Below are 72,089 nucleotides of genomic sequence, written 5' to 3'. Positions count from 1 at the left end.
GTTGTGAACTTACACAGCAAACATGCAATGCATAACATCATACCAATCAGTATACTTTTAATGTTATTCACAATTTTAGAATTTTATTAAAGGAAAAAAAATGTTTTAGCCACCTGTAAAAGAAGGAAAAAAGAACATTTCTTGCATAAACTATAATAGTTTCAATTTTATTTAGCTTGGATGTAATCTCCCTAGGTTTATAGGATACTAATAAAATAAATTAGCATTATATGTATTAAATCTTTAAGATGATGAAAATTGTAAATTCATGTTTAATGAAATATCTGTCTGTCCTAAAGTGAAATGACTAGTTTTCACAGAACAGAATGAAGAATGTAAGACAAGACTTTTAAATGGCTAAAGTAAATTTCATTGGTTGCTAATTGTAATTTAATAAAGTTATTTAAAGGTAAAGTAATTAGTCTATGTGGTCATGGTTAATTATAAGAAATTCATGGGAAACGGCCTTTGGCCCAGTGGTTAGGGCGTCTGTCTACCACATGGGAGGTCTGCGGTTCAAGCCCCGGGCCTCCTTGACCCATGTGGAGCTGGCCCATGTGCAGTGCTGATGCGCGCAAGGAGTGCTGTGCAACACAGGGGTGTCCCCCGCGTAGGGGAGCCCCACGCGCAAGGAGTGCACCCATGAGGAGAGCTGCCCAGCGCGAAGGAGGGAGCAGCCTGCCGAGGAATGGCGCCGCCCACACTTCCCGGGCCGCTGACGACAACAGAAGCGGACAGAGAAACAAGACGCAGCAAAAAGACACAGAAAACAGACAACCGGGGGAGGGGAGGGGAATTAAATAAATAAAAATAAATCTTTAAAAAAAAAAAAAAAAGAAATTCATAAGCATTGTCTAATCTGAAATACTTAAATGGCTAATTCAGGAAGTCATTAGTAAATAGAAACCTAAATTGATATTAGTAACAAAAGGTAGCTTTGTAACAAAGAAACTTGTCAGAGGCCATCTCAATTTGCATGTTCAGGTGGTGGTAAAGGAAATCAAGATTAATCTTGATTCCATTGGGAATCTTAGGTTTTCATAAAATAATGGAGAAAGTAGTTTTTCCTGTACTGCTAATGCAAAATACCTGTTAATTCACATAATCATGGTAGAGGTAAAGAAAATAGTTGAGTTTATTTGATATGTTATGAACTGCATTGGAAATATTTATAAAGTGTATAAAAATTAGAAGTGATAGACTTCAGTATCGTCAAACATTTTTGTGAGTACTCTGCATTGTGCCTCTCCATTTGAGTTATTGGCTAGGTCAGTTACTATGACCCCTAAAACAATTAAAGTATCTCACACATTGCTGGACATGCTCCTGAAGTGGATGGAAAGTATGTTGCTCTGCTGAACTCCTGCGGAAGCTGGCAATGGCTCAATATGACCAGATTTACAATGGGCGCTGCCCACTGCTGAAGGGCACTATGCACCAGGTTGGTGAAACACGTGCTGCAGCATGCTGGTTATGTGAAGGACACGCCACGTGAAGCAGTAATTACCAGAGCGATGTGAGTAGAACCTGAACAAACGAATTGGCATTACGGTCCCATCCCATGGAGAGACATGTACGGTATTACAAACCTGGAGCTTAGATCTATTACCTGCAGCTCAAAGAGGAACTTGTACATTGATTAGCATTAAGTGCTGTACCTATTTACCTGATGACTATGATGTCTCTTCTATTCTAGATCATATGCAAAAGGATATTGAACATGTGAAGAATTGATTTTCTAAGTAGTTAATGAATGTGCCTGTAGGATGAAAGAATGGCTCTCTTAAGTACTGCCTTTATTTTGCTTGCCACATGCTTGTCTTTTTTCCTATGTTGTCTTTGTGACTTTATGTCTAGGGCAATTGCTTTCCTCTTACCTCTCCAAGCTATCCTATATATAATCACTGCTGTGGGAACTGGGGTTAGCAGTTTATACAAAACCCAGCAGGTCTACCACAATCTTCCCTTAAGTATTAACCAACAGCACAGAAGAAACTAACTGTGCCTTAGAAGGCCTTAGAACCTTGCCATCATGGCGCTGCAAAATCACGGAGTCCTAAACATGCTAACACCGGCCCAGGGAGGACCTGCCTGCTCCTCAGTGAGGAATGCTGCTTCTATGTAAATCGCTCTGCAACAGTCCTAGACAGCAGTGGAAACCTACAAGATCAAGCCCATGAACTTTAGGAGGATGTAGCCTCTGGAGACATCTGGCCTTTCTCACTCTCGTGGTCCAGTATGTCATGGTTGGCCCCCTTTTGGGGCTTGCCTTGTCTTTCCTCTCTGGGAACTCTGTGAGCTCCGTGCAAATAAGAACAGGTGGCCTGCTGGAGGATAAGGCACCTGATGGGGAGGGGTCCCAGCTTTCCTGGCTACCTCAGTTGAAGCCACCCCAATCTAACCAGCCCATTGACCCACCAGCTGGCCATACACAACATGGCCTAATCCAGCAGATAAATCGCCCATTTGAACCCAGCCCATGTTACCAACCCACAGAACTGCAATAGAAATCAGTGTGGTTTTAAGCCACTAAGTTTTGGGGTGGTATATTATGGAGCAGTTGAAAACATACAAATGGGAAATACATTCCCCAAAATAGGAAGTTTGTGTTAGCCATATGAAGCTGGTAGTGGGAGGAGCATGTCAGAGAGTCCATAACTAGTAGACTTTTTAAATAAATCAGGAAGGAATAAACAACCATACCTTATTTCCTACAGTCTACAGCTATGGAGATTGTCCATGGAGAGAAAGGGTGGAAAAGGAAAAAATAACTATAACCCTGATATACATAATTGATGAGGATGCAACTTATTTATATATTTTCAGCAATCTACAAAGTTTGGGATCCTTGGCTCTGTGTGTCTTCTTCTCCACATCATATTTGTTCTGATTTTACCTCGTCCTCTATGTTGGCAAATTGAAAACTTTATATTCTCAAGCAGTTTGTAATCTCTGTTGGTAATTTACCTGGCATTTCATTGGCATAGATAAATTCCTACCTTTGGATTTATAGTTTTCAGGGCCAGAACCCTCATTTCAGAAGAATTCTCTTTCTTAATTTGATTTCTGACAATAAAAGGCAGCACATAAAATATAAAGTCTATAAAAAGAAGTCATCAACTGCGATTATAGAAACTGCTCTCCCAGTGGGAGAATTATGCAGCTATTACCAAAGCATGGCATAATGCGACTGCCTGAAATATAAATATACATACAAATCAATATCACCTCGTATTTCAGATAAACATGCACATCACAAACACTTCTGTACCAAAGACACCTTGACAGGGAGAATATAAGAAAAATGTTTTGTAGGGTTTATGTTTTGCCAGGGAAATGGTCAGGTGGCTGGCTTAATTTATTCAACAAACCTTTAAGTATTTATTATATGTTGAGTACTTCCCTGGAGCTATGGATATAGAAATAAAAGGACTGCCCTTGCCTTCAAGAAAATTGTTGTCTAGTGAGAGCAAACAGGGTGTTCAGTATTTTGACAGATACACATATTGGAACATGGGGAAGAAAAGAAGCCAAGAATGGGAGGTAAAAGCAAAGGCTTCCCAGAGAAGATGAAACCCAAACGAGCCCTGCAAGTGGAGTAGGGATTGGCCAGGTGAAGTGGAGTGGGAAGGCTGACGGCTGATCTGGATGGGGGGAATGAATTGTTCGAGACTCAGGTGGGAGGGCAGGGGGCAGAGAGAGCGAGAGAGCGAGAGCGAGTGAGAGAGGTGGGTGAGCATGCGCGTTAGGGAGGCTGCTAAACTTCAGTGAGCATTGCTAAAACATAAAGTTCAATGGGGAAGGGAGGCGGAGTGTTGAGCAATGAGCCTGGTAAATTGTTGAACGTGATCCAGATGAAAAATGAGCTTATAGGGCATCCTGAAGAGTTCGGAGTACAACGAATAGTCAGTCATAGAGGACAGGACCGTGATGAGAATTGTCCTTTAGAAAGATATCACTAGTTAGAATATGGACAACGGATTGGAAACTGGTGAATTAAATCCAGACAATAGAAGATGAAGTCCCAAACTAAGGCAAAAACATTGGGATTGCAGAGAAGTGGATAGAGTTAAGAAATACCTAGAATAAACAGGATTACAGTATTAGATTACAGGAAAGAGAGAGCACCCCAACTGGTCATTTTGCAGTGAGTTTTAATAAAAGAACTCTTTACAAAGGTGAGGGCAGAATGCAGGAAAGTGACAAGAGTGATACAGTGGGAAGTTGTTTTCACCCCTAGGCTTAAGTGGCGAGAGGAGAGATTAGTTACTGGAACCTAGCAAAGAGTGCAGTACAGAAAGTCTGCCTGACGGGATCTATGACCTTGCTTCAAGGTCACAGATTTGGACAGCTGACAGGGTCCTGCTCCAGATGGAGCCTTGGGCATAAGTGCCCCAACCTCATTCCCCTCCTTTCCTATGATGACCTTTGGGGCTCTAGAGTAGCAAGATATAAGCCCATTGATGCCTTCCACATGGAGCAGACTTCTGCTGACACAGAGCTAGAGAGAAGAGGAGAGGGAAGGGGAGGGGAGGGGAGGGGAGCGGGAGGAAAGGCCTGAGAAGGCCAAGAGAAGGTATCCAACACAGTAACACAATGAAAGCAGGGGATCAGAAGCAAGAGGAGTCAGGACAACTTCGGGAATTCTGGTTTTGGTAACAGAGATCCCAGTCATTATACAGGACAGCAAAGGGTGGATCAGATTATTGTATTTTTGGGAAGGAGAACCTTGGAGAAAATGAGCTTAGTTTTGGAGGTGCTGAGTTTAAAATGCTTGAGGACTTCCATTTATTCATTTAACAAACCTATGGTAGGCCACTTCTGTGTAGCTCAAGGCTGTTTATTTCAGGAACAACAAAATTTGTCTTCTTCAAGCCCTATCTTTTATACTTGAGATAAGACCAGCCATCCTGATGCTTTCTGTAAATTAAGGAAAAAGCCTAAACTGTTGATTGCATTTGAATAAGGCTAGAGCCAGTCAAACATATTTCCACAAAAATGATTAAAGTAAAACACATTTTATTACTTAAATAGCATCAGTTTAACACATCATATTGAGCTGAAGTAACATGATGAAAGGGAAAAAGCTAGATTTGGAGCCAGATACACTTTATTTAGAATATGAGCTCAGTAAATTACTTGCTGTGCATCCTCGAGAAAGAAATATAATTTCCTGGAATCTCAGTTTCTTCTTTTGTGCAAGGTGATAACAGGGATAACAATCTATATATTAGAAGCCCTTCATACAGTGACTGGAATGTAGTAGGGACACAGCACAATTAAAGCAACTTTGAAAGCTCCTATATACAATAGCATTTTAAAGTTAGACATAATTTTTAGAGCTGGAAAGCAGTTTGGTGATTCATATCTGTGAGATAGATTGGATGCATTCCAGAACACAAAAAAACATATTTATCTTAATCCACATTCCAGTGGGTTTAAATCTTTGTAAATTGGACCTTGTAAAGATGTTATTTTTAGAGTTCACCCCAAGTGAATGAAGGTGGTTCTTAATCTGGATCAGTAGAGTACTTTATAAGCCGAAGAAATTCAGATATAGTCAGAAAAAGACATGGTGAATAGCTGGCATCTGGGAAGTCAGGGGGAACCCTGAAGAGATAGGAGAGGATATGACCATATGATGGGGAAGGCAAGGAAGCCAAGGTTTGCAGGCAGAAATACTGGTTCTCCAGAATACTGCTGACTCTAGAAGGAAGCAAGCCTCCTAGACAATGTCTTGATTTGGACTTAAGGCCGCTGAAATCGTGAGCCAATGAATTCCTATTGATTAAGCCAACACCTTGTGTGATAACTGTCATAGCAGCCTGGCAGACGAAGGTAATCAACATCATAAAACGTTGGCTGAGATATCTATTCTTGGGCTCTCTGACTGTGACAGGCTTATAAACATTTTCTGTGACCTTGTCAAGCCCTGACTGTCCATTACGCATAAAATGAGGAGACAAGCAGAGTAGGTATTTTTGCTAATGATTTTTTTTTCTCTAAGAAATAATTACAGCTAGGCCAAATATGTTCCCACAACTATCAAATGGAGTAAGTTTTGTGGAAGGGCAACATCTCTCAAATCCAGTTTGTTAATGGATGCAAGTTTTCACTGGGATTTCTATAAATTGGATGAGTCTGGGAATATGCTACAAATTTCCCCTTATCATCAACTTGTCCAGTAGCATCAAACTATGAAGGGGTTGAGATTAATTCTTCTAGAAGGGCCCCAAACTGTTGGCTACATCAGTGTCATCACCAAGCACTCTAATTTACTATGATCTGCACAGCTGGTGTCTTTTATGACATCATAACTGAATGTGACTCTTAAATACATGAGTGACACCCTGCTAATTGCATTAGATATTTTTACCATTAATATACCCTCTCAAATTAAGGCATGTAAGCGGCTTCTGAATGAGGTTATTTTGGACATCAAATTGAACAAGGAATAATCTAGTGGAAGCTTTTATCTATTTGGATGCAAGGAACAGAAGCAGTACCGAACTATTATAAAGTTAATGTAAGTTTCTTGTAAACTGTTTTGGTATGGTGAATCCAGAATGTAAATTTCTGAATGTTTGGATCCCCCTGAAGTGGGAAATGGAAGGCTGCAACTAAGGCAAATTTCTTCACCTATGTTTCTCTTGAGGGAATCTGTAGTTCCTCTTCAGTTATACCTCTGCTTCTTCTTGGGCATCTGCCCTGATTCTCTCTGAAGACAAGCTTTATCTCCCTCTCTCTTCATCCCAAATGTGGCCATAGGGCGCTGGGCTTCCCTTCATCCTCAGTTTAGATGAGCCCATTGTCCATGCCTGCCCACTTCAACTTCCCTTTTGATAACTGACACCAGCTTTAGAATCTCTTGTTTGTATGCTTTAAAAAAATTTTTAAAAGCAGTTTTACTGAGATACAGTCACATAATATACATTGCATCCAAAGTGCACAATCAATGGCCCTTAGTATAATCACAGTGTTGTGCATTCATCACCACAAAAAACTTCAGAACAATTTCATTACTCCAAAAAGAAAAACTCCACACCGCTTAGCAGTCACCTCTCAATCCCTCTATCCTTCCTCAGCCCTACATAACCACTAATTTAATTCCATCTTTATAAATGGATTTATATTTACATTGTATAAAAGTGGAATCATAAAATATGTAGCACTTTGTGTCTGATTTCTTTCACTTAGTATAATGTTTTTTGGCATGATATTAAAAATTTGTAACAATACCTGTTTGTTCAATTTCAAAGAAAAAGTCTTGTATATGCAATATTATCCATACTTATATTTCACATGAGGTTTCACTATGCTATATAGGCCTATGTTACATTTTTAGCTCTCCTTCTAGTAATATGCATGACCTTAGACTGTCCCTTTCAACCACTGCCATCCCCATATAATAGCATTGCTAGTTACAAACACTATGATGTGCTTTCATCTTTTCTGTTCATTTCCAAAGATTAGCAAAAAACCCTTTTACCAGTTCTGGACAGATTAACCCTCAGCTTTCCATTCTATAACGTCATTCTGTTTTCTGGTATCTATATTCTAATGATTAACTCCATGAGTATATATAATATATTTAGTTCAAAACAGCAGAATCATAATAGTATTTGCCCTTTTGTGTCTGGCTTGCTTCACTCAACATAATGTCCTCCAGGTTCATGCATTTGTCATAAGCTTTGCTACTTCATTTCTTCTTACTGCTGCATAGTATTCCAATCATGTATATATATCACAATTTGTTTATCCATTCATCAGTTGATGGGTTTCTGAGTTGTTTCTAACTTCTGGAAATCGTGAATAATGCTTCTAAGAACATTGGTGTGCAGATGTCTATTCATGTCCCTGCTCTCAGTTATTCTGGGTATATACCTAGTAATGGTATTGCTGGATCACATGGCAAGTCTACATTCAACTTCCTTAGGAACTGCCAAACACTCCTTCACAGTGGTTGTGCCATTTTACATTTAACTGACAATGAATAAACATTGCTATCTCTCCCATCCTCTCCAACACTTGTAGTTTTCTGTCTTTTTAATAGTAGCCTTTTGAGTAGGTGTGAAATGATATCTCATTGTAGCTTTGATTTGCATTTCTGTAACCACTAGTGATGTTGAACATTTTTCACGTGTTTCTTCACCATTTATATTTCTTTTTAGGACAAATGTTTATTTGAGTCTTTTGCCCATTTTTAAATTGGGTTATTGGTCTTTTTATTGTTGTTGTAGCATCACTTTATATATCATAGATATTAAACCCTTGCCAGATATGTGATTTCAAAATATTTTCTCCCATTGAGTTAGTTGCCTTTTTACCCTTTTGACAAAGTCCTTTGAGGTGCAAAAGTGTTTAATTTTGAAGAGGTCCCATTTACCAATTTTTTCTTTTGTTGCTCATTCTTTGTATGTAAGATCCAAGAAACGACCACCTACCACAAGACCTTTAAGATGTTTCCTTACATTTTCTTCTAGCAGTTTTAAGGTTGTAGCTTTTATTTTTTGGTCTTTGATTCATTTTGATTTGGTTCTTGTATAGGGAACGAGACAGGGGTCCTTTTCTTTCTTTTGGAGATGGATATCTGGTTCTCCCAGCACCGTTTGTTGAAGAGACTGTTTTGTCCTGGTAACATGGATTTAGTAGGTTTGTCAAAAACCAATTGGCCATGGAGGTGAGGGTTTACTTCTGGATTCTCAGTTCTATTTCATTGATCAATGTGTCTGTCTTTATACTAATACCTTTGCTGTTTTGACCACCATAGTTTTGTAATATGTTTGAAAGTCAGGCAGCGAAAGTCCTCCATTCCTCTTCTTTTTTAGGATGCTTTTGGGTATTTGGTTGCATTTTTCCTTCCAAATGAATTTGTAATTCCCTTTTCTATTTCTGTAAAGTAGACCGTTGGAATTTTGGTTTGTATTGCATTGAATCTATAAATCATTTTGGGTAGGATTGGCATCTTCATGATGTTTAGTCTTCCAATCTGTGAACATGGACCATCTTTCCATTTGTTTAGGTCTTCACTGATTTCTTTTAGCAGTTTTTTATGGTAGTTTTTTTGAATATAGGTTCTGTACTTCTTTGGTTAAATTGCTTTCTAGGTATTTGAGTCTTTTGTTATTACAGTGAATGGATTCCTCCCCCCCCCCCCCAATTTCCTCCTCAGATTGTTCAGTACTAGTGTATAGAAATATTACTGATTTTTGCATGTTAATCTTATATCCTGCCCCTTTGCTGAACTCATTTATTAATTCAAGTAGCTTAGTTGTATATATTTCAGAATTTTCTAAATATAGGATCATGTCATCTGTCAATAGTGAGAGTTTTACTTCCTCTTTTCCTATTTGGATGGCTTTTTTTTTTTCCTGTTTAATTGCTTTAGCTAGAACTTCTAGCACAATATTGAATAACTGTAGTGACACTGGGCATCTCTGTCTTATTCTGATCTTAGAGGGAAAGCTTTCAACCTTTCTCCATTTAGTATGATGTTGGCTGTGGGTTTTTCATATGTGCTCTTTATCATATTGAGGAACTTTTCTTCTATCCCTAACTTTTGAAGATTTTTTTTCAAGAAAGGATATTGGATTTTGTTGATTGTCTTTTTTGCCTCAATTCAGATGATCATGTGTTTTTTCCCCCTTCAATTAGTTAATGTGGTATATTATGTTAATTGATTTTTAAAAATTTTGAACCACCTTTGTATACCAGGGATAAATACCACTTGGTTATGGTGCATAATTCTTTTGATATGCAGTTGTATTCTATTTGCAAGTATTTTGTTGAGAATTTTTACAACTATATCCATAGAGGGATTGATCTGTAATTTATTGTAGTATCTTTTTTTGGCATTGGTATTAAGGGGATTTTGGCTTCATAAAATGTGTTTGGGTAATTTTCCCTCTTCTTCACATTTTTGGAAGGGTTTAAATAGGATTATTGTTAATTTTCTTGAAATGCTTGGTAGAATTCACCTGTGAAGCCATCTGGTCCTGGACTCTTCTTTGTTGGGAGATTTTTGATGACTGCTTTAATCTCCTTAAATGTAATTGGTTTAAGTTCTTTTATTTCTTGTAGAGTCAGTGTAGGTTGTTTGTGTATTCCTAGAAATTTATCCATTTCATCTAGGTTGCCAATTTTGTGGCATATGGTTTTCATAATATTCTCTTTTGAGCCTATTTATTTCTGTGGGTTCAGTCGTAACTCCCTCCTTTCATTTATGATTTTATTTATTTGCGTTTTCTCTTTTTTTCTCTTAGTATAGCCAAGGGTTTGTTAATTTTACTGATCTTCTCAAAGAACCATTTTTTTGGTTTTGTTGATTTTCTCTATTGTTTTTTGTTATCAGTTTCATTTATTTTTTTTCTCTAATCTGTATTATTTCTTTCCTTCTGCTTGCTTTGGGAATAGTTTGCTGTTCTTTTTCTAATTTCTCCAGTTGTTCAGTTAGAACATGGATTTTTAATACTTATGTTTTTAACATAAAATAAATATATAACATACCTAGGTTTTTAACATAAAATAAAACATAACATAAATACTTATGTTTTTAAAATAAGTATTTAGGGCTATCAGTTTTCTTCTCAGTGCTGCCTTCTCTGTCTCCAATAAGTTTTGATAAATTGTGTTCTCATTTTCACTCATCTCAATATATTTACTAATTTCTCTTACTATTTCTTCTTTGACTACTGATGGCTTTGGAGTGTGTTGTTCAGCCTCCACCAGTTTGTGAATTTTTCCCTTTCCCTTCTGTTATTGATTTCCAGTCTCATTCCATTATGATCTGAGAAGGTGATTTGTATAATTTCAACCTTTTTATATTTACTGAGACCTGCCTTGTGACCCAGCATGTGGTCTATCCTGGAGAAAGATCCATGAGTCCTAGAGAATAGGTAGAATTCTCTGATTTGGGGTGCAACAATGTTTGTTAGGTCTAGCATGTTTATCATATTGTTCAAGTTCTGTCTTTCCTAGTTGATTGTCTAGTTGTTCTACCTAATAATGGGAGTGGTATGTTGAAGTTTCCAACTATTATTGTAGGTTGTGTATTTCTCCCTCCAGTTTTGTCAGGGTTTGTTTCATATATTTTGGGGTACCCTGGTTAGGTGTATAGATATTTATGACTGTTATTTCTTCCTGATGGATCATCCTTTTTATTAATATATATTAATATATATTGGCCTTTTCTATTTGCTTGTAACTTTTTTGCATAACTTTAAAGTCTGTTTTATTTAATAAAATAGTATAGCTAGTCCTTCTTTTTTTTTTTGTTACTGTTTGCTTGAGTACCTTTTTCCAGTCTTTCACTTTCAGCCAATCTCTATCCCTGATTCTAATGTGAGTCTCTTACAGGCAGCATATAGATGGCTCATTTTTTTTTTTAATCCATTCTGTCAGCCTATATCTTTTTGTTGGGAAGTTTAATCCATTCATATTCAATGATATTACCGTACATGCATTATTTACTTCCACCATTATATTCCTTGGTTTTCATATGTCATATCTTATTTTTGTCTTCTTTTTACTCTTTTGGTTTTCCTTTCTGCTTTAAGCCTCTCCCTCCTTTCTTTGCTTTTTGGGCTGTAAGGCTCCCTTTAATATTTCTTGCAAAGGAGGACTCCTTTTTATGACCTCTCTTAGTTTCTGTTTGTGAATATTTTAAATTCACCTTTGTATTTGCTTCCAAACTGATCTTGTATTTTTAAAACGTTATTTCAACTTCAAAATTAAAATAACAGACAAAGGGCAGTTTAACAAATCATAAAGCCTTACTTTAAAAAATTTCTACCCAGGCACATTTATCTTACTTAATCCTAAAAACAAGCTCAATTGTTTCTCCAGTGTTCAGAAAGATAAATAAATGAGCACAGATGTTAAATGACATGACCATGGTTTCCTTGTTGAAAATTTAGAGAAAAAAATGCTTACTCATATTCACATCTTGTAAACTTAAATCCTATGTTCTTTTTTTGACCTTTAGCATTCTTTGCCTTTGCTACAAATATTACAATATTACTATGAACTATTGTGTATAAGTTATATTAGTTGTATTTTCCCCATGCATCACTGTATCCTTAACACTTTGTATAAGAGGAACAAATTGTATTTGCATTTTTAACCACAATCCTTATCTACCACCAAAATCACCATACAGTCCTAGGTTATCCTCCAGCTGTCTTTCAATTAATATTACCCAATCTTATTATACCGTGAGGTGTTGTAGGACAAGGATAGTGACTCATTCATTTCGGTATCTGTACTACCTATCAGTGTTTGGCCAAGAACAGACCTCGATAAATATAAATAACCCCTGTTCAAAAATTGTAAGCTGTTTTGCCTGCTATATTATTTCTTTCTTTTCTTTTTCTCTGCTTCAATTCTGTCCTCTCTCTTTCCCTCTCACGAAATCTTAACATTTGGTAGATGATCTTGATGTTCTGCCAGGGATGTGTTTAAATAACTTCCTATCTAATCCTTCCCTCTCCCTTGCTCACCATCTTTGTTTCAGACTCTGTTCCAACTGCTCAGCATTTTTAGGGGAGAGAGTGATTTTTCAGTTCAAAGGTATTATGGCCTGTCTATTTCAATAGCACAAGGAGTGGAAAGTAGTTTTACTAAATGAGGCAGAACATTTGAGCTGCTAGTCAAGAAAAGATAGTAAAGAAGGTTGTCCGTGTCATGTAGTCTCTTGGTTGTAGTCTCTTGGTCTTTACTGCATACGCCTCCTGAGTTCCTTGGGACATAAAAATGTGTCATTTAAAAGGCATCAGATACATTTCTTTGGTTTAACAAGTTTAATGATTCTCAGACATTGTAAAAAGTTGTGGAGCCTTCAACTCTCAAGCCACTAGTATGGGGCATTGAACTATTTATATGGAGGCAGAGAGTATCACAGGACTATAAAAGTGTGGGTTAGCCATCATCTATTAGATTATAAAGTTTATCCAGCTCTTTTATATTTTTCAAAAGATAAACTGGTGAAATTAGTTTGGAGATGAAAATGTTATTAGGAGAGACATTGAAAGGCATGGCTTCAGCCTTCATTTTTCAGGTGAGCAGTCAGGATAGGAAAAGGAAATGGAATGTCCAGATTCCCATGGTGGTTTCCCAAGGCTCTTTCTGACCCTGGGTACCATTTGGCCATTCACTCATTCAATCAACAAACACTGAATCCATGTACGTATTAGGCACTATGATAGGTGCTGAGGACAAAACAATGAACAAGACTAAGTCTCAACCCATCCCTCAAATCACTTAATGTAGTTCAAATGCCACAATATTTCCACCCAGTTTATACTGTTTTCCTCTGAAGTCCCACAATCTTATAAGTTTGGGTCTCTTTTTAGAATGTCCTCCCTTCTTATCTACTCTTGCTTTTCTGCCTGTTTCCTTCATTCACTCCTTCTGTCCTTCCTCACTTTGCCCCTCTCTTCATTTTTGGGGCATTCATTATATATATTTCTTTATTATTATTATATATATAGAATAAATGTATATTGTATATGGACCATTAGCACCTTCTATGTTCAAAGCACTTGGATGGGCACTGGAAAGATGGTGAAGACTAAGGCAATTCTCTGCCTTCAAGGAGCTTGTGGTATAAGTAGAGACAGTGTGTGAAGACAAAAATTAAAATATACTATGATAAGGGTCTTGTTTTATATTTAATTGTATGGATCTCCTCTGCCTGCTCTATAGTTACATCTCTTACTTTTTAAAAAGAATAATGCCTTAAAAATAGAATTTGGTTCCAAGTTATCTTTATATTTTCCAGAGTTTCTTGAATATGTTGAATATCCAGTGAATGTGGCCTGACTTAAAATTGCATGGATCAAAATGCTGTGCAAATCCTGTGAGACACTAGAGCATGCATTGCTATGTTTGATTTTTCTCCGCCTTCCCTTTCTGAATTTTGTTCTGTCTCCTGTGGCATAATGAAATTAACTTTTATTGCCCACTTTTATTGTGTACTTAGTGCATGGTGGTAAGCGAAGTAAATACTATTATCCACACTGCACACAGAAGAAATTGTGGCACAGAGAGTTTAAAAAATCTGACCAAAATCACAATGCTACAAAGTTGAAGAAGCTCGGATTTGGTTCCATCATGTGAGCTCTTGTTTATGGATCCATGTAGCATGGTGTGGTAGATACAGAATCACGGGTTTAGACTCGAGTAGCCTTGACTATGTGAACTTCATAAATTAATTAATCCCTCTGAGTTTTAATTTGCTGGAAAATTGGGATAGTAACATCTATTCTACATTACTGTCTTGAAGCTAAATGAAATAAATGGCCAGCATGATGCCTGACAGTAGAGAGGCTGGTCCCCTTCTCCTAGTCCTCTCTTTTCAGAGACACAGCATTCATGATCTTGGGACTTACCATGTTTCTTGGGAGATCAACATTTTATATCAGGGTGCACATGCTTTGTCCCTTCTATAGGATTTTGGCGGCAATAGGAGAAAGTGGGTAAGATGGTAGAAAGGGCCATTCAGGGGCTTAAGACATCTGAAATTAATGATTATATTCCAAAATTGGAAGGGGACCTAGTGTTCACCTTATGCAGGCACCTTTAAGAGAAGTCAGCATCAGTATATGGAAATGTTAATATTTCTAAATTACTTCCTGAGAAAGGTAGAAAGAGTGGCAGCTGGAACCAGGCTCAGCATCCCTTTCTCCAATCACAGAATAGCTCCTGTGCTTTCTTCCCTTTCTGTTCCAGGCCCGTGGATCTCACCGCGCTTATCTCTTTTCTGGGAAACCCTAGCACTGACTCTGTTGCTTGGGTGTCTTGTTTAGTGCTTTCTTTTCTTTTTGTCTCTGAAGAGAAACCCACAGGTCATTTTGTTTTCAGGGTGTACTGATTACTATGGAAATGAAAATGATTTTAAGCAATGAATGTGAGCAAAGGAACAAGGTTTCAGGATCTTGGAAAATTGTCAAAGCTCGGCCTCCAGATCTAACTCCTTCTTACTATGAAAGCTGAAAGCTCTTCTGCTTTTATTCTGAGTAGTGCAGGTTACCAACCTTCCCTTTCCCCCAGACTCCACCCTTTAATTTGACCACATCACATAATGGTAAGAAAGAAGGTAAGAATTGGTGTCGCTTAATTTCCATCAGGTGATATGATTCCCTAGGGCAAGTGATTGTAACATTTTTTGCTTTATGGACCTTTTTTTTGACAGTTGGGTAAAGCTTTAGGCTATGTCTTAGAATGATGTTTTAAAATGAGCAAAATAACATATATAAAAAAGGAAATCTACTAAAGGAAAGAAACTGGACACAAGGTATTACATATTGCTTGATTCCGTCTATACACAATATAAATACAAATAAACTAGAGGGACAGACTCAGAATAGCAGCTATCTATGGCAGGGGAAGCGTGGAAAGATTGACAGGTGATGAGTGATTGTTTGCTTGTCTGTTTTTTGTTATTATTGAAACAACAGAAATGCTTTGATAATGATTGAATTGATAAATGTACAACTATGTGATTATACCAAATACCAGTCATTGTACTCTCAGGACGGACTGTATGCTTTATTAATATGTATCAATAAAACTGATTTATTTAAAAAACAAAGTAACATCTATAAAATTATAAAAGATAGCAATTATACTTAGGTAAGGTAATCAGAATATTAACATGGCTCACCTCTTTCCATGGGTTACCCAATAAAAATCTTAGACTGAAATTTTCCTGAAAGCTATGATGGCCTCTTAGTCACCAATGTAAGAACACATAGCTTCACCGTTGGTGGCTGAGTAGCTACTATGGATGGAATTGCCCTAGAGCTGGCCAGCTGTGGGGTACAAGCATCTGATAACAGGAAGATTGTGAGTAAATGTGGTTAGGGGCAAGTCAAAATACTACTGTAATTTCAAATTAGTGATGACCATAAGCAATATTTTAAGATATTTTCAATAACTGTAATGATATATGATGATCCCTGTCATTTCTCTTGGTGTCAGAGGTACTGCTAATACTCCTGTGCTTTGTTATTTAAATCTGTAGTTGAGAAAAATGCTGAATTGCAGGTAGAGAAAAGTGAAAATAAGAATAATAGACTCTGAAGAGATCTATGGTCCGCGGATCTGGGATAAGGGCCTTGTTGGAAGGCTTCCTGACTGCTGCCCTCTCTCCTGCCCCCTTTACCAGGCCTTCCTGACTAACCTTTGAGCCCCACTTGCTTTCACATGGTTTTGTCTAAATATCTTGGGATGCCATTGATACCAGGATAAATTAATGGCATTTATAAGAGTCACGGAGCTTGAGCTGTCAGTCTAGGCTCGGGGCTGCGAAATACAGTGATACAATTCGGCTTTCCCACTTTTTTTCATTCCTTGCACTTTTTTAGAAAAACAATTATTTAGTCGGACAAACTAAGGGGGTGGGGAAGCAGGCAATTGCAGATGGAGCAGAAGGACCACAGAGCTCGTGGAAGCTTTCCAGATGAGCATGAATATGCAGATTTTAGGCATATGATAATCAAAAGACCTGGAGGCTCTTTTTCTACTCTCCTTGTATTTTCAGCACCATTTCTGAAGCACAGTCTGATGATCCTAATTAGGTTTTATTCCCATATATGTTAGAATTTCAGTGATAATTGTACGTGTTTCAATTCGTGATTATGCCCTCTCTCCTCGTGGGTATCTGATCACTGACTGTGCAGCAACGGCAGGGAGAGGCAGCTCCTGGCCTCCGTGCTGGGTGTGCTGTGCGGCCTCTGAAGTTGTGCGAGCTGGAAGTCCTCCACGCCTGAGATGGCACACACTGCTGCTTTCCGCAGTGAGCACGGATCCCCTTATGACACGAGTTATATTAGCAATTTCTATTCAGTAAGGGAGGGTGGCCTGAAGCAAGGGGCTAATAGTCCTGTTTGCATGGACACGGAGGGGTCTACCATAGGGAAACGTTGGTCTCGGCCTGCCTTTTCAGCGTCCCTCCTGGCACTCTGTCCTCAGTTTCAGCCACACCAGACGCCTGCGGATTCCCAGACACGCCAGGCCAGGTCACGCCTCTGCGCTCCGCGACACAGGGTGTCCGCGGAGTAGAATTCACTCACCCTGCTCAAGGCTTTTCTCACGTTGTTCCCTCAGTTAAACTCCTCGAGAAGATCTCCAGGCTGCCAGGCAGCGTTCAGCGTTTCTTTCCGAATGTTCTCACGCTGCCACATCTGGCCTTCATGTGCCAATGGCAGAATCGGGTGGTTGTTCAGCACGTGTTCACTGTACACTTGCTCTGCCACAGACCCATTGTCTAGACTGCTGAATGAGACACGTGTGCGCCTGCCTTCCCCGAGCTCCCAGCTCCACAAGCATCGCACTTCCTCCTTTTTTTTTTTTTAAGATTTATTTTTTATTTATTTCTCTCCCCTTCCCCTCTCCCCCCAGTTGTCTGTTCTCTCTGTCTATTTGCTGCGTCTTCTTTGTCCGCTTCTGTTGTTGTCAGCTGTACGGGAATCTGTGTTTCTTTTTGTTGTGTCATCTTGTTGTGTCAGCTCTCGGTGTGTGCAGCGCCATTCCTGGGCAGGCTGCACTTTCTTTTGCGCTGGGCGGCTCTCCTTACAGGGTGCACTCCTTGCGTTTGGGGCTCCCCTGCATGGGGACGCCCCTGCGTGGCAGGGCACTCCTTGCTCGCATCAGTACTGCGCATGGGCCAGCTCCACACGAGTCAAGGGGGCCCGCGGTTTGAACCTTGGACCTCCCATGTGGTAGATGGATGCCCTATCCATTGGGCCAAGTCCACTTCCGCGCACTTCATCTAAACTTACCTACCAGTTTCTTGGCATCAACTCAAATAAAGAACACAGCCCCCTTTCCTTAATTTCTCTTCAAATCACTTGCAAAAAGGAATTTATGTGGTAGTAGTTATTTTTTTTGCAGTTCTTCTCCCCTTGGACACATTGAAAATATTGTAAAATTCCAAATTAGACATCTCATTTCTTAGAAGTTGTGCCACTCTACCCCTGGGAATTGACCAAATTTCTCAGAAAATTCTACCCTTCTTTAAGAGCCATCTCTTTGTTTCTTCACGATACCTCTCATCTTTATTTCTCACAATTGTTTTTTTCAGACCTATTTAGTTTTCTATTGTGTTATTTATTTCCAGTCATACTTTCCAGAACCAGGCAGGTGCTGTGCTGAAAAGGTGCTGTCTGTTCTGGATTTTACCCCTCTGATATGGAAGAACTTGCAAAAGCTTGAAAATGTTCACCTTTTTTCTCTTCTTCGTGGTACGGGGAAGGAACCAGGGTGGAGATAATTTTTTTTTTTTTATCACAAATATGATTTACACACCCCCTTCAAACTTTTGGAAGATAGGAGTATCTACAATCAGATTTAGTTTTGAATATAAAAAATTCTGCTATAGTATAATTCTATATATTTATACAGCATTTATAGCTTTATACAGGATTGTAATTTTATCTTCACTGAGAACCATCCATAAAAGATTAACAGACTGGGGAAACGGACTTTGGCCCAGTGGTTAGGGCGTCCGTCTACCATATGGGAGGTCCGCGGTTCAAACCCCGGGCCTCCTTGACCCGTGTGGAGCTGGCCATGCGCAGTGCTGATGCGCGCAAGGAGTGCCGTGCCACGCAAGGGTGTCCCCCGCGTGGGGGAGCCCCACGCGCAAGGAGTGCGCCCGTGAGGAAAGCCGCCCAGCGTGAAAAGAAAGAGCAGCCTGCCCAGGAATGGCGCCGCCCACACTTCCCGTGCCGCTGACGACAACAGAAGCGGACAAAGAAACAAGACGCAGCAAACAGACACCAAGAACAGACAACCAGGGGAGGGGGGGAAATTAAATAAAATAAATAAATCTTTAAAAAAAAAAAAAAAAAAAAAGATTAACAGACTGTAGAAAGATGAATTTAGATTTAGTATCAGAGACTTCAGCATGCTAAAACCTTGGGTGGGTTTATTGAGGCAAAACCTAGATTATTTGTGATAAAATATCAGTTTCGCAAACTTTTAAAAGACAGTCTATATATTACATTTGTTTTTCTTGCCAGGAATCAACTTCTTCATAGGTCTGTCCCATACTTTCTGATTTTACACAGAAAGTTTCTGTGGCCTGTGAAATATTGAGCCAGCTTTTCATTACGTTTCCAAATTCTTCAATGTTTAAATATAGATTTACTTACTTATTTGAGTATTTGCTTGCAATGGTGAATATTTTCCTGGCTCTTCGGATGTTGACTTGTGTTATTTTGAATGCAAGGGATCCCTATGTGCTTGGCCTGATTTTTATGTTGTCATTGTTAGCATTATTATTTGGTGCATTTCAATTCAAAATTTCTCATATGTGTATATTTTACATCATTTCATCAAAATCCACATGATACTTTATATCTTGTTTTGTTCAGTGAATGTTTCATCTGCATTTTTGCCAGTGTTCAAAACTAAAACTTTTAATGATTTTATAATTCTTCATTATATGGATAATATTAGTTTACTTAACCAAATGGTTAAGTAAACTAATATTATCCATATTTCCATTTTTTCCCATCAGTGTAAGTAACTGTGATTAATTTCTACTTGGATATGATTCTCCCTTGTAATTTGAATTTCTAGAGATTTTGTTACTGACTTCAATAAATTTTTTTAAGTGCTTGATTTCCAGTTTCAGTACGGCTTGAAACAGTATACAATCCTATTATCTATATAAAAGAGTAACTCTTTTATTGCACATGAGCCTATCCTGTATAATATCACTAAAGACCCATATAATATAAAAGATGCTATCTCAATGCTGCTATAAAGTGCTATGTTACTATGTTGCTATCAGTGGATTTATATTACTAATATTTTATATACTTGGCTATTAATTGCGTTCCCTCTTATGAATTGTTTATTTTGTGCCCTCTGCTTATTTAATCTATTGTATAGTCTTAGTGCCTACTTACTTTATAAGGCTCTTAGATATAATAAAGTTATTTCTTTGAACCATATTTCCTACAAATATTTCCCACAATTTTGTAATTTACCTTTTTATCTTTTTAAAACTTGCCATTGACATTCAAGAAGGTTTAAATCCTTCTGCCATCAAATATATAGATTCTTCAGTGTACCAATTTCTCAGAAAATAAACAAAATTCACATTTTATATTAAATTAAAATTTTTAAGAAGCACAATAAATACTCCAAACAGTGATACAGGTTCAGTGAAGGATTCAAGGGGATTTCATATTAAAATAATTTAAAAGTTAGCTGTGGTTTGCAAACTGTGTGGCCATGTACTTTATTGCTACTTTTTATGACTGCTAATGAAACACAGCTTTGTTGTTTATCTGATTCTAGGGCCTGCTAGCTTCCTCTGTAACTTTATGATTTAATAAGAAGAAATCTGTTTCATTATCATTGTCAACAGTAACATGAATTCAATAACAATTAAAATTTATTGGGAACCTATCATGCGCCACGCAGTTGTATTCTGGGAATACAAACCAACAAATCCCCTAGTCTTCTGGAGTTTACATTTGGAAGAATTGCATTACATAAGAGAAGAGGATGTGATAAGGCCTCTGGAACATTCTCTCCTCACTCATTTATTTATTGATTTATTCTTAAGGAAACCCATGAAGGTCTGAAGACAGTGACAGAAAATATTGTGGCAGGGGAAACTGACTTTAAATAAGTATGACTGAAAAAAACCCTTCAATATATTAGTTGAATATACTGTTGCTGAGGGAAGAAACCTAAGAAGTAAGAAAAAAAATCCCTAAAAGGTATTACATTCTTTGTACAGACAGAGCAAAATCTGTGGACTCTTGAAATTCATTACTTCTTTGGGGGCCTGGGAGATTGGCTTGCTGTGGCTTGCTCTTTCCCTCTTGGAGGGAGAAAGATCATATCTGATATATTTTATAACCAACTGTCTGCCTTTTAACAAGTTGACTTCCTAGGGATCTTTGGGATGCATGGGACCAAATTTTACACAACGTAGATCAAGAAAAAGAATTACTAGAAGGACTCAGGGAAACCTCACAGAACTCGACTGGGAGAAACACCACTGAGGAATCCTCTGCTTTTTAGCCTCGGCTTCTCTTTGCACACTGTTTCAGTTTATTCCGTTGTTTGCCTCTTGAGGATGAATCCACATGCACAAGGTGGCAGGGGGCTGTCAATCCTCAGCTACATTTGACCAGCTACTGTCTCTGCTGAGATTCCCAAGAGGGAGAAAGCATGACTGGTTGCTGGTGCCACCACAGCTTGACTCCTAGCCTTGAATCAGGTGACACATGACTCTTTTTGTCATGTGGTAAGCTCTTTTTTTTTTTTGTCTTTTTTTATTTTTTTAATGTTACATTAAAAAAAATATGAGGTCCCCATATACCCCCCACCCCCTCACCCCACTCCTCCCCCCATAACAACAACCTCCTCCATCATCATGAGACATTCATTGCACTTGGTGAATACATCTCTGAGCACCACTGCACCTCATGGTCAATGGTCCACACCATAGCCCACACTCTCTGTGGTAAGCTCTTAATAAATGTTAATTTAATGAAAGGAATGGATAAAAAAATGAATGCTTGTTATAGCAACAGAATGAAAGCAACAGGAACTAAAAGCTCGCTTTGATAAAAATGATGAAAAAATTTAAAGATATTTTTCCAAAGTAAACAAAACCTAAGAACCAGTAAATAATGGATAATATAGCAGATAGAAAAAAAAGCTGCCAGGGGTTTACAAATTCAGCCTTTTAACAAATACTTATTGAATGCCAAATGTATGCCAAGCTTTCTTCTAGTCAGTGGTGAACGAAGTCCTGCTCTCAGGAGCCTCACAGGCCAGCATGAAGACTGGAGTTAAACAATAAACCAAATAAATAATCGCATAGTCATAAAGTATGATGACAGTGGTGAGAGAACAGCAACAGCAGCAAAAAATACAATCAACCAACAGACAGGTGGCGGTGAGTGGCATTTTTAGCCAAGAACTAAATGACAAGAGAGGCTTAGCCATATAATAATAGGAAAAAGGCTGCCCAGAGAGGGAAACAGCTGGAGTAAAGGCTTGAATGTAGGAACAAACTTTTAAAATTTGAAAGACCTAAACAAGGATTAAAATAGGCATCCAAATCACAAAAATGACCTGAAAAGGAAACACAAAGCTAAGGTGGGAATTAAAATTTAAGACAGAAAAATAAAACGATGTCTCAAGAATAAGACAAGAAGAAATCGGGCCATTCATTTGATATTTCCTGAGTACCACTTACACGCAGTTTCTTTTTGTGTGCCTGGACAGAGTAGTAAACACCAGCCAGTCCCTGCCCAGGGAGACCAGTAGACACTTGGAAAACCGAGGGCTAAACGAGTGCCTTTACGGAGACGAGTGCACGCTGCTGATGGAGTACAGAGCAGTGGATCGCACCGAGGTCCTTGGGTCAGAGAAGGCTTCCCGGGAAGCACTCAACTTATGAATCATGCCAGAAAATACCTTTATAATCAAATCCAGTGTAATCATCTTCATTAATAGTGTGTTAGGAAGACAGGCTTCTAGAGTTAACCACAACACAATGTGCTGCAGTTAAGTTTCAAAATTCAGTTCGGTGAATACATAAGTTGAAACAAAATGATGCAGAAACCATTTATAGCACCAAGAACATCATTCTCAGTGTACTCTAAGAACGAGCAACGTCTTCACTAAGAGTCGGGGTGGCCGCGGAAGGGACTAAGCAAGTGAAGAAGCTCACGTGCTTGACTGTCAGTGTAAGCTCACAACTGTCCCCTGCAACTTAAGCCCGGGAGAGGAAAGGGAAAAAAGAAAAAAGGAGAAGCTGAAATGGTACAGGAAGAAATTCAAACATAAGGAATTTCCAGTCACATGAGATGTATAAAATAATATACTATACAAACAGAACACAAAAGCATTAAAGAGAAATATTTGCAGGCCAGCAGCCCCCAGGCAACAGCAGAGAGATCCTGCTGTGTGAAGACCATGTTCACCACAAAGTCCAGAAGTTTAAGCGGATGTAAGACTGCAGAGGGGCCTTCTTTCTAAGCAGCGCTTCCTGGAAGTCCAAGGTCAGTGAAAACGGTCTCAGGCAGGGAGCCTTCGGAATTACAGTTTGACATCAGTTTAAGCTTGTTACTCATCGTCTCTTCATCCATCCATCTACCCACCTATCCAATATTTTTGAAAACCTACTGTGGAACAGACACAGCAAGTTCAATACAGAGAGGCTATGTTCTCTCCAGATATTGTAAAATCTCTCTCCAAATCATGTTGGTTTAGTAGAGAGCTGGATAGCTGGGTGACACAGCGTTCAATCCCTGCACAATTGTTTTTACTGAGGCATGCTTGGGCATTTTGCCACCAGCCTAGATTGATGGACTCTGTATCAACTTCGATTGATGGACTCTGTAAAAGAAATAGCCTTACAAAGCATGTGTGTGCTATAAGATATCTGAGATGTAGACCTCTACAACACAAAGATCTTTTAAAAACACATTCCATCCTCTCCCCTCCCCAAAGAAATTCCTATCTGTGTTCAGTACCAAAATAACTGTAAATTTCCGGAGCATTTTGAACCGTATATCATACATGGTTTCCTTATTTAATTTTAGATACTCTTGAGCCAAATATGTGGCCCACCAGTGATATGTTGGCAGCTTACTATGCAATACTGTCTCAGCTTTGTTTTTCTTTCCTCTTTCATTCATTTTTAAGCCCTTTACTTTGTCACATTCTGAGCACCTTGTAAACTCTTTGAAATCCTATCCAGAAATAACAGAGTATATATGAACGAATTATTGTGTCATGTTCTGTGATGGGCATCAGGAAAAAAAATATAAGCAAGACATTTTTTTTCCCTAAAGAAGCTCACAGTTTAGCATGGAGACAGACATAAATAAATGATTACTGTTTCTTTTGATGCATATTTGTCAGCAAAGATTTGCTATCAAGCAGGGAGCCTCTTCAGCTGCTCCAGTGATTTTAGCAATTTCCCTTGCTTTGTCAGTATTCCCTCCCTAGTCCCTCCATTCTAACCAAGATATGTGACTAACTGATTTTGCTATGTAAAGCAATGTACATAATGAAGTTGCAGGTAGTTTGGTGCAGTGGAAAAGGCTGGCATCTGGAATTAGAGGATCAGGGTTTTAAGCTGGGCTTCTCCATTTCATTGTGTTTTTGCCTTGGGCAAGTTAATTCACCTAAGTCTTGGTTTACTCATCTATAAAGTGGGTAGTGTAAAGATAAAATGAGATAAAGTAAGAGTTGATGATCGATGCTTGAAACTATGTATTATATTTTTGAGGCAACCTCATCTAGAAACAAGGAGGCAAGTGTCCCTCAGTGCCAAGGCTGCCTCTTCTATGTGAGTCCATTTTTAAATTGCCTTGTTCAGCTCCTCTCCATGTCTGTCTCGATGGTTGCAATAGCTGCTATGTAGACACCATGGCTTCTGTCTTCCCCACTCCACCCTTTTCCTCTTTCACCTCTTTTTGTTCCCAGTCCACACAAAGCCCCTTCTAAAATGAAAATCATCACACATTCACCTGTCACTGAAAAACACATTCAGTTCCACATCATCTTTCGGACTAAATCCAAACTCATCAATTGGTCAGAATCTTTTTTTGGGGCTTGTCCTCTGCTAATTTCTTCGGCTCCATCTTCCATTCAATAACCACAAGTCTTTACTCCAGTCCATTAATTGTGTTTACAGATTCTCACATAAACTGTTTTCTCACATCTCATTGACCTGATCATTCTCTTCCTGTAGCTTGGAAGGCCCCACCCCCTGGTAATTACATAAAATTCAAATTCATCATAACTCAGGTTTCACCTCTTCTTTAGTAACCTGTTTCCCACTTGTGTTGTGTCTGATTTGGGCGCCCTTTTACTGCACTCTCATCACACCAAGTGTTTCTTTCATAGCACCAACCAGATCAGCTTTCTTTCCTCATATATTACATCTAATCGTAAGGGCAGGAGTGCAGTTTTGCTTACTTTTCTAAATTTGCCATCTGGTGTATAGAATGCACTGAACAAATATTTATTCAATGATTGAATTGTAATGGAAACCATTTAATATTTATTGAATGCGTACTCGTGTTAGGCTAATTGGTTTGTGCACATTTTCTCTAAAACTCCCGACTGTGAAACTTGAGTATTATCACCTCTTTTTTGCTTATGGGAAAATTAAGCCTTGGAGAAGCTAAATAACTTGTATTCAGTCACATACGATTTTTCAGAGGCGATTCAAACCCAGGTGTGTCTGTACTGTCTCTACTGCATTAAACTGCCTGTCAGCAATTTCCATCCATGACAGCTGTAAATTATTTCGGCACATTAAAGTTTACACCAATTGAAATAACATTTTAAACACACACACGTGTGTTGTTGGAGGAGTATAAATTTTACCCTCCGAAGTCCCTTGATGGCAAGTGGTAGCTCCACGGTGTTTTCTATATGCTAGCCCCTTTTCTAAGTGCTTTAAAAATTTTAGTTCTTTTAAATCTCATAAACTGATGAGGAAGGTACTATTATTGTCTCTATCTGAGAGATGAGAGGTTATGTAAAAATTGTTTAAGATCACACAGCTAGTATTATTGCAGAGTTGAGACTTCACCCCTAGCCGTCTGTGCTCTTAGCCGCCACACTGTGCCTTTCAAGTTGGTGCTAATGAAGGCATTTTGGACATTGCCAGGTGTACCTCGTTCTACTGCTGCATATTGAAATGCGGGCTGTTCAGTCAGTACCGGTCCTCCATGCATCACTTTGGAACTTCACGAAACGCTCATTTAATGTCAATGCAAATCAACCTGTCACACAGTGACATTGTGTTTGAGGCAGGAGATCAAAAATTGATTGTGTGGCTTTGCTGAATATCAAGCACCCTTTTATTTACAGTAAATTGTTGACTTAACATTATTCAATACATATTCATAAAATATTGGTAAGGCAAATTAACAATAATAAATTACCAGCTGCATAGCATTTGCATTTTCACTTAGCATGGAGGGTGAAGAGTGGTTTAGAATAGATGTCTTATAATGAATCATTTCACCATTCCTGTGTAATTTTATATAATCCTGAATAAATATGCCTTTGATCTAGAATTGCAGCTATATCAATGCCCAGGGGACATCAAATCTACTAAAAGAATGAATATTTTATCTACCAATCCCAATAAAACTTAGGAGGCAATATAATAGAGTCTAGAGTAGGTGGACTTTAGAGCCAGACAGATGTTAGTTCAGATCCTAATAATAATTAATAACTACCACAAATTGATAGCTCACTATGTACATAGTATTGAACTGAGTGATGACAAAATAACAAAAATGTTTAAATCCCCAGCTTAGAATCAGTCAAACCTGGTTGGTTTTCTTTCTTCATTTGGACAATAGGTATAATAATGGTGGTTGTAGATGTTAAATTAGATAATGTAGGTAATGGGTCCAATACTCATTACTTCTCACATAGTAAATGCTCACACTTGTTAATTTTCTTCTTTTTCCTCCCATTACTGCCTACTGGGGATTGACTCATGTTCCCCACAAAAGGCATGTTCAGGTCCCACCCCTGGTCATCTGGGTATGAACCCATCTGCAGATTGGACCTTGGAAGATATCATTAGTTAGGTGTGCCCACACTGAAAGAGGGTGAGCCTTAATCCAATGTGGGTGAAGTCATTATAGGTAAAGGAAATTGGGTTCAAAGAAAAAAGCCCTGGGGAGAAAGAAGCAAGATCTGAAAGTCAATGGAAGAGAAAGGAGAAGACACTGCCGTGTACATTCCATGTGGCAGAGCGGCCAAGGAAACCCAAAGATTGCTAGCCTGCCAGAAGACACCAAACCCGAGAGGAAGAAAGCCGTGTAGCCTCTGAAAGTGTGAGCCAGCGCATTCCTGCTGCTGAGCCAACCCAGTGTGTATAGATTTGTTAGAAGCTAGGAAGGTAAAACACTGCCTCAAGTCAAAGTCCATTGGGTTGGTTGAGTGTCCTCTTGTAAAAGAGCTTCAGGAAATATTCTACTTGCTTACTCAGAGAGCAATATGTTTGAATGCATAAGGGTTATCAGGAGAACTCAAGGAGATTAAAAAGAAGTGAATGAGCCACTTTTGAAATTAATGCTAAATGGTTGTAATTGTTCTAGAGCAAATCTGGGTCTCTTTCCAGCAGGCCTATAATCAGAGTCTAAGGTTTGGAGAAATATAACTAAATTAAACTTTTTTTTTTTCCTTAGAGCCATTTCTATTCATCCTGTATATCCCATTGCTACCACTGTGGAACTGAGTTTCTCCATCTCTGATTTTGCTACAAGATCGATTCCCCCATGTATGATGCCTACTCTTGTTCATTTTTTTTTTTTTAGGGAGTACTGGGGATTGCACACAGGACCTTGTACATGGGAAGCAGGTGCTCAACCACTGGACTAAGTCTGCTCCCCAATGAAAGTTGTTTTTTTGTTTGTTTGTTTGTTTTTAGAAGGTACTGGTGATTGAACCCAAGACCCTGTACATGGGAAGCAGGTGCTCAACCACTTGAGCTATATCTGCTCCCAATCATTTTTTATTTGACATCTTCCATGAGGTGAGGTTGTCTGCCTCCATCCTGGTTACAGGAAGTCTAGGAATGTTAGTTTTCTTAATTCTATGTCCAGAGGTAGCACTTCTGATGTGAAAAATTGCCAAAATTTAGGAAGGTTTTTCAAAAATGTTGGACATCCACTAATGACATATATTCAGTCTTCTATAGCTAAGATAATTATTCTCACATGACTGGTATTAAAGTTGTATATAAATGTTTGCTCTTTTAAATAATATTGTGCTGAATATTGTCTATAAATGGGCTACATATGAAACAAGCAAATGATTCCATGGGGGTAGATTCTAGTATAGAAAACTTGACTGCTATTTGTAGCACCTGTGGAATATTTCCATAAAGATTTTGGTAGCTAATACTCTCACCAGAGGTAGAGTTGAATGTTTGATACACCACAATCTTAAGAATTCTCAGTTTGAAGTCTCTAGTTGGCATGGTCTACCAGTGTTCTGAGGATTATCTGTGACTTTTTTTTTATTGGGAGACACAGATACAAGGATCCACCCCTTGCAATTTTACTTCTTTACTGCTTGTTAACAGAACATGATAAATTTCTTTCCACTGGTGTTCAAGGGATGTGTTTCTCTGATATCTCTCCAGAAGACAAAATCTCCAGGTTTTAAACGGTGCAAGGATTACTAGACTGACATATATGTTGATAACAAGAATTGAGTACTGCATGAGTCCCTTATAGTATTTTGGCCATATTTGCTCATAAGAGGATAAAGTCTAAGATTACAGGTTATATTCCTAGGTGCACAATTGACTTTTATTAAATCACAAGACGAGATATTGGTGAGGGTAAAAGAGAGTTGATACTAGTGCCATTGGCGAATAAGGTTCAAATGTTTCTGCAAGTTGAGAATTTGATTTGTCCTTTTTATTCTGCTTGAAAAGTAGAGATAATGCCTTGAGTAAGTATACTGTCTTGCAGAATAAGTAGTTGTCTTTGATAACTGTCCCACTATAATGGAGACTGTTATCACTAGATAGATAGATTAGATTCCCCAAGTAGAAAATACAAAGTTAAATGTCTTTTTGATGTTGTCAATGCTGTAGCTCTTTGATAGGGAAAGGCTTTAACCACTCTGAAAACAAGTGTATGGTGATCAGAATCAAAAAGTAAAATTCCATTTCAAGGGTCAAATAGACTCTGGAGTTTTGCCCCGTTCTTGCCTTACTTTTGCAGTTTTGCCAGAATTATGTTTACAGAAGTTAAGGCATACTATAAAGCTACGGTGGTGAAAACAGCATGGTATTGGCATAAGGAGAGACATATAGACCAATGGAATCGAATTGAAAGCTCTGATATAGAACCTCACATATACAACCACATAATATTCGATAAAGCCACCAAACCCTCTCAACTGGGAGAGAGTGGCCTATTCAACAAATGGTGTCTGGAGAACTGGATAGCCATATGTAGAAGAATGAAAGAGGATTACCATCTCACACCTTATACAAAGATCAACTCAAGATGGATCAAAGACCTAAATATAAGAGCCAAGACCATAAAAACCTTAGAAAGCAGTGTAGGGAAACATCTACAGGACCTTGTAATAGGTAATGGATTTATGAATATCTCACCAAAAGCACGAGCAGCAAAAGAACTAATAGATAAATGGGACTTCCTCAAAATTAAAGCCTTCTGCACCTCAAAGGAGTTTGTCAAGAAAGTAAAAAGGGAGCCCACACAGTGGGAGAAAATATTTGGCAATCATATATCTGATAAGAAACTTATAACTTGCATATATAAAGAACTCCTACATCTTGAAAATAAAAAGATAAACAATCCATTTAAAAAAATGGGAAAAAGACTTAAACAGACACTTCTCCGAAGAAGAAATACAAATGGCAAGAAAGCACATGAAAAAATGTTCCAAATCTCTAGCTATCAGGGAAATGCAAATCAAAACCACAATGAGATACCATCTTACACCCATAAGATTGGCAGCTATGAAAAAAACAGAAGAATACAAGTGCTGGAGAGGATGTGAAGGAAGGGGAACACTCATCCACTGCTGGTGGGAATGCAGAAGGATCCAACCATTCTGGAGAACAGTATGGCGGCTTCTCAAAAAACTAGCCATAGATTTGCCATATGACCCAGCAATACCACTGCTGGGAATATACCCAGCAGAACTGAAAACAAGAACACAAACCAATATATGTACACCAATGTTCATAGCAGCATTGTTCACTATTGCCAAAAGTTGGAATCAACCCAAATGCCCATCAACAGACGAGTGGATCAATAAAATGTGGTATATACACACAATGGAATACTACTCGGCTGTAAGAACAAACACACTACAAACACATGTGATAACATGGATGAATCTTGAGAACCTTATGTTGAGTGAAGCAACCCAGACATTGAAGGACAAATACTACATGACCTCAATGATATGAAATAAACAAGCTGCCCTAGATAGCAAGAGACTGAACGATAGGCTTGCAGGAAATCGGAGGGTGGAGGAAGGATATGAGCCGATGTCTGCAGGGGTGGAATTTAAGACGAGATAGTGGTAAGTATGAACACAAAGAAGAGATAAAAGGGGGCAAGGGGTTGCCTTTGCTTGGGGCTTTGCGGGTTTGAGGGTGGCTGGGGAGGGACGGGTGGGTAACGTTGCCCAAAAGTGGGGGGAGGGAGGGGTAGCATACGAACCAGGAGAGGGTCAGGTGTGGTGGAGAGTAAAATGCCGAGAAAATCATATCAAAATATAATAAAGAGGGTTACCTGTTTAGAATGCTCGGAGGGGAGGGTCTGATGCAGGACGGGCTCCTGGGGAATGTCTAAATGCTCATTCTGCCAGAGTGGGGTGACACCATGGGGTAGAAACCCAAGTAGTGAGAGTGGGGGTGGACCCCACATCCTGGGGAGGACTAATGCCATCCAATAGAGGGAACTGTATCCCTCGAGAGAAAGGGTGGCTCCCAGGGCATTGGGGCAGTTGAGCAAGTTAGGCCCTGAACACTATTCCATCTATCTCTGGAAGTGGCTCCTCAGGAAACGGAGGTTGGCTATCACTGAGGGCACCAAGGTGGAAGGGAAAATGGACGTTAAATGTGTGGAACCAAAGTAAATGGGGGGTAAGAGAGGAGTTTCTTGAGAGTACACAAGGATGGATATAAAACATGTAATATTACACCATAACATATAGGAGATGACAGACTGATAATGTAAACCATAATGTAAAACATAGGATAACTAAAAATGTAAAGAACTGTGTATCCTAAAGTATGCACCATAATGTAAACACAGATGTCACCTTGTTAGAAAGCTAATGTCTCAGGACTCTGTACATCACTTTAAGTAAATATGATATGAATAGGGCGTAAGAGTATCACTGTGGAAGGGAAAAGGTTTTCTGGTGGATGTGTGGGAGTGCTGTATATTATATTATATACATTGCTTGTGGTCTAGGACTCCTGTGCAGAAAAGCTGAATAATTAGGGGGGGGGGGGGGGGGAAAAAAAAATAAAGAAAAAAATAGGATGTGGAATTTTTTCAAGTCAACATTCTTTATCTAAGTTCTTTATCTAACTTTATCCAAGTTCTTTATCTATCCTTTAAACTCATCGCTATATGCCATTCCCTAGTAAGGGACCATGACATTATATTGGGCTTCAAATTTCGGGGAGTTCTGGATCACAGAGTGTTTCAACAATGGCAATGGAGGGATACTGGTATGGGATACCAATGACAGGTGATATATGACTGACAGGGAGCTGTACAGAACATATGTCCAGGGTGCATGGTAATGTTTGGATATACTCATAGTGGCAACAATTAAAAACCACAGTAGGGGGGGTACTGGGTTCCTGGCCAGTGGTGCTCTGTCGTGGTCCCTAGGGGAGCAGCGACAGTCTCCCAGGTACAGTGGTGGGGACCGGGAGGGAGTGAGGGTTCAACAGTGAGCCCCTGATACTAATGACTATGCCTTGTGAGCTGATAAACCCAAAATAATAACAAGGCCTAGAGCAACTTTGTGCCTGGGAATTTCCTTCTGTCAGCCTTCATGTTACTCAAATGTGGCCAGTCTCGAAGCCAAACTCAGCATGTAAATGCAATGCCTTCCCCCCAGCGTGGGACATGACACCCGGGGATGAGCCTCCCTGGCAACGAGGGACCACTATCAACTACCAACTGATGATGCAACTGGAAAATGACCTTATACGGAAGGTTCAATGCGGATCAGCAGAATATCCATGTCTACATAAAATACCATGACTTTAAAATGCTGTTTGACCTAAAGTAAGGGGGAAATGGAAAGGAGAAATGAGTTTATATGGCTACGAGTTTCTAAAAAAGAGTCTGGAGGCTGGCAGAAGGTTTGCCCTCATGCACAACTGAGCAGAGTCAGAGAGACAGAATAAAGCAGATACAACCCCCAGATATTGGTTCCTTTGAGGGCTAAAGAGACCCATGGGAGTTATGGTCATGGCCGATGGGGTTAACTACCAGGGCAGATGGCCCCTCTTTGGAAATGGTGTTTATGTGTGATGAATCTGGACTCAGATGGGATCTCCCTTCATAAGACTTTCATGCTAATGTGCTGGAGGTGCAGTTAATGTTGGGGTTTAAGATATATTTAGGGGATTTGAATCTCTGGACTGACAATGTGATAGCCAGATCCTGAGCCTCAACAGACTCCAGCACCTACAATCTGATTTATTGGACTTACCACACTCAGCTAAGATGGAGGTGAAGAAGGACAACCACTACACCATGGAGCCTAGAGTGATTACAACTGAAAATGGGAGGATTGCATCCAGCATCCAGGTGGAATCTGAGCCTCCTCTTGACATAAAGGTGCAATGGACACAACCAATCAGTGTCCACATAGAAGAGGTGGCATTGGATTGGGAAAAGTGGACATAATGGACAAAGGGGTATGGGGAAAGGCAGGAAGAGATGAGAGGTGGAGGCGTCTTCGGGACATGGAGCTGCCCTGGATGGTGCTTCAGAGGTAATCACCGGACATTGTAAATCCTCACAGGGCCTACATGATGGAATAGAGGAGAGTATGGGCCATGATGTGAACCAATGTATATGAGGTGCAGAGGTGCCCAAAGATGTACTTACCAAATCCAATGGATGTGTCATGATGATGGGAACGAGTGTTGTTGGGGGGGGGAGAGGGGGGGGTGGGGGGTGGGGTTGAATGGGACCTCACATATATATTTTTAATGTAATATTATTACAAAGTCAATAAAAAATAAAAAAATTAAAAAAAAAAAAAAAGAAAAAAAAAAAAAGAAGTTAAGGCATGCAATAGAGGCATCCTGGTGATTTTTGCAAAATTCTCCCACTAGTGTTGGTTTATAATGATGGCCAGCTTTTTCTTGCTGGGGTGTATGTTTTCAAGTTGGATTTTAGCAAGGTTCCACTTGAAATCATTTGGTGCTTTAGTCAGCTGTTCTGGGAATGCCAGAGTTAATTTCATGTAACTTACACCCATATAGCTTTTTAAAAAAAAAGATTTATTTATTTCTCTCCCCTTCCCCCCGCCCCCAGTTGTCTGTTCTCTGTGTCCATTCACTGTGTATTCTTCTTTGTCCGCTTCTGTTGTCGTTGGTGGCACGGGAATCTGTGTTTCTCCTTGTTGCGTCATCTTGTTGTGTCAGCTCTCTGTGTGTACGGTGCCATTCCTGGGCAGGCTGCATTTTCTTTCGCACTGGGGCGGCTCTTCTTATGGGGTGCACTTCTTGCATGTGAGGGTCCCCTGCGTGGGGACACTCCTGCGTGGCAGGGCACTCCTTGCGTGCATCAGCACTGAGCATGGGCCAGCTCCACATGGGTCAAGGAGGCCCAGGATTTGAACCGTGGACCTCCCATGTGGTAGATGGACGCCCTAACCACTGGGCCAAGTCTGCTTCCCCCATATAGTTTTCAATATTTGCTCTTTGATGTTGGAACTGAATTTTGGCATTATATAATGGTTTATTTGAATATCTTCCAAATCTAGGTATTTTGGGGGTATCAGAGGAGCAAGTACCTTCATAAGGGCTATCTGCTTGATGTTATGACAAGCCTGAGTCTATCCATTAACCTTTAGAACATCCGTTTTTGAGAGGATTACTGCCTTTAGAATAGCTACTTCCTTTGTCAGCCTTAAGGCATGTTTAAGTTCCTTGAGCAGTTAATCATTTTTGGTAGTGACCCTCTTGTGCTTAGGAAGAATTATTCTTCAAAGCATCCCCAAATCATGAACAACCTCAAAGACGTATTATACTGTCTGTGTATGGGCTTTTTGGGGATTCCAAGATGATGTGGGGCCATCCGAATGTTTTATTTTGCAAATCCATTAACTTGTTTTGGGTCTTAGTCTATTTTGTTCTAAGACCCCCAAAATATTTTTTCAAATGCTAAAGGTCAGTTAGAAGAAGAACTATTTCTCATTCTAGTATTTATTTATGTATCAAGTCTGGTATTTTTAGTTTAAGGCCATTCATAAGAAATGAGGACAGTGCAGCTGAAGCATCTGTTTATAAATGTATCTCTGAAGGCTGACTGAAGTTATTGAGAAGGTGATTTCTAAAACTGTGGAAGAATTTTCCCTTTCTTTGCTTGAAATACTGGATAAATATCTAGTCAATCTTTACTGGGAATTTAACGGATATAACCCTCAGGAAGGGTTACCCACATTTTGTTCTTTCTTTAGTCCTTATTCTGTTTGGTGTACCTCAGAAATAGATCTCTTTTGGATATTTCAAATCACTTTTTTTGGTTTGATTTTTCCAGGCTTTATCACTGAATGGACCTACTAACTAACACAAGTACTAGTTGTTATAGGCCAGGGAGGATGAGACAATAAATTCCCAATATATTGAAAAATTTCAAGTTAATTTCTGCCTTTTCTCTCAGACTTTGGGGATGTATGTGACAATTGACCAAGGCCAGAGCTTAAAACTGACCTGCCAGTTATTACCATCCTGGTTTGGTGATATTATTTTAAAGGAAATTGTGATTTTCAGTATGAAATCAGAGGGGAAAGAAGTTTTAGGACCAGGAGAATTGCGGAAAAAGGAAAGAAGATCTAAGAGATAAGCAGAAAACGAGCAGTTGTTGGGGAGAGGGGCAGTCAGAAGGTAGGAGACATATTGTGGAATATAGGCAATGGCTCAAGGAAAAAGATTTTGATGGATCCAAAAGTGAAATGGTTCCAAAATTTTCACATTAGCTTTGGGCAAACAATCCTTTGATGAAGTTATTTTGGAGTCATAAATTTGTTTATAGGTTTCTTTATTCCAATAAAAAGCTGGAGATCAAGTTACTTTTTCCTTAGATTTGTAAACTGGATCCTAAGGAGTTAAGAAATGTGTCCACGGTTATATAGTTAGTTAGTCTCCTGGGCCCTTACACCTCAGTGAGGGTGACAGGAATATACATGAAAGCTCCCGACGAGCATTTCCTGTCGATGGTTACTGGCTGCTGGGCTTTCATTCCTGGCAGTGATGATCAAGGAGGAAGGTTATGTTTTATGCTAATGAAGGAATGTACAGCTACAAATAGATGTGTCATTAATGAATGATTTTAAGTGTTTGTCATTTATTTGATGTAAATAATGATAGTTTGGACTTGAATTATAACAAGAGCTATTTAAATATACTTTTTCCCCCATTTTTTTCAGAACTGGAATATACCTCTTTCAAATTGATAGATGGTGATAATTTTCTTTTTTCATTCATATATTCACTCATTCAGCAAATATGTTTTTGAAAGCCTGTAAAATTCTAGCTATTTGGAAGCTTCCGATTTGGGGATTCTTTTTTCCTAAGGAAATTATCTAACATGTAGAAAAAACTTTCTGCACAATGATGTTAAGTATATTGCTGTTTATAACAAAGAAAATAAAAAATGGTTTAATAAATAGATTTAGTCATATATCTCAATATTATGTAGGCAGTTAAAAATAACATTTAATTATCCAGGAAATGCTTATGATAGTTTGTTAGGTAAAAAAAAAAAATATGTGAAATGACAGAAACTGTATGACTGAACTATGTGTGTAGATAAATGACTTGGGGAAGTCTTCTGTTATGCTTCTCCTTTATCACATTATCATATTTGTAATTACTTGTTTAGTCTCTACCTTTTTCACTAGAAAGCGGGCTCTATGATGGCAGAGACCAGGTCTGTCTTACTTACCTCTGTACCTCCAGCATCTAGTACAGTACTAAGTAATCAAATGTATTACTTAGATGAGTTAACAGAGTCATTAGTTAAATGAGGGGAAATATGCCATTATATGAAATGGTACTGGTCTTGTGAAAAATGATGAAATATGAGGACTTTGGAACCAGATTTCCTAAGATTTTAATTTATTTTTAAAGAAGCTTTAGATTACATAAGTGTTATGTAAAAAAATATAGGGCATACCCATATTCCCCCCTCCCCCTCCCATACTTTAACATATTAACAACATCTTTCATTAGTATGGTACATTTGTTATAAATTAATGAACACATATTGAAGCATTGCTACTGTGGACTATAGTTTACATTATAGTTTACACTCTGCCTGCACAATTTCATAGGTTATAACAAAATGTAAAATGGCCTGTATCCATCAATGCAATGTCATCATGCAGGATGATTCCAGTGTCCTGAAAATGCCCCCAGTTACACCTATTCTACCCTCTCCCTCCCCTGAGAACCTCTGGTAACCACCGATAAAAGTTCTTTTATTGCTAGAATAATAAATCTATGACAGAATAATAATAAGTCTACTTTAGTCCATGGCTCATTCTCCAATCTTGAGGTTATTGGGATGGTGAGGCCCACTCTGTTTCTAATTGAGAGGGGGCTTAGATCCCATGGGGCAGATGGATGGAACTATCTTGCTTGCAGTTGCAGATATTCTGTTCCTTGGGATGGCCATTGTCCATCATCATCTCCTTCTTAGTTGTCCTGGGTGAGTCCAATGAGCAGGAGAGTAGGTATTGCGCCTCTGCTGAGATTCAGAGCTTAACTGGCACATGAACAGACCAAAGATTTAAGTCTCTGGGACAAATATTTAACAAGTATAGTGTTAAATATAGGTACAAATATAAGGGGGGCAGAAGAGCCGTGTGTAGGGTAATTATAAATGAGTCTAACTCTGTCACACTGAGGAGTGTAAATTGCAGAGTAAGGCCCACTAACAGGGTGCTTAATCCCTGAGCTTTTCTGCTCTGCTTATAGTGTCTGGATATCTTTAGAGCCCTCAGGAGCCCATTGTCTGAGGCATTGTTTACTATGGCAGTCAATGAGATCTTACCGAAACTTGCATAAGCATAACCTCTGGAATGAACTCCCAACTCACTGTGAAATCTCTTAGCCATAAAAACGCATTCATATTTAATGTTTCCCCCTTTTGGTCAAGGTCTTTTTTTTCACATACATTGATGGTTCAGTGCCAGAGAGGCTCATTCTTGGGAGTCATGTTTCAGGCTGGGGTGGTGGGGGATAGGTTGTACATTTATATGCTGACTTTGGCTTAGAGAGAGGCCGCATTTGAGCAACAAGGAGCCTCTCAGGAGATAACTTTTAGGCAACCTATAATACTAGGCTAAGTTTCATTGAAGAAGAAAAGGTTCATTAGTACCATCAATATCAAGGGCCTGGCATAATGGTCTGTTTTCCTTGACTAGGCACTGCCTATGTACTCAGGGGATTCTTCCCATTCTAAGTTTTTAATTTGGCCCTAACCCTTGTGGGGGTCTCTAAGTCTTTTTAAGCATTGTTTCCTTTTCTGTAAAGTTAAAATGATTATGATCCATACCTCATAGGGTTGTGGTAAGGATTATAAGAGATGATTTGTGCAAAGCACAGGCCTGAGCACAAAAGTATTCAATAAATGACAGCCTTTATGATCATTATTATTTTTCTGTATTTTCCTAATTTTCCACAATGTGAATGTACTATATTTATGAATAGAAAAATAAAATTTAAGAAGTTAAAATAAACAAAGTTGGTGTATTGTATGAATCTTCTTTAGCTATCCCAGGTAGGAATTTAAAATATGTTGACTGAATGTTTACTGAAATGTCTTCTGATTTTTAGAAGTATTGTGAGACTTTTTCTCTTCCATGAATCCTCAATTTTCAAGGTTTGTAAGTTACTGAAAAACACATGTTTGCAAAATCTGGAGACAATAAGATTGTTGTCAAGTCAAAAGTCTTTGGAGCATAGAAAAGTATAGTTTGTTGGATGTTCCCCACACATTTACAAAAGTTTGTTGAAAATTCTTTCATCAATATGTGTAATATATAGAAAATGAATAAATTGTCATTAAGGATTCCTGAGGAATTTATATTGGGAGAAGTTTTTAAAAAAATCCAAGTGTCTGGGAAAATGATTTAAGGGATTCTAATCAGGAATATGCCAAAACACTCATATCTAGGAGAGTTGTCGCCTTGATGTGTTAAGTGTGTGTGCATGGCTAGAGGCTTATTGGCTAGTGTGCACAGGAAAAACATATTCCATATTCAACTCTAACATCACCTCTAATAATAAGATTTCTAGCAAACCCCAACTGTTTCCTCAAGGCTCAAATTAAATGTTATTCTCACTGAGAAGTCTTTTATGATCCCCACTCAAAGCTAACTTTACTTTATTATTAGGTTTACTATGTTTATTGTATTTATCTGTTTCATTAACAATACCTCTGAGGAAATTATTTATCTTATTATTCTTTGTAGCATCTGTGCTTGGCAAATGCCTGATGTGTGATATGGTCAGGAAATATTATGGGAATGAATAAATGAGTGAATGAAAGAATATTATAGAAGCACCTTTTATTTTTTTATTTGATAAGTTGTGAGTTTACTAAACAATCCTCATACCATATTGGATTCTCATACATCACCCCACCACCAATACCTCACTTTGTTGTGACACATTTGTAACAAATGATAAAAGAACATCATCATATTACTACTACCTGTAGACCATACCTTATTTTTGGTGTATTTTCCCCACTATCCATCCTATTATTAATACCAGGTATTAGTACTGCATATTTGTTATAGTTCATGAGAGAATGTTCTCGTATGTGTACAGTTAACCACAGTCCGTCATTCCCTGCTGGGTTCACTGTGTTACATGGTCCCCTGCCTTGTTCATTCCATCCAAAGTGTCCCCTCGGTGGCTTTCAGTTTCATCACAGAGTTGTGCTATCATCAGCTCAGTCCGTTTCAGAATGTATACATTAATCCAAAAGGAAAAAATCCCCAACCCCCTAAAAACACCCCCATTATTAACTCTTTAGCATTGATAAAATACCTTCTTTGCCATTGCTATAAAATATTACAACTGTTAACTATAGTCTATACATTACACTAGCTGTATGCATTTCCATATTCTTATTCTTAACTTGTTGTAATAAACATTCTTGTATTTGTACTGCTGACCACAATCATCATCCGCCACTGAAATCACTATGTTCTTCACTCCCTAGATTGCCCTCTAGTTTTCTTTCAATTGGCAGTAACCTTCCTAGACTACCCTTTTCAACTGAACTCACATTTATAAATCAGCAGTGTTGATTATACTCACTAAAACGCAGAGGTACCTTTTTAAACAAGCAAGATTCACAATCAGCAAAAAAGGAACATGGAAGATACATGAGTTTGTTTAAACTCCTGTGGTTTAGTGGACAATTATTTCTAATCCAACCTCTGTGGTTGAGGAATATTGATCAACACTGATGATTTCATTTCTTATTCCATTAATTATTAAACCTGACTTGCTGACTTCTTGAGGGAAGGAATCCCCTCTCAGTCAGATTTGAATCCCATGTGTCTAGCACTGTGCTTAGATTGTGAAGACTTTCAGTTCTGGGGTGAATTCTGCAAATAACCCTTTGGAAAAGTCTTGATTATTAAAATGCCTCTCGGTTTTTTAAATTCTCAAACTTCATAGAATGTAGACATGGCTTACTATGGTGTTTTCCAGGTATATAGTAAGTTAAAGGGAAATCACATTCTTCAAACTAAATATACTTTTTTATTTTTTAATATTTTAAAGATTTATTTACTTCATTTTATTTATTCACCCCTGTTGTTGTTTGTGCTCTCTGTCTGCTCTCTGCAGTGGCGTGGGCCAGCTTGCCTTCACCAGGAGTCCCCAGGAATTGAACCCAGGGCCTCCCATATGGTAGACGGGAGCCCAATCACCTGAGCCACATCTGCCTCCCAAAATGCACTTTAAATAAAATGATATGAAGTAAGTCTTGAGTAACATTCCAGATACAACTGGTAGATTGTCAGAAAACAGGAAACATGCTTATCAAGTGTCAACAAACACGATGGACAGATGGGATGTTGTTGGCTCTGAGAGAGGCAGTTAAAAGTCATACTTTCTTGTCTCACTGTGTGAGACACTATGTGTTTGTCTTGAATGCAATTCCACAGTACCTACCATATTCAGGCCTTACTTCAGCCTAGTGTTACTTAAGGAGTCCCAGAGGAATTGAGTAAGTGTTGAGGAAAATGTGGTGTGGGAAGCCGAGAGAATGACAGATGTAATATAATGGAAGAGTAGATGTTACTGGATACAAAGAAACTGCCAACAGTCACAGTAACTTTCTGGTAAGTGGAAAGAAAAGTTTTAAGCATTTTCACCCTAAAATTATAGTTTGTTACTAATATAGGGCATCTTATTGTGTTTTAGTTAAGTTTGAGGGTATTGGTTTATAGTTTGGGTTGATATGTAATACATTATAATTTTTCCCACTTGAACTAATGGGGAATAGGTTCCCAATTAATAATTTTGCATAGAACATCTGACTTTTGGGGATGGATAAATGATGATAAGTGCCGGATACATGTGCTTGGTTTTGACTTTGTCTTTATGCTGTTCTAAAACTTCTTCTTGCTTTAGGGCATTTTGATAAAATCTATGAAAGTTTTGGAAGAGCTCCATCTTCTAGAACCCACTGATTTTGTCTCCTTGTTGATTTGTATTTTGAGTGTCTGATCTGAATTCAAATTCTGAAGCTAAAGTATTTGTTTTTTTTTCCCTTCACATTCTGTTTCCTGAATGTAATACTTTTTCTCACTTGGGGACTTTGTCCATACTATCTCCTCTTCTGGGTATATCCTTTCCCTATTTTTTCTGTTTCTCTTCTTCTTCTTCTCCTTTTTTTTTCTTATCCAAATCTTTCAAGAATCACCTCAAATATTTTCAAGATTTGAGTACAGGGACTTCCAGGAAGATGTCATTGGAGTAGGTAGGCAGGGCTCAACTCCCCACAAAAACAATGGAGGAACAGCAAAAAGCTGCCTGAGAGAGGTGCTTTGTGGATATGCAGACCAAGAGAGTGCGGCACATCATCCAGGGGGGCGAGGGGCAGAGAGATGAGAAGCTAAAGCAAAAACCACAAGTTACTAACCTCCATGGCCCAAAATGGCACCATCCCCCATCTTCAAGGTGAACAGCCTGATAAAACCTGTGGCTCACTGCACCCAAATGAGGGGAACAGATGTCTTCCTCCCTGGGAGCTTGACTAATATGACAAATGAACTATAACTAGAAAGAAGCTGTAAGACAGTAAAAAGGGGAAATTCGTAAATAATATGGAGATTAAACAATGCACCCTTACTCAGTAGACCATAGAAGAAATAGCAAGATAAATCAGTAAATATCTTGAGATGAATGAAAATAAGAACACAACATATCAAAACCTATTGGAGGGAAGCGGACTTGGCCCAGTGGTTAGGGCATCTGTCTACCACATGGGAGGTCCATGGTTCAAATCCTGGGCCTCCTTGACCCGTGTGGAGATGGCCCACGCGCAGTGCTGATGCACGCAAGGAGTGCTGTGCCACACAGGGGTGCCCCCCCACATAGGGGAACCGCATGCTCAAGGAATGCGCCCTGTAAGGAGAGCCGCCCAGCGTGAAAGAAAATGCGGCCTGCCCAGGAATGGCACCACACACATGGAGAGCTGACACAACAAGATGACGGAACAAAAAGAAACAGAATCCCGTGCCGCTGACAACATCAGAAGTGGACAAAAAGAACATGCAGCAAATGGACACAGAGAACAGACAACTAGGGTGGGAGGAGAAGGGGAGAGAAATAATTAAAATAAATCTTTAAAAAAACAAAAAAAAAATTGAACAGGAAAGAATGCTGCCAAACTCATTCTCTGAAGCCAATACCACTCTAATACCAAAACCAGAAAAAGATACTACAACCAAAGATTATTATAGACCAATTCTTCTAATGAATATAGATGCAAAAATCCTCAAAAAACTACTTGCAAACTGACTCCAAAATCACATTAAAAGAATTATACACAATGATCAAGTGGGTTTTATACCAGGTATGCAAGGTTGATTCAACACAGGAAATTCAGTTAGTGTAATAAACCACATTAAAAATTGAAGAAGAAAAAAATCACATGATCCTCTTGATTGACACAGAAAAGGCATCTGACAAAATACAGCATCTTTTCTTCTTGGCAAAAACATTCCCCAAAGATAGGAATAGAAGGAAGCTTTCTCAACATGGGACAATGTGTATATGAAAAATGAACCTAATGGTACCTAATGTACCTAATGGTGGAAGAATGAACACTTTCCTGCTGAGACTGGGAACAAGATAAGGATGCTCACTATTACCACTGTTATTCAATATTGTGCTAGAAGTTCTAGCTAGAGCAATTAGGCAAGAAAAAGAAATAAAAGGCACACAAATAGGAAAGGAAGAAGTAAAACTTGCACTATTCAGTGGTGATATGATCCTATATCTAAGAAAATCCTGAAAAATCCACAAGAGAGCTACTAGAACTAATAGATGAGTTCAACAAAGTGGCAGGATATAGGATTAATACACAAAATCAGTAGCATTTCTATGTACTATTGATGAGCAATCTGAGGAAGAAGTCAGAAAAAAATTCCACTTTTAATAGTGACTAAAAGAATCAAATATTTGGGAATACATGTAACCAAGGACATATTCCATATTCAGGAAAGCTACAAATCTTTGCTAAAAGTACCAAAGAAGACCTAAATAAATGGAAGGACATTCCATGTTCACGGATTTGAAGCCTAAAACATCAATAAGATGTTAATTCTACTCAAACTGATTTACAGATTCAATGTAATCCCAGTAAAATTCCCAACAGCCTTTTTTTTTCAGAAATGGAAAAGCCAATTATCAAACTTATTTAGAAGGATAAGGGACCCTGAGTTGCCGAAAATATCTTTGAAATGAAGAACAAAGTTGAAGGACTCTCAATTCCTGAATTTAAAGTGTATTACTTAGCTACAGTGGTAAAATCAGCATGGTAGCATGGTATTGGCATAAAAATAAACATATTGACCAATGGAACTGAATTGAGAACTCAGAAATAGACCCTCACATCTAGCATCAAGCAATTTTTGACAAGGCCATCAAGTCCATGCAGCTTGGTCAGAACAGTTTATTCAACAAATACTGTTGGGAGAACTGGATATCCATATCCAAAAGAAAGAGGACCTGTATCTCACACATTATACAAATATTAACTCAAAATGGATCAAGGACCTAAATATAAAATGACAATCATAAAACTCCTAGAAAAAAATGTAGGAAAACATTTTCAAGATCTGTGGTAGGTGGTAGTTTCTTAAACATTAGACCCAAAGTACGAGCAATGAAAGAAAAAACTAGATAAATGGAATCTCCTCAGAGTTAAACAAATTTGTCCTTCAAAAGACTTTGTCAAGAAGGTGAAAAGGCAACCCACTCAATGGGAGAAAATAATCTGAAGCCAATATCCAATAAGGGTTTGATATCCATGTTATATAAAGAGAACCTATAACTCAATGACAAAAGACAAGCACCCCAATTAGCAAAAGACTTGAATAGATATTTCTCCAAACAGGAAATACAAATGGTCAAAAAAGCACATTAAAAATGTGTAGCTGGAAACGGACTTTGGCCCAGTGGTTAGGGCATCCGTCTACCACATGGGAGGTCCGCGGTTCAAGCCCCGGGCCTCCTTGACCCGTGTGGAGCTGGCCCATGCGCAGTGCTGATGCGCGCAAGGAGTGCAGTGCCACACAGGGGTGTCCCCCGCGTAGGGGAGCCCCACGCGCAAGGAGTGTACCCATAAGGAGAGCCACCCAGCGTGAAGGAGGGAGCAGCCTGCTGAGGAATGGTGCCGCCCACACTTCCCGTGCCGCTGACGACAACAGAAGCGGACAAAGAAACAAGACACAGCAAAAAGACACAGAAAACAGACAACCGGGGGAGGGGAGGGGAATTAAATAAATAAAAATAAAAAATCTTTAAAAAAAAAAATGTGTAGCATCACTAGCTATTAAAGAAATGCAAATCACAACTATAATGAGATACCATTTCACACCTTCTAGAATGCCCATTATTAAAAAAAAGACAGGGAAACAGATATGGTTGAAGGGGTTGACCTTCTGCCTCCCACATGGGAGGTCCCAGGTTCGGTTCTGGTGCCTCCTGAAAAAAAAAAAAACAACAAAAAGCCAAACAAACAAAAAAGCCAACTCAGGGATGCCGATGTGGCTCAGTGGTTGAATGCTGGCTTCCCACATACAAGGCCCCGGGTTCAATCTCTGGCCCCCAGTACCTCAAGAACAAAACAAAATGGGAAGTGGCTGTGGCTCAATTAGTTGGGCTCCCACCTACCACATGGTACCCATTTGCAACCCCAGGGCCTCTTTGTGAAGGCAGGCTCACCCGTGTGCCGCGGAGAGCTGATGGCCTGTGTGCTGCGGGGAGCTGATGCAGCAAGATGACGCAACAAAGGAGACAAGCAGAAACAGAAAAAAACAAACGTGCAGCAAATGGACATGGAGACAGCAAAGAAAGGAACAAGCTGCAGGGGGAGAGAAATAAGTAAATAAATAAATTTTCAAAACACAAAAAACAACAAAACAAAACAAAGAAAACAACAAAACAAAACAAAAAAACAAAAAACCCAGAAAACTACAAGTGTCGGAGAGGACATGGAGAAATAGGAACACTCCACTGTTGGTGGGAATGTAGAATGGTGCAGCCTCTGGAAGACAGTTTGGCAGTACCTCAGGAAGCTGAATATAGAACTGCGTATGATCCAACAATCCTGTTACTAGGAATATATTCAGAATAAATGAAAGCAAGGATGCAAACTGACACTTGCACACTGATGTTCATAGTAGCATTATTTACAATTGCTAAAATATGGAATCAGCCCAGTGTCCATCAACCAATGAATGGATAGATTAAATGTGGTATATACATGCAATGGAATACTATTCAGCTGTCAGAAAAAATGAAATTTGGATGCATATGACAACAGGATAAACTTTGAGATATTATGTTGAATGAAATAAACCAGACATAAAAGGACAAATATTGTATGATCTCACAAATATTGTATGAACAAAATATGATGAGTAAACTCAAGGATGTAAACTTCAGTGTACAGGTTACTAGGAGGTAGAATGTGGGTTGAGAATGGGAAATTATGCTTCATATATGAAGAATTTTTAAATAAGATTTATTATAAGAGTGTGGGGATGAGTAGAGTTGATAGTAACACATTATAGTGAGTACAACAAACATTGCTGGTTTATAAATGTGATTATGGCTGAAAGGGGTAGTCTGTGAATATAAATGACAACTGAAAGGAAGCTGGAAAATAATCTAAGTACCGTATAACATAGTGATTTCAGTGGTGGATAATGACTATGGTTAATAGTATAAATACAAGAATGTTCTTTTATGGCATTGACATGGGCACGGCCGACACCCCGATCACGCCTGATGGGGAGAAGGCACATGCTTGACCGGCTCCTGACTGTGATGCTTTGGATATTGCCAACAAAATGGGGACCATTGAAATTGAGTCCACTTGGCTAACTCTCAATGTAAATTTTTGACCATTTAAAGAAAATCAATTGACCATAGATTTGAGGGTTTATTTCTGAACTCTCAATTCTATCCCATTGATCAATATGTATATCCTTATCCTAAGTATTTTATTTTTTAATATAAATGGAGTTGCTTTCTTAATTTCATGTCTGAATTATACATTACTAACATATACAAAAAATTGATTTTTGAGTATTGATCTTGTACCCTGCAATTTTTCTGAACATTTTTTATTAGTTTAAAAATTTTTTAGAGGATTACTTAGGAAGTTTCCAGAGACATGACAGTATCATCTCCAAGAAAGATAGTTTTACTTTTTCCTTTTCAATCAGGATGCTTATTTCTTTTCCTTGCCCTCCTACCCTCTTTAGAATCTCCAGTACAATGCTGAATAGGAGTGTTGAGAGCAGACATCATTGTCTTGTTCCTTTATCAGTCTTTCACTATTAAGCAGCTGGATTTTTTTTTTTTTTTTTTTTTTGGGTAGATGGAGTTTTGTAGATGCCCTTTCTCAAACTCAGAAAGCTCCCTCTATTCCAGTAGCAGAATCTTATTGTAATTTTTTTCCTCCTGGTAACTTGGATTTCTAAGCAAGTAGATCAACATGGTGGCACTTATTACTTTAATTATAATTATTCTTTTTTTCTTTTTCTCTTTTGTTTATGTCCAAGGCCTGGGCTTAGACTGTGAACTTCTGTGCTGCCACTTATGAATCTAGTAAATGCCCATGGGATACTCCTTAAATGAATAAATGCCAATAATCCTATCAATGATTTGAAAAAGAGAGCATTCCTGGTAAACAATTATTTTTCTTTTTTTATTTTACACATTTATCATAGTCGATCAGAAGAATGAGTTTTATTTACTTTTGCCAGCTCATAGCAACTACTACCACTCTTACCACTGTGACTTAGATATTTATTTTTAGTGTTTAGATTACCTGTACTTGATTTAGAAATTTCTAATCTTGATTCTCAAGTATTCACCTCATATTATGTAGAATATAGCATGTTAATGTTTTAAATCATGGGTAGATTTATTCTTTCATTAAACAAATAATAGGTGTCAGTCATTGTGTTAGGTGTTAGAGTCTCTGCCTTGGAAAATTTCTCAGTCTAGAGGAAAAGGCAGCCAGATAATGCAGCAATTGTGATGACCTGAGCCTAGAAGTATGCACTGGGAAATAGGGGAAGCCAGAGGAGGCCTGTGCACATAGCCCAGTGTGAGAGGCGGGTGATTAAAACAGCCTTTCCAGGAAAAGGAGAAAATTTGAGCTGAAGTTTTTGATGGTGGGTAGAATTTATGCAGGCAGAGAAGAAGGAGTTTCTGAGAAGGGAAGACAACATATGCAAAAGCCCAGAGAAGAGAGGTAATGGCCAGCTCTGGAAGTCTGAGTACTCCCGAGTATGCAGACCCCAAGGCCATGGTTGGTGGGGTTGGAGCACAGAGGCAGGCAGAGGGCAGAAAAGAATTACTATGGCCTGAAAGGGTGTTGAAACTTTTGCTGAAGATTCTGAAGGGCATTAATCTAGGCTTGTGATGATTTCAGATTTACATCTGAATGATTGCTGTGTCAGCGGAGGGGTGTAATGTGACTGCACCCATGTTGCAAAGTATGCTGACTCATGTTTATTTCCCATACTTATACTGATCAATTTTAGCTTTCCAATCGAATGCACAGAACAAATGGAATCTGTTGACTGTAGAATCAGCCCCATTTGTGCATGCATCCTTGCTGGAAGACTCAGGTGAAAATGACCATGAATGACTTTTTCAAAGCCACTTTCTATAATCTTCCCAAGGTATATAATTAAAAAGGATTCAATAGATTTTATGAAAGAATCAGATACTAGAGGTTGGCTCTTGACTTTAATACCTTTTGATTTGTTCAGTAATTAGTGGGGAAATGTCTTATAATATTTGGTATATATCTAGGGGATTTGAATCTCTGTACTGACAATATGATAGCCAGGCCCTGAGCCTCAACAGACTTCAACTCCTACACTCTGATTTATTGGACTTACCCCACTCAGCTAACATGGAGTTGAAGAAGGTCAACCACCACACCAGGGAGCCAAGAGTGCCTACAACTGAAAGTAGGAGGATTGCATCCAGCATCCATGTGGAATCTAAGCCTCCTCTTGACATAGATGTGCAATGGACACAACCAATCCAAGGTCCACAGAGAAAATGTGGCATTGGTGTGGGAAAAGTGGCCATGGTGGCTGCTGGGTGTGGGGAATGGGAGGAAGAGATGAGATGGGGAGGCGTTTTCGGGACGTGGAGTTGTCCTGGATGGTGCTTCAGGGACAATTATCGGACACTGTAGATCCTCCCAGGGCCCACTGGATGGAACGTGGGAGAGTGTGGGCTATGATGTGGACCATTGACCATGAGGTGCAGCGATGCCCAGAGATATACTTACCAAATGCAATGGATATGTCATGATGATGGGAGAGAGTGTTGCTGTGGGGGGAGTGGTGGGTGGGGGCGGTGGGGTTGAATGGGACCTCATATTTTTTGAATGTAAAATTTAAAAAAAATGAATAAAAAATTAAAAAAAATAAAGAGACATGATGATTAAATGCAAAAAAAAATATTTGGTAGATGTAGGAGACAAATGACATATCTATATTGTATCAAAATAGATACACTATTCAGCCTAAAGAGTGGAAATGAAAGAAATGGTTTTATCTCCTATCCCTACTGAAATGGCAGTAAGAGTAAATGAAATACTTAGGAGATGGGCAGTTCATGCTAAACTCACAGATTGGTTTTAAGCATCAGTTTTAAACAACTCTGTAGGAATTCACAGATTCCACTTTTCAGTTTTAAGAGGCATCAAGGCTAACAATAGTCAGCATGTTGAATAGGGGGTTGGGTAAAGACATTGGGAAGGAGAGAAATCAGGTAGGTGAATTAACAAACATTTCCTCTGTTTTTTTTTTTTCAGGTTTTTTAGGTACCGGGGATCAAACCCAGGACCTCATATGTGGGAAGCTGGTGCTCAACCACCGAGCCACATCAGCTCCTCTGAGTTGGTTTCTTGCTAGTTTCCTTGTTTTTAGGAGGTACCAGGAACCGAACCCAGACCTCCCATGTAGGAAGGAGGTGTGCAACGGCTTGAGCCACATCCATTCCCAGTCATGTTTTCAAATAATAACAAGTTCTCTAAGTCCTATTTACTCACCTGTAGACTGGAACTTACCACTTGCCTTATTGTCAAGATTAAATAAGATGATTCCTATAAAGTACTTAGCACAATGCCTGATAGATAATAAATGCTAAGTAAGTGTCAGGTGATTATTACTGTTAATAACATTATTGTCTCTCTGCATTGTCTACCTCTGATCCTAGATCTCTTCATTGGAGACATACAGAACCAGGATAATTCATCTTTTACTAGATGAGTTTCCCACACCTATATAATTCTTTCTTCAAAGGCAAACCATGGGAATGAGAGGATAATGGGTTTATGAGTCAATATAACTCAAATTCTTGTCTTTAGTAGATATGCTTGAAATTCAGAATAATAGTTGAATGGCCTTGGGAAATTCACTTTGCCTCTGTAAAGCCTTAATACTCTCGTATGTACAATGTAACAGTAAACCTATCTGAAAATGACAGATATCAATTAAATGCTTGGTACATAGTAGGTTAGGCAATCCCTACCTGCCTTTACAATTTACTTTTCCTTCTTCTATCTCTAGTTATATTTAGTTTCCAATACTTTACTCAATTTTTTCCAGCCTCTGAGGCACTCAAGGCTACACTTTTCAGCCTGTTACTGATTTTGCAATCAATGTGTCCTAACCGTCAGTATTTCCTGCTTGACTTTTTGTTAACTAATTGCAAGCACTTCGGCTGCACCCATTCACCCCTCTGATTCTAATATTTCCCCAATGTTTGAGAATGTGTTTGAGGGCATTCCACCTCTGCCAGCCATCCCCTCGGGTTTAAAATGTGGAGTGGGTCATCGCTTCATTCACTAACTACGTTCTGCTTCTTACTTATAGTGCTATCTGTGTTGGGCTGGGTTTAATGCAGGTGTTTGTTTGATTTTCTTCGTTTTCTTTTCGATGGGGGCATATGAACCAAAAATTAGGCTTGCTAGAAATACATAGTAGACTGTTTGGTATGAGTACATACATACACACACTTAATGTTTCTAATCCAGGACTATACACATTAGAATAATGGGTTTTCTATATACATATATTAATCATCATAGGATGGTGATTACGGGCATGGGTTCAGTCTGACTTTAACACCTATTCATTGTGTGACCTTATACAAGCTACTTAGCCTCTATGTAAAATGGGGGTAATAATAGTGACTTCTTGTTGAGATTAAATGAGTTAATTTAACAGCTGGTTAGAGTGAGTGATAAAAAGTGTTAGCTATTATTACTTATTTCTGGTGAATGGGGACTTCTAATATGCCTTTTTTTTTTTAACTGTAAAAAAGGGAGCTGCCACATATTCCACACCCACTATGTGACAGACCCTAAATAGTAGACACCGTTACTGATCCCCTAATATATACCACGAGCTGTGCTGGGTGCTTTACCTAAACGATCTCATGTGAGCTGTTTAAAACCCTGAGCCAGAGTCCCAGTTGCCTGGGATGGCTTGACTTTTGCCCAAGGGAGAAGAGAGATAGTCTGAAAGCGGCTGCAGAGAGCAAGGAAGGCACAAATTCACCGACTGCCCCTGAAATACTTTAAACGCCTTCCGCATGAGAAAACTGCAGTAGAGTGGCAACCCCTGGGGGCATTCAGGTCTGTTAAAAGTGAAGATGGAAGAGATTTTCTTAAAAAAAAAAAAAAGGAGATATAGGAGAGTTTGATGATGACAGAGCAGGAGATACACGATGCAGTGAAAGGGTTTGAGAGTGTGCGGATGGACTGTCCCAGAGGTAAGAGACAAAGAAGGAGTTACTGTGTTTAAAGCAGGATGTAAGCGGTGGATGGTGTGTGTTGTGGCAGTGGCAGGGGAGTCTTGGAGAAAGTGTATGGTGGATGGCAATATGCAATATCTTGATTACAAATTCACTTCTTTGCCCTGTGGGAAGAACATACTATCCTGTCCCATTGAGCTAGGATTTGGCCACATGACTTGCTTCAGCCAATGGAATGTCTGAGCAGATACCACGTGTGCCGGGTACAGCAGAGACTTGAAATGGGAGTGCTTTGCCTCGGATTCTTTTTTTTTTTTCAAATTCTACTCAATTTATTCATTTTTCAAAAAGATATTACATTAAAAAAATATGAGGTCCCCATTCGCCCCCACCGCCCCCACGCCATGACACCCCCCCCCCCCAATAACACTCTCCCCCATCATCATGTCACATCCATTGCATCTGGTGAGTACATCTCCGGGCATCGCTGCACCCCATGTCCCGTGTTCCACACCATAGCCCACACTTTCCCACGTTCCATCCAGTGGGCTATGGGAGGACATACAACATCCGGCAATTGTCCCTGGGGCATCACCTAGGACAACTCCAAGTCCCGAGAATGCCTCCACATCTCTTCTCTTCCTCCCCTTCTCCGCACCCAGCAGTCACCATGGCCACTTTTTCCACACCAATGCCACATTTTCTCGATTATTAACCACAGTATTTCATGAATAGAATATCATTAAGTCCACTCTGATCCTTACTGTATTCCTCCTTCCTGTGGACCTTGGCTTGGTTGTGTCCATTCCACATCTATGTCAAGAGGGGGTTTAGATTCCACATGGATATTGGATGCAATCCTCTTGTTTTCAGTTGTAGGCACTCTAGGCTCCATGGTGTGGTGGTTGACATTCTTCAACTCCATGTTAGCTGAGTAGAGTAAGTCCAATAAATCAGAGTGTAGGAGCTGTAGTCTGTTGAGGTCAGGGCCTTGCTATCATATTGTCAGTCCAGAGATTCAAATCCCCTAGATATATCTTAAACCCCAGCACCAACTACAATTCCAATAAAGTAGCATGAAAGTCCCGTGAAAAGAGATCCCATCTGAGTCTAGTTCCATCATGCAGAAACACCAGCTCCAAAGAAGGGCCAACTGGCATGACATTGAACCCCATCTGCCATGACCATAGAACCTGTGGGTCTCTTTAGCCCTCAAAAGGACCAATACCTGGGGTTGTGTCTACTTTATCTGTCTCTGAGACTCTGCTCAGGTGTGCATAAGGACAATCCTTCTGACAACCTCCAGACTCTTTTAGAGACTCATAGCCATATAAACTCATTTGTCCTTTCCATTTCCCCCTTAATTTAGGTGAAACATCATTTTTAACTCCTGTTATTATATGTAGACAGGGATATTCTGCTGGTCCATGTTGAACCTTTATTTCAAGGTCCTTTTCTAGTTGCATCATCAGCTGGTACTTGGTAGTGATCCCTCGGTGCCAGGGAGGCTCATCCCCGGGCATCATGTCCCATGCTGGGGGGAAGGCATTGCATTTACATGCTGAGTTTGGCTTCGAGACTGGCCACATTTGAGTAACACAGTGCCTCGGATTCTTATACATCTGCATGTCACAGATATGGGAATGAGGTCACCTATGGAGCAGGACACACCTGGATCAGAGCTGCAGTCAAATTGCAGGCTGTGTGTAAGTTAAGTGAGATATACACCTTTGTTGTTGAGAAACCTTGGGACTCATGTTGGTTTACTGCATCAAAGAGATTAAGAGAGAGGATAACTGAAGGACTTGCACTTCTCCCACCAAAGGAGGTTCTGGGGCTTCAAGGAGTACAGCTTGAAAACCACAGATTCAGGCAGAACTCCTTGCTGTTTAAGGAAAAATCCCAGTTTCAGTTATTTTCAGACCTACAATTAAAATGCAAATTATGTCACTGAGGAAAGTCAGGCCGTCTGCTCTGTTAACCAGTATTCTTCCTTCTGTGTAAACCCCTATCACCTATAGAGACAAGACACTGTGGCATGAGTTTTTAAGTCACTTGGAATCAAATCCTACCTCTTTTACTCACCAGCTGTGCAGCATTGAGCCAGTTGCCTTCTCCAAGCCTCAGCTTAAATAGGCTGCACTGAGGATCAAATGAAATGACACCAGTTATCCAAAGCACTGGGCACCTAAGAAGACAGAGAGATTGTAGCTACTGAATCACAAGGCAGTAAGTCTATCAGAGCTCTTCAGAGTAAAGTCTGTGAGTCTCCAGCCTGAGTTCAAATGTCAGTTTTCACAACGTTACCAAGCGGGTAAGAAGCAACCTGAGCCTTCATCGTAAAACGAGGTTTGCTACACTGGTTTGCTACACTGGAATGAGTGAGGATTGAATTAATTAATGTTTGTGAGGCAGGTACAGTAGTTACTGGGCATGGTTAGTGCTATGTAAGTTAGGAGTGGATCTTGTTAATTCCTTTCCCTGCTTCCTACTTGCAGTTTTTGATTGGAGAGTACAGAAAGTTATAGGAAGCATTAAAAAGTTTAACAACCTATATAGTAAGTGCTTGTTCCTTCCACTCTGTTTAGAGGCAATTTAAGGAATAGATTAAAACAACTGCTTAGTGTCTATTTATCACTGCAAATAATTAATGTGGATTAAAGAACTTTTCAGTGAAGAGTCCCTCTGGGCCGCTGAGACCACTGCGAAGGATTTTGTTTACTGGGCTGAGCTACTGAAGAGCATCTTTTGACAAGGAAACACAAATACCGTATATTGTGAATGAGTAATGTCTTGTTGCATCTTTGCCAGGAAAACTTGGACTAAGTTAACAGTGCCCTTTTAATTGACAGGGGATAGGCCTTAGTAGAACCAGAGAGATTTAAAAAATTCAATTTATTATATCAGTGTTACAAGTTACTCAGTTAACACAAGATAATAGCTATAATAAAAATAAATCTGCATTGGTCCATGCTTACACTTCCTCCCTTATTTTTGTTCATTCCTCCATCTTGAGGGATTTGGGGTAAAGTCCACTCTGCTTCAGGCTGAGAGGAGATGTAGATCTTATGGGGCAGGAAAATGGAATTGCTTTTCTTGCAGTTGAGGCTACTCCTTGCTTTTGGGATGGGGCTAGTCCATCATTGTCATGTGTTAGTTGTCTAGGGCAAGCCTAAGGAACTGGAGAGTAGGACATGGCTGCATATCTCCTGGGTTTCAGGGCTCAACCAGCATATGAACAATCTGAGGACATTAAATCTCAGAGAGATACACTTAACAGGTAAATTTTTTTTTGAGCATTTCTTTATTTTTTATTGTGTTTTTTTTAAAGATACATAGATCACAAAAAATGTTACAGTAAAAATATAAGAGATTCCCACATACCCCAACCCACCCCTCCACTCCTCCCTCATCAATAACCACTTTCGTAATTGTGGCACATTCACTGCATTTGGTGAATATGTTTTGGAACACTGCTGCACCGCATGGATTATAGTTTACGTTATAGTTTACACTCTCCCCCAGGTCATTCAGTGGGTTATGGCACGATACATAATATCCAGCATCTGTCCCTGCAATATCATTTAGGACAACTCCAAGTCCCAAAAATGCCCCCACATCACATCTCTTCTTCCCTCTCCCTGCCCTCAGCAAATACCATGAACATTTTCTCCACATCATTGCTATAGTTTCTTCCATTACTGGTCACAATAGTTCTATAGTAGAATGCCAATAAGTCCACCCTAATCATTGAAAATTGTAGGTTCAGATAAAAGGAGTAGAAGAATCATGTTTAGGGGATTTAAAAATGAGTATGTTAGATTGGGGAAATAGATTTTCATGTATTTTCAACTAGGGCCCACTAATGGAGTGCTGATGTCATGAGGCTGTGTGGTTTGTCTATGGTGTCTGGATATCCCCGGGGCCCTCAGGAACACTTTGATTTGAGGCTTGTTAACTGTGGCAGTTTGTGAAGTCTGGCTGAGCCCTGCATAAGCATAACCTCTGAATGACCTCCCAACTCAGTTTGAAATCTGTTAGCTTTAAAAACTGTATTTTATTTAATATTTTTCCCTTTTGGTCAAGAGCTTTCTCTAAATGTATCTCTGATTAATGCTTGTTAATAATACCTCAGGGAGGTTCATCCCTGGGCGTCATGTCCCATGTTGGGGGGAAGTGAGTTTATTTGCAGTCTGGCTTAAAGAGAGGCCACATTTGAATAACAAGGTTTTCAGAAAGTACTTATTAGGCATTAATTATACTTAGGCTTAGTTTCATTATTATAGGAATAAGATTTGTAGGTCCAAGCCTTAAGATCAAGGGATTTGTGTATCGGCCTTTTTTTAAACTTAAATTTTTAAAATTTATTTCCTATTAGACAAGACATATATTCTAGAGCTTTGGCCACCTTATTTGAGAAAGTGCCTGAGCTTCCCCAGGAGAAAATTTTAATATCTTGTTAGTTACCATGTGGACCTCTATCTATCCAGAAAACATATGCATGGCAACAGGATACATTTATATCCATACAAGTATCTAACTCTATAACTTTCAAGATATTCAAAAGTCCCTGTCTGTTAGAACACCTGACCATATCCCATATTTACCTTCTTACCATGGTTATGATTAATTGACAGGTAAAGCATACGTTCTATACTTGCCTTGCTTTTCATGCAAAGTTCTTCTCTCTCTTTTTTTTCTGAAGATGAGGCTTTGACTCTTAGCAGGGGCTTACAGTAAAACAGAATAGCTGACAAGGAAATTTGGTTGTTTTTGTGGCATATAACATTTTTCTAAGAACAAAATATGCAACACTCCCAAAACCTTCCTTCCCCATTTTTAACACTTTACATTGGTGTGGTACCTTTGTTACAACAGTTGCAAGAATGTTAAAATATTACTGTTAACCACAGTCCATATTTTGCTTTGGGTGCATTTCCCCCCATATAACACCCAACTATCAGGACCCTATACAAGTAATACACCTTTGTTACAGATCCTATATTTGTACTGTTAACCACAATCCTTGGCCACCAAAGGGATCGCTGTGTCATACAATTCCACTGGCTTCATCCTCTTGCTTTCCTTCTAGGAACATGTACAACCCAAAGATTTCCCTTTCAACCACATTTACAGCATACTTCAGCACTGTTAATTACATTCCCACTGCTGCACTACCATGGCCTCTGTCCATTTCCAAAACATTATAATCAATGTAATTATAAAGAATTGGCTTCCCATTCTATACTCCCATTCTATCTCCTGGTCATCTATCTTCTAGATTCTACTTCTATGAGTTTGCTTATTATACTTAGTTCATATCAGTGAAATCATAAAATATTTGTCCTTTTGTGTCTTGTTTATTTCACTCAGCATTAGGTCCTCGAGGTTCATCCATGTCGTCACACATGTCAGTAGTTCATTCCTTCTCATAGCTGTGCAATATTTCATTGTGTGAATATAATACATTTTGTTTATCCATCTGTTGGTGGATTGCTCCCATCTTTTGGCAATTGTGGATAATCCCACTATGAACATTGATGTGTATATATTTGTTTGTGTCCCTGCTTTCAGTTCTTCTTGGAATATAACTAGTAGAGGGATTGCTGGATCATATGGCAATTCTATACTTAACTTCCTGAGGAACCCCCAGACTGTCCTCCATGGTGGCTGAACCATTCTATATTCTCACCAGCGGTGAATAAGTGTTCATTTTTCTCTGCATCTTCTCCAACACTTGTAGATTTCTGTTATTTTTTAATAGTGGCCCATCTACTAGTTGTGAAATGATATCTCACTGTAGATTTGATCTGGATCTTCCTAATAGCTAGTGATGTTGAACATCTTTTCATGTGCATTTTAGCCATTAGTATTTCCACTTTGGAAAAACATCAGTTCATGTCTTTTCCCATTTTTAAAACTAGGTTGTTTGTCTTTTTATTGATGAGTTGTAGGATTTCTTTATATAGGCTAGGTATTAGACTCATTGGATATGTGGTTTCCAAATATTTTCTTCCATTGTGTAGGCTGCCTTTTCACTTTTTTGACAATCTTTTGAAGCACAAAAATGTTTCATTTTGAAGATGTCCCATTTATCTAACTTTTTTTCATTGCTCATGCTTTGGGTGTAAATTTTATGAAACCATTGTCAACCACAAGTTCTTGAAGATGCTTCCCTACATTTTCTTCTAGGAGTTTGATGGTCCTGTCTCTTATATTTAGATCTTTGATCCATCTTGAGTTAATTTTTATATAGGGTGTGAGGTAGGGATTCTCTTTCATTCTTTTGGATATAAATATCCAGTTTTACCAGCATCATTTGTTGAAGAGACTATTCTGCCCCAGTTGAGTGGACTTGTAAGCCTTGTCAAATGTCATTTGGCCACAGATATGCAGGCCTAGGTTTGAGCTCTCAATTCACTTCTGTTGGTCAATATGTTCATCCTTGTGCCAATACCATGTAGTTTTTTTTCTTTTTGTCACCATGCAGATTTGACCACTATAGGTTTGTAATATGTTTTAAAGTCAGAGAGTCTGAGTCCTCCAACTTTGTTCTTCTTTCTCAAGATGTTTTTGACTATTCAGGTTCCCCTACACTTCCAAATGGATTAATAATTAACTTTTCTATTTTTGCAAAAAAAACAAAACAAAAAACTGTTGGAATTTTGATTGGAATTACAAGGAATCTGTAAATCATTTTGGGAATATTGACATCTGAATGATATTTTTAACCTTCCAGCCCATGAATATGGAATGTCCTTCCATTTATTTAGGTCTTTGATTTCTTTTTGCAATGTTATATAATTTTCTGTATATAAGTCCTTTACATCCTTAGTTAGGTTTATTCCTAGATATTTGATTCTTTCAGTTGTTATTGAAAATGGAATTTCTTCTTGATTTCCTCTTCATATTGCTCATTACTAATGTGTAGAAACACTACTGACTTTTGTGTGTTAATCTTATATCCCCCCACTTTGCTGAATGCATTTATTAGCCCTTGTACCTTTGCTATAGCTTTTATGGGACTTTCTATTTTTAGGAGAAATCCTATAAATAGAAAGGATCATGTGAAAATAGTAACAGTTTTACTTCTTCCTTTCCAATTTGGATACATTTTATTTCTTTTTCTTGCCTGTCTGATCGTGCAAGAACTTCTAACACAATGTTGAATAAGAGTAGTAACAGTGGGCATTCTTGTCTTGTTCCAGATCTTAGAGAGAAAGATCTGGAACAAGACAGATCTTTCATCATTGTGAAAGATGTTAGCTGTGGGTTTTTTCATATATGCCCTTTATTGTTTTAAGGAAGTTTCCTTCTATTCCTACCTTTTGAAGTGTTTTTATCAAGCAAGGATGCTGAATTTTATCAAATGCTTTTTCCGCATTGGTAGAGATGATGTACTTTTCTTCCTTCAATGTGTTTAAGTGATCTATAGTATTATTTGAATTTCTTGTGTTGAACCATCCTTGCATACCTGGGATAAAGCACACCTGTTCGTGGTGTATAATTTGTTTAATGTGCTGTTTAATTTGCAAGTGACTTGCAAATTAAGGCAAGTGCTTTGTTGAGGATTATTGCATCTATGTTCATTACAGAAATGGGTTTGTAATGTTCTTTTCCTGTAGTATTTTTATGTAGTTTTGGTGTTAGGGTAATGTTTGCTTCATAGATTGAGTTAGGTAGTGATCCCTCCGTTCCAATTTTTGGGAAGATTTTTACCAATATTATTATTAGTTATTTTTAGATTGATTTGTAGAATTTATCTGTGAGGCCATCTGGTCCTCAACTTTTCTTTTTGGGAGGTTTTTGATGACTGATTTAATCTTATTACTTGTGATTGGTGTGTTGTGGACTTCTATTTCTTCTTTAGTCAGTGTAAAATTATTTGTGTATTTCTAGTAATTTGTCCATTTCATCTAGATTGACTAATTTGTTGGCATTCAGTTGTTCATAAAATCCTCTTATGATCCGTTCTGTTTTTAATCTCTGTGGGGTCAGTGATGATGTCTCCTCTCTCTGTTTTTTTTTGTATTTATTTGTATCCTCCCTCTATTTTCTTTGTTAGTCTAGTTAATTATCTGTCAATTTTATTAATCTTTTGAAAAAAATCAGCTTTTGGTTTTGTTAATTCTATCATGTTTTTATTCTTGATTTCATTGTTTCCTGCTCCACTCTTATTATTTCTTTCCTTCTCCTTGCATTAGAATTAGTTTGCTGTCCATTTCTATTTCCTGCTGGTGTGAGGTTAGGTTTATAATTTTAGTTCTGTCTTGTTTTTTTTTTTGTCTTCCATTTTATAGGCCATTTATTACTTGTCTTAATTTTTTTTTTTAATTAATTTTTTTTATTGATTTGTAATAATGTTACATTAAAAAAATATATGTGAGGTCCCATTCATCCCCACCCCCCCCACCCCCCCTCTCCCCCCCCAACAACACTCGTTTCCATCATCATGACACATCCATTGGATTTGGTAAGTACATCTTTGGGCACCTCTGCACCTTATAGACAATGGTCCACATCATGGCCCCCACTCTCCTCCATTCCATCCAGTGGGCCCTATGAGGATTTACAATGTCCGGTGATTACCTCTGAGGCACCATCCAGGGCAGCTCCATGTCCCAAAGACGCCTCCATCTCTCATCTCCTCCTGCCCTTCCCCATACCCATCGTCCACCATGTCCACTTTTCCCAATTCCATGCCACCTCTTCTATGTGGACATTGGATTGGTTGTGTCCATTGCACCTCTATGTCAAGAGGAGGCTCAGATTCCACATGGATGCTGGATGCAGTCCTCCCATTTTCAGTTGTAATCACTCTAGGCTCCACGGTGTGGTGATTGTCCTTCTTCAACTCCATCTTAGCTGAGTGTGGTAAGTCCAATAAATCAGATTGTAGGTGCTGGAGTCTGTTGAGGCTCAGGACCTGGCTATCACATTGTCGGTCCAGAGATTCAAATCCCCTAAATATATCTTAAACCCCAACGTTAACTGCACCTCCGGCACATTAGCATGAAAGACTTATGAAGGGAGATCCCATCTGAGTCCAGATTCATCACACATACACACCATTTCCAAAGAGGGGCCATCTGCCCTGATAGTTAACCCCATCAGCCATGACCATAACTCTCATGGGTCTCTTTAGCCTTCAAAGGAACCATTATCTGGGGGTTGTATCTGCTTTATCTGTCTCTCTGACTCTGCTCAGTTGTGCATGAGGGCAATCCTTCTGCCAGCCTCCAGACTCTTTTTTAGAAACTCGTAGCCATATAAACTCATTTCTCCTTTCCATTTCCCCCTTACTTTAGGTCAAACAGCATTTTAAAGTCATGGTATTTTATGTAGACATGGATATTCTGCTGATCCGCATTGAACCTTCTGTATAAGGTCCTTTTCCAGTTGCATCATCAGTTGGTAGTTGATAGTGGTCCCTCGGTGCCAGGGAGGCTCATCCCCGGGTGTCATGTCCCACGCTGGAGGGAAGGCATTGCATTTACATGCTGAGTTTGGCTTCGAGACTGGCCACATTTGAGTAACATGAAGGCTGACAGGAGGAAATTCCCAGGCACAATGTTGCTCTAGGCCTTGTTCTTATTTTAGGTTTATCAGCTCACAAGCATAGTCATTAGCATCAGGGGCTCACCGTTGAACCCTCACTCCCTCCCGGTCCCCGCCGCTGTACCTGGGAGACTGTCGCTGCTCCCCTAGGGACCACGACAGAGCACCACTGGCCAGGAACCCAGTACCCCCCCTGCTGTGGTTTCCAATTGTTGCCACCATGAGTATATCCAATCATTACCATGCACCCTGGACATATGTTCTGTATAGCTCCCTGTCAGCCATATATCACCTGTCATTGGTATCCCATACCAGTATTCCTCCTTTGCCATTGTTGAAACACTCTGTGATTCAGAACTCCCCGAAATTTGAGGCCCAATATAATGTCATGGTCCCTTACTAGGGAATGGCATATAGCGATGGGTTTAAAGGATAGATAAAGAACTTGGATAAAGTTAAATAAAGAACTTAGATAAAGAATGTTGACTTGAAAAAATTTCCACATCCTATCCTTTTTTTTTTCCCCCCCCCCCCCCATAATTATTCAGCATTTCTTCATAGGAGTCCTAGACCACAGCAATGCATATATACAATATACAGCACTCCCATACATCCATCACAAAACCTTTTCCCTTCCACAGCGATACTCTTACACCCTATTCACATCATATTTACTTAAAGTGATGTACAGAGTCTGAGACATTAGCTTTCTAACAAGGTAATATCTGTGCTTACATTATGGTGCATACTTTAGGATACACAGTTCTTTACATTTTTAGTTATCCTATGTTTTACATTATGGTTTACATTATCAGTCTATCATCTCCTATATGTTATGGTGTAATATTACATGTTTTATATCCATCCTTGTGTACTCTCAAGAAACTCCTCTCTTGCCCCCCATTTACTTTGGTTCCACACATTTAGCGTCCATTTTCCCTTCCACCTTGGTGCCCACAGTGACAGCCAACCTCCGTTTCCTGAGGAGCCACTTCCAGAGATAGATGGAATAGTGTTCAGGGCCTAACCTGCTCAACTGCCCCAATGCCCTGGGGGCCACCCTTTCTCTCGAGGGATAGAGTTCCCTCTATTTGGTGGCATCAGTCCTCCCCAGGATGTGGGTCCACCCCCACTCTCACTACTTGGGATTCTACCCCATGGTGTCACCCACTCTGGCAGAATGAGCGTTTAGACATTCCCCAGGAGCCCGTCCTGCTTCAGACCCTCCCCTCCGAGCATTCTAAACAGGTAACCCTCTTTATTATATTTTGTTATGATTTTCTCGGCATTTTACTCTCCACCACCTCCTGTCCCTCTCCTGTGTTCGTATGCTACCCCTCCCTCCCCCCACTTTTGGGCACCGTTACCCAACCGTCCCTCCCCAGCCACCCTCAAACCCGTAAAGCCCCAACAAAAGGTGACCCCTTGCCCCCATTTTATCTCTTCTTTGTGTTCATACTTACCACCCTCTCGTCTTAAATTGCACCCCTGCAGACATCGGCTCATATCCTTCCTCCACCCTCCGATTTCCTGTAAGCCTATCGTTCAGTCTCTTGCTATCTAGGGCAGCTTGGTTATTTCATATCATTGAGGTCATGTAGTATTTGTCCTTCAATGTCTGGGTTGCTTCACTCAACATAAGGTTCTCAAGATTCATCCATGTTATCACATGTGTTTGTAGTGTGTTTGTTCTTACAGCCGAGTAGTATTCCATTGTGTGTATATACCACATTTTATTGATCCACTCATCTGTTGATGGGCATTTGGGTTGATTCCAACTTTTGGCAATAGTGAACAATGCTGCTATGAACATTGGTGTACATATATCGGTTTGTGTCCTTGTTTTCAGTTCTGCTGGGTATATACCCAGTAGTGGTATTGCTGGGTCATATGGCAAATCTATGGCTAGTTTTTTGAGAAACCGCCATACTGTCCTCCAGAATGGTTGGATCCTTCTGCATTCCCACCAGCAGTGGATGAGTGCTCCCCTTCCTTCACATCCTCTCCAGCACTTGTATTCTTCTGTTTTTTTCATAGCTGCCAATCTTATGGGTGTAAGATGGTATCTCATTGTAGTTTTGATTTGCATTTCCCTGATAGCTAGAGATTTGGAACATTTTTTCATGTGCTTTCTTGCCATTTGTATTTCTTCTTCGGAGAAGTGTCTGTTTAAGTCTTTTTCCCATTTTTTAAATGGGTTGTTTATCTTTTTATTTTCAAGATATAGGAGTTCTTTATATATGCAAGTTATAAGTTTCTTATCAGATATATGATTCCCAAATATTTTCTCCCACTGTGTGGGCTCCCTTTTTACTTTCTTGACAAACTCCTTTGAGGTGCAGAAGGCTTTAATTTTGAGGAAGTCCCATTTATCTATTAGTTCTTTTGCTGCTCGTGCTTTTGGTGAGATATTCATAAATCCATTTCCTATTACTAGGTCCTGTAGATGTTTCCCTACACTGCTTTCTAAGGTTTTTATGGTCTTGGCTCTTATATTTAGGTCTTTGATCCATCTTGAGTTGATCTTTGTATAAGGTGTGAGATGGTAATCCTCTTTCATTCTTCTACATATGGCTATCCAGTTCTCCAGACACCATTTGTTGAATAGGCCACTCTCTCCCAATTGAGAGGGTTTGGTGGGTTTATCGAATATTATGTGGCTGTATATGTGAGGTTCTATATCAGAGGTTTCAATTCGATTCCATTGGTCTATGTGTCTCTCTTTATGCCAATACCATGCTGTTTTCACCACCGTAGCTTTATAGTATGTTTTGAAGTCAGGTAGTGTGATTCCTCCAATTTCGTTTTTCTTTTTCAGTATGTCTTTGGCTATTCGGGGTCTCTTTCCTTTCCAAATAAATTTCATAGTTAGTTTTTCTAGTTCCTTAAAGAATGCTGCGTTGATTTTTATTGGGATTGCATTGAATGTGTAGATCAGTTTTGGTAGGATAGACATCTTAATAATGTTCAGTCTTCCTATCCATGAACAAGGAATAGTCTTCCATTTATTTAGGTCTTCTTTGATTTCCTTGAACAATCTTGTATAATTCTCGTTGTATAAGTTCTTTACCTCTTTAGTTAAATTTATTCCTAAGTATTTGATTTTTTTATTTACTATTGTGAATGGTATTTGTTTCTTGATTTCCTCCTGATCTTGCTCATTATTGGTGTACAGAAATGCTACTGATTTTTGCGCATTGATCTTATAACCTGCGACTTTACTAAACTCATTTATGAGTTCTAGAATCTTCGTTGTAGATCTCTCAGGGTTTTCTATGTATAGGATCATGTCATCTGCAAATAATGAAATTTTGACTTCTTCCTTTCCAATTTGAATGCCTTTTATTTCTGGTTCTTGCCTCAGTGCTCGAGCAAGTACTTCTAAGACAACGTTAAATAGGAGCGGAGACAGTGGGCATCCTTGTCTTGTTCCTGAGTTTAGAGGGAAGGAGTCTAGGATTTCTCCATTGTAAACAATATTGGCTTTAGGTTTTTCATATATACTCTTTATCATGTTCAAAAAATTCCCTTGTATTCCAATGTTTTGGAGTGTTTTTATCAAGAAAGGGTGCTGTATTTTGTCAAATGCTTTTTCTGCATCAATAGATATAATCATGTGATTTTTTTCCTTCAATCTGTTTATATGGTGTATTACGTTGATTGATTTTCTTATGTTGAACCATCCTTGCATACCTGGGATGAATCCCACTTGGTCGTGGTGTATAATACGTTTAATGTGTTGTTGAATACGATTAGCAAGTATTTTGTTGAGTATTTTTGCGTCTAGGTTCATTAGAGAAATTGGTCTGTAATTTTCCTTTCTTGTGATGTCTTTGTTTGGCTTTGGTACTAGGGTAATGTTGGCATCATAGAAGGAGTTGGGTAATGTTCTTTCCGTTTCGATGTTTTGGAATAGTTTCAGCAGGATTGGTGTCAGTTCTTTCCGGAATGTTTTGTAGAATTCACCTGTGAAACCATCTGGCCCTGGGCTCTTCTTAGTTGGGAGATTTTTGATAACTGATTCTATCTCTCTGCTTGTGATTGGTTTGTTAAGATCAACAATTTCTTCTTTCGTCAATATGGGCTGCTTATGTGTTTCTAGGAATTTGTCCATTTCCTCTAGATTGTCATTTTTGTTGGAATATAGTTTTTCAAAATATCCTCTTATGATAGTCTTTATTTCTGTGGGGTCAGTGGTGATATCGCCTTTCTCATTTCTTATTTTGTGTATTTGCATCTTCTCTCTTTTTTTCTTTGTTAGTGTTGCTAAAGGTTTGTCAATTTTGTTAATCTTCTCAAAAAACCAGCTCTTGGTTTTGTTTATCTGTTCAAGTGCTTTCTTATTTTCTATTTCATTTAGTTCTGCTCTTATCTTTGTTATTTCCTTCCTTCTTCTTCCTGTTGGGTTACTTTGTTGTTGTTTTTCTAGTTCCTTCAAATGTGCAGTTAGTTCTTCAATTTTTGCTCTTTCTTCTTTTTTGATATATGAATTTATGGCTATAAACTTCCCTCTCAGTACTGCTTTTGCTGCATCCCATAAATTTTGGTATGTTGTGTTGTCATTATCATTTGTTTCAAGGTAGTCATTGATTTCTTTTGAGATTTCCTCTTTGACCCACTGTTTTTCTAAGAGTGTGCTGTTTAATTTCCAAATCGTGGGGTGAAATCTGGGCTTCTGTCCCTTGCAAATCTCCAGCTTGACTCCACTGTGGTCAGAGATAATGTTTTGTATGATTTCAATCTTTCTGAATTCGTTCAGCCTTTCTTTGTGGCCTAGCATATGATCTATCTTGGAGAATGATCCATGTGCGCTTGAGAAAAATGTATATCCTGCTGTGTTTGGGTGTAGCGATCTATATATGTCTATTAGATCGAGCTCCTCTAATATACTATTCAGATGTTTTGTTTCTTTGGTGATTCTCTTTTGAGATGTTCTGTCCAGATTTGATAGTGGTGTATTGAAATCCCCCACTATAATTGTAGATGTATCTATACTTTCACTTAGTTTTTCCAGCGTTTGCCTGACGTATTTAGAGGCACCCTTGTTAGGGGCATAGATATTTATGATTGTTCGATCTTCTTGACAGATTTTCCCTTTCACTAAAATGTAGTATCCTTCTTTGTCTCTCACAATTGTTTCACATTTAAAGTCTATTTTGTCTGATATTAATATAGCTACTCCTGCCTTTTTTTGGTTATTGTTAGCTTGTATGATTGTTTTCCAGCCATTCACTTTCAGTCTCCATGCGTCTCTGGGTCTATGATGTGTCTCTTGTAGACAGCATATGGATGGGTCATATTTCCTTATCCAATGTCCCAGTCTGAATCTTTTGATAGGTGAGTTTAATCCGTTGACATTCAGTGTTATTACTATCAAGGAATTATTTGTGTTAGCCATATTTTGATTGGATTTGTGTTTGTCATATTTTGTTTGTATATATTTTTTTGTCTTTTTTGTTGTTGTTGTTGGTCTTATACTCTCCTCCAACTTTGCCTTTCCTGTTTTTTCCTTTCTTCCTGCAGAACTCCCTTTAGAATTTCTTGAAGGGGAGGTTTCTTGTTGGTATACTCTTTCAGTTTCTGTTTGTCTGTGAATATTTTGAACTCTCCATCATGTTTGAATGCTAGTTTAGCTGGATAGAGTATTCTTGGTTGGAAGTTCTTTTCCTTTAGTACCTTGACTATATCATACCCCTGTCTTCTTGCCTCCATGGTTTCAGAAGAGAAATCAGCACTTAATCTAATTGAGCTTCCCTTGTATGTGATGGTTTTCTTTTCTCTTGCTGCTTTTAGGATTTTCTCTTTGTCTTGAGCCTTGGGTAATTTGATAAGTATATGTCTTGGGGTGGGCCTGTTGGGGTTTATGACTTGTGGAGTGTGCTGTGCTTCTTGGATATGGACATCTGTCTCTTTCAGTAGATTTGGGAAGTTTTCAGCCATTATTTCCTGCAACACTCCTTCTGACCCCTTTCCCTTCTCTTCACCTTCTGGAATGCCTATAATACGTATGTTTGAGCGTTTTGCATTGTCATTCAGGTCCCTAAATCCTAATTGGATTTTTTCTATCTTCTTATTGACCCCTTCTACTATCTGTTTGATTTCTGATGTACTGTCTTCCACATCACTAATTCTCTGCTCTGTCTCTTCTAGCCTGCTGATATTTGCTGCAAGTGTATTTTTGATTTCTTGAACTGTGGTGTTCATTCCCATCATATCTGTTATGTTTTTGCGTATGTCTGCAATTTCCCCTCCAAGTGATGTCTTCATGTTGTTAACCTCTTTCATTACTGCATCAAATTTGTCGGTGATAAATGTTCTGAGTTCTTTCATTGCTTGTGCCAAGTTTTGCTCCCCTTCGTGATTATTGGTTTGTTGATTGGATTCAGTCATGTTTTCCTGATTATTGGTTTGGTTTGTAGATTTTTGTTGCTTTCTGGTCATCTCTTTATTTTGTCGAATTTAATCAGTTCCTTAGCTTCTTTGTCTACTTTTGGAGGTTAATTAGTTGTTATTTTTGCATAGGTGTTATATCTTCTCTTTGTCACTTTTTTCTTCTTATTCAAGTTACTTGTTGTTGGTTAAGTTCACTTTAGAAGAAAGTATTAGTGTTGGGGAAAGGCAATTGTGTCAGCAAGGGAAAAGTGTAAAGTAGTATTAGTAATGTATGTTAACAAAGCAAGAATATGAGATCTGGGAGGATGGAGGTTAGATTCATGTAGATTGTATAGAGTTATAGCTGTAGGTAGAGTACCTTTTATGAAGTAGATGACTGAATATAGGCAGAATATGGTATGAACTACAAAGCTATTGTTTTCATGAGAGAGGGAAAAAGAAAAGAAAGGTGATAGTTTCAAGAGTGGATAACAGAGAGAAAACAGGACAAAGGTATTAGAAATTAAGAGTTAGACAGTTTGTGGGTCAAAGAATGGGAGGTGGGGGGTGGAATATAGGAGAGACAGTAGATGATAGTGGATATGAAGATGCAGGGGAAGGGGGATAGTGTAGGTAGCCTAAATCAGTTCACACAGAAATGAGGTAGTGGAGGATGGGAAAACCCAGTAAATATGGGGTGTTCCCTGTAGCACCTATTGTGTACTTGAATTAAAATAAAATAAGTGGAAAATGAGGGACAAGAGGGAAAGAGAAAACCGGAAAAAAAAAACACTAATTATAATAAAGAAAAAAAAGAAATACAAGAAGAAAGAAAGAAAGAAAAAGAGGATAGGCACACGGTGGGGAACAGATAGGGCGAAGAGAGATTCAGGTATACACGTGTCACAATTACAACACTATCTCAAACAACAAGCAAAGAAACCCCTAAATAACTGTATATATATATTAAAAAAAAAAGGACTTTGGGGGGCACGCTAGGAGAAAAGACTAGAGGATAATGCAATATTAGCAATCAGGGCGTCAAAAAGAGTAGAAAATAAGATAAAGTGAAAATAAAAACAAAACAATATGAACCAGTAAAGATAAAACGCCAACGTTAAGGTCCAGAGCACTCAAGGACCCCAGGTAGACCCCAGGGCGTGATGGATTCGGGGGTGGAAAGTCTGAGACACTGAAGACTCAAGAGGTGTGAGTCTGGGGTGTGGACCGCCAGAGTCCAGGGGACCCAGACCTGGCAACCTCAAATCTGGTCCACAGAAAGCTTAGGAGCCCCGCAGTGCAACACAGCCCTCAGGGATCCCCGTAGCTGGGTGCCAGCCCCGTGGGGGAAGCCAGATCGGCGAATTCTATATTGAATGTCTGATCTCTGAAATTCACCTAACTCCTCAGGGTATCAGCCTTTGGACAGCTCCCTCCCTGTGCTCACACGCAACGGCCACTTGAGGGCGCCTCTACACCACGGCCAGTTCAATGACCCAGATCCCAAGCCCCGCCGGGTGGGGTGGGCTTCAGCTGGAAACGCCGAAAACAGACTCTAAGATCCTAAATCCCAAACTTCGCAAAATATTCCCCAATCTGCTTCCAGACGTGTCCTCCTCCCTCACTGCACCCTACAACAGTCTCCCAATTGTGTCCCCTTATTGTCCAAAATCCAATTCCGTTGCAGATCGGCAGCCGGACCTGTGGGGATGGGGCTCCAGGCGGAAGCCCCCCTGTCCGGAGGCTAAAACGTCCCCCGCTTCACCGGGAAACACCGTCTGTCTCCGCAAATCAATCTGCAAAGGAGTCTTGTCCCAACAATCCCTCACCAGCCAGCCCAGTATCCGCGAATTTTTCAGCACCACAAAGCCTCTAGAATAAGGAAAAAAAAACCAAAAACCCTGGCCGCCGCGGCTCCGGAGCTGCCGGAGCGCCCGCTACCGCGGCTCCGCCCACCCAAGGAGGGAACTTCCCGCGCCCAGCTGGGACCTCGGTTTATATATTATAGACGTATCCTCTCTGTTACCTTCCCACCGAATTGACGTCCAGACACCTTCCAACCAGCAAAAATCCCCGAAACAGCGCGGTCCCAAAGAGCCTTCAACGCTGCCCAGCCGCCCCCTGCAGAGACACTACCAGGCAAGCTCACGCTGCCACCATCTTCTGTCTTCTGTCTTGTTTTTTAATGTGGGTATTTAGGGCTATAATTTCCTTCTTAGCACTGCCTTTGTTGCATCCTATAAGTTTTGGTATGTTATATTCTCATTTCATTCACCTCAAGATAGGTACTGGTTTCTCTTGCAATTTCCTCTTTGACCCACTGATTGTTTAAGGATATGCTGTTAATATTTGTGAATTTTCCAGTTTTCTGCACTTTATTAATTTCCAGCTTCATTCCCTTGTGTTCAGAGAAAGTGCTTTGCATAATTTCAATATTTCAAAATTCACTGAGACTTATTCTGTGACTTAACATATTGTCTATCCTGGAGAATGATCCTGAGCACTTGAGAAGAATGTATATCCTACTATTTTGTGGTGCAAAGTTCTGTATATATCTGTTAGTTCATTTATCTGTTTCCTTATTGATCCTCTGTCTTGATGTTGTATCTGCTGCTGAGAGTAGTGTATTGACGTCTCCCCATAAGGAAAGATTCAAGATAGCATAGAAGTAGCTCAGGTAGAGCACAACTCTCTTGCAAAACAAGAGAGAAAGCATAGAAGGTATCCGAGGGAGCAACTTATGGGATCTGCTGACCAGGAGAGGGCTGCATACATTATTTAGGAGGGACTGGGGACAGAGAGACGAAGAGGCCAAAGGGAGAACTGTGAGATGATGCTCCTGCAGCTGGAAACATTGCCCATCACCCACCCCCAAGGCAAATAGCCTTAGTAAAACCTGCGGCTGAGTGGCCAACAGAGAAGGGGAAGGACATATTCCTCCCTTGGAAATGGAAGGGTGGCTAAGGGCTAAGTGTGGTTTCTTTATGTCAGTTGTAACCACCATGAATTGAATCACTGGTTCGGAAGAGCTAATTAGTGGAAATTGAAGGATTCATCTGCATGGAAGGATTTGCTAAAGAGCACCACCTGGTAGCCAGTCAGAAAGTGAAGGAAGATAAGCTTTTATCTCCTGTTTTCTTTCCCAGCCAATTAGCGGTTCCCTACCCTTGTTTTGATAACTTAAACAGGGCAATCTTACAGTTTCAGAAAAATTGAAATCAAAGAAGAGGTGTGAAATAAAATCAGTAGACAAGAGAGAAATTGATCACCAGAGTAAAATCACTAACATAATCAGATGCCTAGATATCAACAAAAGATAACAGGCCATATTAATAAACAGGAAGATATGGCCCAGCCAAAGAAATCTCTTCTAGATTCTATCAAGAATCCAGAAGAGACAGAGGATATAAAACAACTGATATGGGATGTTATTGACAGGATATATATGGTTGACAGGGAGTTATACAGGGCATATGCCCAGGGTATATGGTAATGTCTATATATACTCATAGTGAAAACAATTAAAAACAACAGCTGGGGGGGTACTGGGCTCCTGGCCGGGGGGTCACTGTTGTGGGCCCTGGGAGAGCAGCAGCAATCCTCCAGGTGCAACAGCAAGAACCAGGAAGGAAGGAGGGCCCAACAGTGGGCTCTTGATACTAATGGCTACACTTTTGAGCCTATGCACCTGCAATAAGAACAAGGCCTAGAGTAGCATTGTGCCTGGGGGTTTCCTCCTGACAGCCTTCATGTTACTCAAATGTGAACCACTCTCACAGCCAAACTCAGCGTGTAGATGTGATGCATTCCCCCCAGCGTGGGACACGACACCCGGGGATGAGCCTCCCTGGCACCGAGGGATCACTACCACATACCAGCTGAAGAAGCAACTAGAAAATGACCTTGAATTAAAGATTCAATGCGGAACAGCAGAATATACCTGTCTACATATAATAACATGACTTCGGGAAGCTGTTTGACCTAATGTAAGGGGGAAATGGAAAGGAGAAATGAGATTATAAGGCTGTGAGTCTCTAAAAAAGAGTCTGGAGGTTGCCAGAAGGAATACCCCTATGTACAACTGAACAGAGTCTAAGAGACAGATAAGGTAGATACAACCCCAGGTATTGGTTCTTTTGAGGGATAAAGAGACCCACGGGTTCTATGGTCATGGCAGAAGGGGTTCACTGCCATGACAGATGGCCCTTCTTTGGAGCTGGTGTTTCTGCGTGATGGAAATGGACTCAGAGGGGATCTCTTTTCACAAGACTTGCATGCTACTTTATTGGAATTGTAGTTGGTGCTGGGTTTAAGATATATGTAGGGGATTTGAATCTCTGGACTGATAATATGACACCCAGGCCCAGAGCCTCAACAGACTTCAGCTCCTACACTTTGACTTATTGGACTTACTCCACTCAGCTAACATGGAGTTGAAGAAGGTCAACCACCACAACATGGAGCCTAGAGTGTCTACAACTAGAAGCGGGAAGAGTGCATCCAGTACCCATGTGGAATCTAAGCCCTCACTTGACATAGGTGTGCAATGGACACAACCAATCCAATGTCCACAGAGAAAATGTGGAATGGGTGTGGGAATGGTAGCCATGGGGGCTGCTGGGTGTGGGGAACGGGAGGAAGAGATGAGATGTGGAGGCGTTTTCGGGACGTGGAGTTGTCCTGGATAGTGCTTCACGGACAATTACGGGACACTGTAGATCCCCCCAGGGCCCACTGGATGGAACGTGAGAGAGTCTGGGCTATGATGTGGACCATTGACTATGGGGTGCAGTGATGCTCAGAGATGAACTTACCAGGTGCAATGGATGTGTCACGATGATGGGAGAGAGTGTTGCTGTGGGGGGAGTGGGGGGCGGGGGCGGTGGGGTTGAATGGGACCTCATATATTTTTTTTAATGTAATTAAAAAATAAAAAAAAAGAAATAAAAAAAAACAACTAATCAATGATGTTCACATAAACGTCTTTAATCAATATGATTAAAGAGATAAGGAATTTTAAGATGACACTATGTGAACATAAAGAACAATTTGAAATCCTACAAAAAGTAACAGAGGTGACATGAATGAAAGACACAATGGATGAGATGAAAAACACATTAGAGGCATAAAACAGCAGATACCACTTCTTATCTTCATACCTTTGTGTCTATATTTTCTACCAGACCCTTGTGTCCATTGAAGTCAGGGCCATATTTATTCACATTGGTACTGCCAGTCCCTACTTCAGTGTCTGCAATTAGTAAGGGCAGACTAAATGAATGACTAAATAAAAGAAAGAATGAAGGTGATAAAAATGGAAGATTCTATTTCAGTTTGAAAAGTCACAGAATCATAGTCCCAAAACATATTCTGGAAGACTTCTAGGGAAGATGGTGGGCTAGAAAGACATGGGATTCTCTTCTCTCTGAGAAAAATCACTAGAGGACAGGCAGAAATAGCCTGTAAAAAAATCTTCTATGGTTTATTAGGACACCAGGGGAAGGTTGGACACCACCCAGAAGAGAGGAGCAAAGGAAAAGAATGGTAAGGGCAAAACTGTGAGTTAAAAGCTGCTGTTGTAACTGGTGGCATCTTCCCCTACCCTATAGATGCTTTTGAATTCTCAGGACTTGGCTGCAGCAGCTAAAACAAAGGGGGCTCCAAGGATCCACCTTCCCAGGAAAGGGGAGAGAAAAGGACACAGTCTATGGCTGACCCAGATTTTGACCCACAAATTTGGTTTGCTGTGTCCCGTGAGCCCTTCCAGTCTGGGTGGGGCCATGACATTATTTGCCTTGAGATCCACCCAGGGACTAAAGATATCCAA

The sequence above is a fragment of the Dasypus novemcinctus genome, chromosome 10 (genome assembly GCF_030445035.2).
Source record: "Dasypus novemcinctus isolate mDasNov1 chromosome 10, mDasNov1.1.hap2, whole genome shotgun sequence".
NCBI classification, from domain to species: domain Eukaryota; kingdom Metazoa; phylum Chordata; class Mammalia; order Cingulata; family Dasypodidae; genus Dasypus; species Dasypus novemcinctus.
Note: the sequence above shows the minus strand (reverse complement) of the source record.